The 57,056-nt window shown below is 46.4% G+C and overlaps 2 protein-coding genes across 4 annotated transcripts; both read right to left on the bottom strand.

Moving 5' to 3' along the window:
• Positions 1-9,061: 9,061 nt before the first annotated feature.
• Positions 9,062-16,204, bottom strand: LOC121357914 (phospholipase A and acyltransferase 1-like). Its single transcript, XM_041475631.1, has 4 exons — positions 16,193-16,204; positions 15,907-16,030; positions 15,443-15,711; positions 9,062-10,786 (listed from the first exon to the last, which is right to left on the bottom strand). Exons 1-4 carry the CDS (start codon positions 16,202-16,204, stop codon positions 10,550-10,552), a joined length of 642 nt encoding a protein of 213 aa, XP_041331565.1. The 3' UTR covers positions 9,062-10,549.
• A 482-nt stretch (positions 16,205-16,686) lies between these two features.
• LOC121357937 (phospholipase A and acyltransferase 1-like) lies at positions 16,687-21,770 on the bottom strand. 3 transcript variants are annotated; one of them, XM_041475695.1, is made up of 4 exons: positions 21,504-21,770; positions 17,785-17,839; positions 17,341-17,609; positions 16,687-16,962 (listed from the first exon to the last, which is right to left on the bottom strand). In XM_041475695.1, the coding sequence occupies exons 1-4, from the start codon at positions 21,558-21,560 to the stop codon at positions 16,855-16,857; spliced, it is 489 nt and encodes a 162-aa protein (XP_041331629.1). In that variant the 5' UTR covers positions 21,561-21,770; the 3' UTR covers positions 16,687-16,854. The 3 variants fall into 3 exon arrangements, with proteins under 3 accessions (XP_041331629.1, XP_041331628.1, XP_041331627.1); XM_041475694.1 differs by lacking the exons at positions 17,341-17,609; positions 17,785-17,839 and adding an exon at positions 20,977-21,245 and having other exon boundaries at positions 21,443-21,759; XM_041475693.1 differs by lacking the exons at positions 16,687-16,962; positions 17,341-17,609; positions 17,785-17,839 and adding exons at positions 20,296-20,596; positions 20,977-21,245 and having other exon boundaries at positions 21,443-21,749.
• Between the last annotated feature and the right edge of the window lie 35,286 nt (positions 21,771-57,056).

Raw genomic sequence — 57,056 nt, 5'->3', positions numbered from 1 at the left:
GTTTATTTAATTTGAACTGTGCACTTCCATCCAAGGCTGAAACCTCATGTTTGAAATACTAAAGGTAGTGCCTGGAGGCAGACTGATCCTCATAAGCTTGTGGTAGTTCAGTCCAGATACAACTTCAGTGTCCAAGGGCTGGCACCCTCATTTAGTGTCTTTCTCTTTGTTCTAGTGAATGTTGAAAAATGCATTAAATTTTCAATGGGGGACCAAATTTGTCAGATGAATAATTCATTTCAGTTCCACTCTTTATGCAGAAAACTCTTTCAATGGCTATTTTAGTACCACTAGCTCTGCAGAATAGTCTGTCGCTATTTCAGAGAATCCGAGTGGTGAGTAAATCTCCAAAAAACATCAGCTAAACCTTTTGCTGTTAGTTAGGTACCACAAAAATCAAAATTATGCTCTCAGATATCTGTGGGGCTTGTGGCCTGTGTTAACATAAAACATAAAAGTGAGTGATGACTGTTGTCATAAGGCTGACACAATGTAGAGTAGCTAAAAGTATGCAAGTACAAGGAAATCAAACCATTATTTTAGCAGTAGTCTAAGGCTGATTATTCACAGACCATTAGGCTGTCTTTTTTCCAAATAAATATCATATTCACAGTGACTTTCTTAAGTCATAAAATATCAGACTTTTGTGCTAACTCAGTCTTCTCCCTCCCCCATATTTGGGTACTGTGTCCTGAGTAGCAGTGACATGTCATCAGAAATGCTGCCTCTATTAGATGGCTCTGCTGGGAAATCACATGACTTACAGTCACAACAAAGCCTGACGTTCAACATATCTGCTGCCAAAGAATTGTCTGCCAACATTTTCTAGCTACAGGCATGTGTAAGCTGATAAGCTGTTCCCTAGCCAGGAGGAACCGCCCTCTCCTGGGGTGCCTCCGGCACAGCATCGCCAGCCAGGCAAGGGGATTCCTGACTCCTGATAAATGTTTTTTTCATTTAAAAATTAATCTTTAGGAAGACATAAGGCTTAGAAGTTAACACAGAATTGCAATTCCTGAAGATGGCATGGTGTGATTAGAGCTGGTGGAGGGAGTGAAGGGAAGGCAGCTCTGAGGTGCACTGGCCTGTTTGTCAAGATCACGTGCTGCTTAGAGCCAGGAACGACTTATGTTGTCTCCAAATTCACTGCTAAAATCGTTGTTCCTGAGCTGAATTACTGGGCAAGGGCAAGATTCAGCCTTTTGAGAGGTTCCTTGAGAAGCTGAAATGCTGTCTATGGAATGCTGCCCAGGAGAACTTTTATTGCTGCCTCTCACTGATCTTGGCAAAGTCCATGTGAAAAGCTGGGGCTTTTACCTGCATAGGTGTGTTGGCTGCACATCACATTTTTGTATCTCCAGTATCTGTAGGATGAGTAGCACTCCCATGCTGAGCAAGTGCTCAGAGATGCCAGTGTACCTTTGTACTTAGAGTACTGGTGTCCGTCATTTTGCAATTGCAATTTTTAAATCAAGATAAGGCATTCTCTCTAATGGCCTTGCAATGATAATTAACTAATTAACTTCATCATTATCTCAGGAGATCCAGTTGTATGAATTAGATTGCAATAACTGGCAAAGCTCAGACACCCAACTAATTTAGAATTTCTGTATTTCTTCTTGCAATGGCAGATTTGTAATGATAGTCTTTACAACTTGGTGGTTCTGTTGATATCCTGCAACTGTTGAGCACAAATAAACCTTCTACTAAGGGACTGCAGACAGCAAGGCTACATTTAAGGGTGCTGACTCTGGCATGAAGCAGGAATTGCTCCTTGAAGGCCAAGGGAGATACAGGGGCATGAATTGGAACGAAACAGAAAATTGCATCTGTGTTTCCACCACATCTTGTTCTATGTTAACTCAATGAACTCACATCCTGACTTTTAATGAGTGATGTGACACCTCCCTGGGTGACTCTGAGTTCAGTTTCTGTGCTGTTAGCACAGATCTATAACTTCCTTTCTTGTTCACTACTGCTGTCTCACTGCAGTCACTTTCCCATCCACAGCAGCCTCCCAAGCTGCACCCCCTTGCTGAGGAGCATACCAAAGTTCAGGTTACCATCTGCACCAAGAGGGGAGTGAGTCACCTGCATCTTATTTTCCTCACCAGCCTGTATAATGAACTAACATGTTGAAATATATCTGGAATTGCACAGCAAAGGAGGAATGGGGCAGAGGGAGGTGAGGTGGGCAGGGCAGCAAGAAGTGTGGACACAGCCTGTATGATGCAGTAATGATGCATCTGTATCTGCAGCACCTGTCATTATACAGTTGAAACCAATAATTTGTGTTAAGAGTCTAGAATAGCTTGGAAGTTGAATTTCACAAACAAAACACTAGATAACAATTCTGGCCTTCCAAGACCCACTTCCTGGCTCTGCTGTAGGCTAATTACACAATCTTGTCAAGCAGTTTGCGAGTGGTTTTTAAAGAGTCTAGACACATGGCTCCCATCCAGGCATATACTTTCTCTTCCAGCCTCAGTTCCTCACCCATAAAATAGGAGTTACAGCTAATTTTGCCTCCCAAAGGCATTGAGAAGAGCAATAGTTAGGGTGGTGGGAGATGTAAAGGCCTTGGGTAGGTTTTCATGGTCAGGATGTTTTATGGACACTATGTAAATGAAGTTGAAGAAGCTCACTTGGAGAGAGAGGTTTAAAGGGCTGATCTTTGAGCTGTTGTTTTTCAGCCAATGTTATTTCTAAGAAGCACTGGTTTAAAATAATACAGTGGAGAAGATTACTGATACTCTCTGTGTCTTTAGACTTACTTTAACTGCCTAAAACTTGTGCACAAGTGAAGTTCATTTTTGTATTGGTCTACAGGAATCTTCTTACTTAGTCCCTGGAGACACGTTTCTTTTATGTGGGAAAAGGTTCTGTCTCCCCTGTGATGCTGTCCTGGTTGACGGAAGCTGCACTGTGAATGAAGGGATGTTCTCAGGTGTAGCACTGGAGATAGAAATGCAAAGGTTCTCTGAAAGGGAAGTGTCTCTATCTGTTGTGACAGCAAATTATTTACTATTTATTAGTGTAGTTTGCAGCAGAAGGGAGAAAAGCTGTGGCTTGAATAATTCACAGTTGTCTTAAGCTTTTGGACACTGTCATTGTATAGTATGACTTTCTTATCCACATTAAAAACAAGTAACAGTTATGTGCTCTTAGGAGTAGAAAATGAAAATGTGTACATAAGTAAATGGAGTTTCTTGACAGAATACATATTTTTTTAGTTTTTGGTTTCTGCTGTTGAAGCAGTTCAGCTCAAGCCCACAGAGCAGAGAGGCCAGTGCCAGCCCTGAACATCAAGACACTGCAAGGCATAAACTTGGTTCAGGGACACAATGTGACCCAAGCTCCTCATACACAATGTACAGAACCTACTGTACCATGGCTGGGAGGAGGTGAGAGAAGGAAAGGAGCTGCTCCTGTCTGCCATGTCCTGGCCTGGAATGGTTCTGGATCTCTACAGTTAACTACCTTGTCGTTTCTTCTCCTTCCTTGTCAACCTTTCTCTCAAGAGAGATACCCAGGGGTTTTTGGGGAGGCAGAGTGTGATGGGTGTCCCTGCTTCCTACCCAGCTCCTTCCCTCTGAGGAAAACACCTGGGCACTGCTGTGGCAGGTGTAGCCACAAAGGAGGCTGCTAATTCAAGGCAAACAGAACTCAGCAGCAGCCTGAGTGCTTTTAATTACCCTGAGGGTATTAGGAGAATGTGCACAGGGCTGTTCAATTATGTCATTCTCAGCCCGGTTAATAAATAGTCTTAATCTAGTCAATAAACCTTTCATCTTGTAAATATTAGGATAATGCTCCTTCTGTTGAAATTAAGTCTTGCTGATTTTGGTGCTTGTCAAACATCACCTACCTTCTGCAAAATCCATGAGGCCACAAATCAGAGCTACAAAGGTCACATGTCTTTAGGGACTTCCCTAAACCCTGGCAGGCTAGATCTCTATTCCAAGCCTAAAGACCATTGAAATCCTAAAGGAATAACCATATAAACATGAAAGTTGATTATATTAAACATTGTACTATTTAATTCATACTGCAAAATACAATAACAGACTTCAGCACTTCAGTGCATGTGATGCCAAGCTCAAAGTGTTAATCTTTTCCAGTGGCCAGGACAAACCATACACCCCATATCAGCTCCCAGGATCATTAGTGGTTATTAGTACACCAGATACTTCAACACCACAGAGACAATTATGCCATAATGAATGAAGAAATTCATTCCAAGAGGAGAATAATCACATTCCCAATACTTCTTAAGAAAGCAGAGAGGAAATTACTATCTGATGCAAATTAATGAGATGAAATTAATAAGCGTCAACCAATAAAATACTCCTCCTGTGGGACCAGACTGCAGGCACGTAGTACAATCTCTTCTTGGCCTCCTCCAGTGCTCTGGGGAGGCCCCACTGAGGAGGTTCATGTTGAACAGGCTCACAGCCCACCAAAGGGCAGGCAGCTGAAGCAGTGCCAGAGTGATTTTCACCAAGGTACCCTTGCAGGCAGTGTCTCACATAAGCAGCAGAACAAAACTGGATCCATGCGTCAGAATAAATTAATTTAATTGAAACCATCCTCTGGAAGGTAACACAATGTAAAGCTATTTTTCCAGATGTGTCCAATGTGCATCCATCCCGGAAGGTGCTGGCGACCTCTTGCCAAGAACATGAGGAGGAGCTACTGCTGTGTGCATGGATCTCATTAGTCTATTTGCATAATTACTCTTTCCTAAATGTTCACATTTTTAAATGTATTGTAAAACTAGCTGTCAGCTAAGCTCAACACTGTGAGGCGGTAAAGGAATTTAATTCTACTTACAAAATATCCTATTTTATGTTTAATAAGATATAAATATTTGTTGGTTTCATGGGATGTTTAGCAGCTTCATGGTATCTCTGAAGTATTAATTAATTAATAAGCCAATTATGATCAGGCTGAGAACAAGGTATAATGTGGTGGAAACAGAAGAGGCTTTGATGGCCCAGAGGCACAACAGGTCCTGGATTCATTGTGCTTTTTAATAGAGCTGCTTGCTTCCAGATTAATTTCACTGTGCCTGTGCTAGTAACAGGGGATGCTAGTGGTGATCAAAGATAAATATATCTATTTAAAGTTCTCCTTAACAGGCCAGACTGAATGGTGATTGGCCATGTTGTGGTCTGGCAGACACACCTTGTCAGCCAGCAGCTCCTTAGGGGGGAATTAACTTCTGTGATGAAATTACAGGGTCTTCACCCAGCCCAGCCTTGCATGTCTTCAGTCTGAACTGCATGCCCAGGAGGGAATAAACCTCAAGGCCGGGCTGAAAGACAAAAGAAAGAAACAGAAAGACTTCATAGAAAGAGTCTGGGGCATGAATCTCAGAGTTATGCTGAGACATGGTGTCAAAAGAGTCTAACCAACTTATCCATTTTTAACACGAAGGTGGGAGGGACAGAGTGCCTGTGGCTATGCAGATGGAAAATCTACAGCTGGAAGTGAAGCTGGGGCTCCTTATGGCTTTCAAATTGCTCCCAGGATCACTGGGAGTGCAGTGCTTATCCAGCCCTGTGAGTGAGCAGCCCCAGCCCAAGCAGATCCTCCCTGTCCACACTGCAGCCTCACAACCCTTCTCCAAGGGCACATCGCCAGGATATTTTGAGAACCTGCTGTGGGTTGTTTCCTCTCCAATAGGGCTGTTTCTGCTCACACAGCCATTGCTAAACAGGACTGCCATCCCAGCCCAGAGTGTTCTCCCATCTCAGTTACTTCACATCAAGATGAACTCATGAAAATTAATAATTGAGTACTACTAAAGATGATTTGGGGTCTGCAGCATCTCTCTTATGAAGAGAAATTGTGGGAGCTGAGCCTGTTTATTCTGGAGAAAAGTGAGAGGAAATCTCATTAATTGATATAAATTTCTCAAAGATGGGTGTCAAGAGGAAGGTGCCACACTCTTTTCAGTGGCGCCCAGTGACAGGAGGAGCAGTGGCCATAAACTAAAACACAGACAGGTCCACCACAATATGAGGGAGAATTAATTTCTATTGAGGGCAGCAGAGCACTGGAAGAGCTGTCCAGGGAGGTCTTGGAGTTCTCCCTCTCTGGAGATGTTCACAACCCACATGGATGGCTCCTGTGTTCCCTGCTCCAGGCAACCCTGCCTGGCAGGGGGGTTAGACTGGATGATCTCTAGAGTCCCTTCCAACCACAACAATTCTGTGATTCTGTGAAAACAGTTTTAACAGAAAATAGAAAGATTTAATTTAGAGAGAAAGTTTAGTTGTGTCATTAGATTAGATCTAATGACACAAGCCTCCAAACAAACCAACACAAGCACAAAATGTGTCTTCAAAATAATGTTCTACTTTCCTAGGTTTCTCAATAGCTCCACTTATCCAATCTAGATTATTTCTCTATTGATTCCAGCTTAGTGAATCATTAGCTACTACACTGTAAAGCTGTGATTGCAGTGTGTAGCAGAAGGTATATGCACAAAAATGCTGCAGAGTTAAAAGGAACTCTTTGCTTTTACAACCACAGGAATCACCAGAAAATTGAAAATGTAGTATTTAGAAGAATTCTTACATTAACACATAAGCATTAAAGCAATTGCTTCAGTGATGTGATTTACTACTGACAGGCAGCAAAGTCAGGCCCGTTGAAGCAGACAAACTGGAGGGTTCCATTCCAGCTTCATTGCCTGGAGATTGGCAGAAAAATGCAAGGCAAACACAGCTGCTCCCTCTGTAAGCACAGCCAGGGATGGCTGCTTTTGGGTGCCAGGGGGAATTTAATGCTTTTAATGCCTAATAACTATCTCCTTGCTGGGGATTCAGAAGCAGCTCTGAGGAACAGAGGAAACCTAGGGGTTAGTTCATATCTACCCCAGGGGGTATGGAAGTGTGGTAAGGACTATGCATCCATTGTGGAGAAATCATTAATAAAGTGGTTCTTTCCTCAGGACTTGTGACGTTACCACATTAATAACTGGCAAGGTTTTGCAGATGCAGTGGCCACCTCAGTCATGCTTGAAGTGTGCAGAACTAATGTAGTTATACATACTTGTCTGTGTGACAATTTGCTGGGCCAAATTTCAGTGTCTGAACTAGCAACCTGTGGCTAACAGCAGACTGGTATGTGTGAAAATGTGCAAAGAATCAAGTATTGCCAGGTGAAAGTTTTACAAAGGGATCTTGCAGAAGGCTGTGTCCCTGATTTCCTGGAGGGAGGCTGACAAGGTGGAAGTGAAATGGCATGTTATGACCTCAGTCTGAAACTAAATGTTGTCTTATTTCTAGTAGGTGTATGCTCATACTGAGGTAAAGATCTCCTTGGAAGAAGTCTGAAACCATTTTGCAATGAATGGAAAGTCTCTCAGATAATGGTCAAGCACTTCTACAGCTTGCTGTCAAAGTAGGTTCAGAGAAAACAATGCACTTTCTTGTCCCCCTATTTTATTTCATGTCAGTGGTGTTCTTTTGGGAGAAAGTGTTTTTCTGTCAGCAGCTGTAACATCACATTTTGACAACTCCAGGCAAACTTCCACCATGCCTCAGGTTTAACCTGAACAGCTTGCTTTCAGCATCTTGTAACACCTCAGATGACAGGGGTGGCTGTGGTGCTGTGAGCAGCTGCACAGTGGAGTTACTCCATGGTCACCTTCTCAATTCCAGTTTAATTAAAAACATCAACCCCATGCCCGTGTGCCACTTCCACAGCCAGCAATGGCCTTGCTCAGCAGGGCCATCAGGAATGTGAAATAACCACCTCTAGCAGCAGAGATCTTCAACAGCCATCACACAGTCCATTAAAAAGCTGGAGCTGGGACAGATTCTCAGATTTTATACTGTCTAGCCAGAGTTTCAGGTAGAAGAAACCTCAGGCTGAGCAGGGTTATTGCTGCTGTTATCAGCCATCTGTTCTGCTCTTGGGAAGCTCTTGCCATGCCTGGCTGCTCTGAAGGCTGCTGCAGAGCATGTGGTGGTCACTGGCACCTCAGCATCTGACAGGACAGGCGAGGCAGAAAACTGCAGGATAAATACTCACTTAGAGGACACCTAAACCCTAAGGGGAGCAAAACCATGTCAAGGTTTTAGAATTGGGATTAGGGCATTTTACAAGCGTCAGGGACCCCCCAGGGAGGTCTAGTACTGCCTCAGTGGAGCAATGGAAGCACAAATACTGCCAAGGCAGTTTTTCTTGCAGTTAATGGTGAATGTGCCTATCTTTGGCAGGATGTCTTCTGGCCAGAAGTCCAGAAGGGTTGTTGAAGGGTTTCAGAACACAAGTAAGGGTCACTTTTTTCTTTTTCTTTTTTTTTTTTTTTTTCTTCTGGAACCAAATCAATAATGTGTTTTCTTGAAGTTTGATTGTCCCATCTAGTGCTGCTCCAGGCTGATCTTTCCCACCCTCCCTTTCTCCACAAGCCATCCCACTTTGCATCTTTTGTAGCTGCTTCTCTGCCAGTTCCCTTACAGGCACCCCTCTGCATCTGGAGTACCAGCACCCCTCACCCAGACAGAACCACTGCCCCTCTCCAGCATGGCATGGAAAGCAGCACTAAATGAGGCTGAGAGAAAAATGCCAAGGCAGACACCTACATTTACAAATAGTCCCAACTCCAGCAACTCCTGCTCGGTTGCTGGTGCTGTCCAGCAGCCTAGCAGAGCTGAAAACAACCGGGCATAGTTTGAGGGTCTGACCCCAAAAATACTCCTCCAGGTCCCCCAAGGGAAAGCTTTCTCCCCCAAACATGGTTCTCACTAATTACGGAAATAGCATTTTAAGCATAAACAAGACATGACACCTTTCTGAAAAAACAGTTCATTATTTATTAATTATGAGGCGGGAAGGATATTTTTCCACATCGTAACTGCCATGGATTTCAGGCACCTACTGCCAGCATGCAAATAGTTGATATCTTAGCAGATAAAGGGAAAGCAAAACTCAGGCTGGAAACACGATGAGCATTTTCATTTAGCCTCAGGCATGGTAATGAACAATTGGCAGGGATATCTGAACAGTAAATCAACAATAGATATTTATTAATTATGAGGCGGGAAGGATATTTTTCCACATCGTGACTGCCATGGATTTCAGGCTTTGAAAGTGATCCATGCAGTGTTATCACTGTTAGAACAGGAGGTGTCTGTGACCTCATCTTTCGCCTCCCAAGTCCCCAGCCTCCACTGTTTGCTGGAGATGATCAGGTGAGCTTGCTCACAGAGTACTGCTGCCTGCTCTGAGCTCTGAGGTGTATGGGGTTGCAAGTAGGAGTGCACAGCTCTCAAAGATGCTGACAAACCAAACTTAATTCCTCAGGAACTCTAAAAAATATAGAAGAATGGGGGTTTCAATTGGGTTTGACCCTCAAATTTCAGTGCTGGGAGGTTTCTTGTGATGTTAGGAAAGCTTTGTGCATGGTAGCTAATATTTCTCGATCAGGTACAGAAATGAAATCACCTCAAAGGGCAAAACATAACCATCACCACAGAATAGATTTGCCTGCCCTTACTTAAAAACCTTTCAATCCAGATGCTGCAGACAGTCATGGAGCAGCCAGTAACAATGCCTTTTAACAAAATGTATGTGAAGATAATTACCTGTTTGCGTAGAAATGTGCTTGATTCCCAGAACTGTTGAGCAAATTAGTAATGTAAAAACAACAGCAGTTTAATCTGGGTATAAAAATTGTAGCTGCAGAATAAAACACAAGAAACAAACTACTGTAGATGAAGGGTAGTTAAGTAGCTCTGCAATACCTTAAGGCAAAAATGTTTGTCTATGGAATTTGAACTGTTTTCTGCTCTTCTGAGGGACCCTAAACATTGATCCTAAACACAGAAACCATCAGCAGCACTAAACCCATAGTACTGTAGCTGTAAGTAAGATTTGTGTTTTCTGTTTTGAGCAGGGAAGGTAGAGCTTCTGCTTTGCTCTGAACACCTGATCATTTAGGGCCTGATTCAGTTTGCTGGTACCATTGTGGTGTTTTGTGTTGTGGTTGCATCCCCACTGTTTATCAGTACATGGGGTTTTATCTTTATTGGTATCACTCAGCAGGGGAGAAAGGCCATACAGGGCTTCAAGTTGAAAAGGATCTGAAAAGCTGTAAAATTACAGTCAGGGTATAGATTGACTGTAGGGACCCTGAGAGTTGGAAAAAAGCCCCATGATACAACTTCATTTCTTCCAAAAGAAGAAAGGGAGCTAGAAGGGTCTGAGTGCTGCCTAGCTGTCTGATGGAGGCCCAGGAAAAGGGTTTGGTATAAAATGGAGCTTTGGGAGACCTGGGGAAAAAAAAACAAAAACAACTTGAGAAAGAAGTCCGTGTCTTAGGCAGGTGGAGGAGGGTAGTTAAAGAGAAATTACTTGCAGACAAAGCTATTCTCAAACAGATAAAAGACAATTTTTGGCAAGATGAGTTTGAATTTTTACATTCTAATAAGTCTTTGAAGTAATTATCACAGCAGTTGCTAATAAGTGTTTATTACACTTGTGGCAAAAGCTGAACAGTGACCAGGGACTCCATGCCTTGCTTGAGCTCTTCCTAACAGCAACTCTGTTCTAGTATATTTCTCCCTGCCTTTTTAAATTTGCCAAAAGTGATGGAATGAACAATATTGCTGGAAGAGAAACCAATACTGGCAAGAAGACCACCACTACCAGCGGCCACAAAAGGAGCACTGGCCATAAAAGGAATACTGGCCACAATAAAACTGGCAGTTCCTATCCCAGCCATCACTACAGAAGAAACAGAATTAATATTTTGAAGTGCTGCCTTGGCCTGCAAAAAGAAAGTAAAACACAGGTTAGAGACATTATAAGCACTTATATTTACCCACAGATATGATAACTGAGAACACCCAAAAATAATCAGGGTAATTGAATCCAGGTCAGATGTGCCCCATTATCAGAAGGGGTAACAGGCAGGTTTGTGCCCCCAGGAGGTGGCACTCAGTCTGAGGGCACTGTCAGGGTGCAGGCAGAGCACAGTGACCCTCCAGGGGCAGGGGCTCTGGGGAGGCAGCGCTGCTTTGGAGCCCACGCCTGGCACTGGGCTGTCCCCATGCAGGCTGCAGGCTGTGTCCCAGTGCCCAGCTCACAGCCAGCAGCCAGGAGGGGCTCTGGGAGGCACCAGGGGCTCACCCCACGACACTCACCTGCTCAGAGACTCCCTCTCCGTAGCGGAGTTCAGTCACAAAGTGCTCACAGTTCTTGTTAAGCACATCATATGGCACCTCCTCACCAATCCATAGCTCAGCACGCCGGATGATCTCCTCCACAGGGCGAGGAGTGCGGGAGCGGTCATACTTGTTGTTGACACGCCACTCATCCTTTCCCACCACCTCCTTCAGGAGCTGTACCTCAGCGCCCCTCCCGCTGCTGCCGAGGCAGGGATCCCGGCCCGCTGCTCCCGATATAAATATCGCCCCAGTGACGATTACGCCGTCCTTGAGAGGTCACTGTCCGTCCTGCCCCCGCAGCTGTACGTCTGGCACCATCCACCTCCCCACAGGGAGAAGGCTCCGCTCCCTTGGGTGGTGCCAAAATAACCTGTCGAGTGGTAAACATGATCTTGTTGCCGAGGCAGTGGGGCCACCCCCTCGTTATGGGGAGACTCTATCCCCGAATTATCTTCCCATGCAGTGATGGGACAGACCTGACCCTGCGCTCTGTCACTCCACTGGACATTTTCTTGCAGAACAAAAACTGCTGGATCATGATGAAAACCTGCCTTGGCTACCAGTCTATCAGTTGCTTCCAACAATGGCAGCAGATGCTGCAGAGGGATCCCAAATGCCCTCCGTTAAAGGCAGAAGATTTTGCAGCAAACAGGTGATGGATTAGATTTATGTTAACCCTGCCCACAAACACAGATTGGGGACCAGGTTGCACAATGCTGGGGCTTCCCTGGCTGGCACTGAATCAGCCCAGGTTTTCATCCTCTGATGTGCACCACATTCAGATGCTTGAAATCTCTACAAAAGCCCCTCTGTTTAGGGATAGGCTGTGCCCGTGGCCCAGACCACAATCCAGGATATTTCTCTCCATTCTCTGGAAAAGAACAGCCTTGACTCTATTCCATGGCAAATGCAGGTCTTGGGCCTTGCCAACAGCTCCTACAAAGGCTCAAAATGCAGCAAGTGATGGATTCTACTACCCCTCCTCACACTCTCACCTTATGGTTCGGGCAGTGTTCCACTAAATCCTGTCAATGCACCCACCAGGCTCCATGGAAAGACAGCCCATAATGAACAACATCACCCTGACTGCAAAGAAAAGCAAGGTACAACTGCAAATTTTTGCATTTTGTGAAATGCTGTAGCTCTCAAGAACAAGAAGACAATTCCCCAGATAAAATGATGCCAGTTCTCTTTATTGAAGGATGAAGCAGAGATGTGAGAGGTCCATATGCTGCCCTCACACTCCTTGTCAGGGAGTGCAGAGAGAATGCTCTGAGAGCAGAATGGTCAAAGATCACAGGTTAACGTACAATCTAAATTCTTTGCTGATGAAAGAAGTTTCCATTCCATTTCCAGGAATTAAAAAATTACTTTCAGTTTCTGTTCGATTTTAATGTATTCTTCTGTATTAAAGCCAATGCCTTTACTCAGATGTAAAAGTAAAGGGCAATACAAAATTCATCTGGAAATCTTGACTTGGTTATTTTGAACATTGTAAAAGTGATTATAAAGAGCAGTGAATTAATTCCTTCATTTGCTTTCCTTTAATTCAGAGCTTTTGGTTACCTACTAAACCATCTATTTCTCAAGTCTCAAGTTTTTCACTTTGACTTCTCTGATTCCCTCCCTGATGGGGCTGGCAGGGGAGTGAGTGAGCAAGTGGCAGCCTGGTGCTTTGCTGCTGGCTGGGGTTAAGCCTGGACAACCTGCCCAAAGCAGACAAAACCAGCCAGCCTCTCACACACAGCTGTGCTGCCCTCACCTGTCCCTGCAGGCCAGGCAGTTGCCTGTAAGAAAAGCAACCCAGGGTTCTGTGTCTCACAGGTGGGATGCAGGTAACCTGGTTCCAAACACTCAAGGCAGATCCTCCAGGCAAAGGACACTTGGCCTGAGCAGCTTTCTTGCAAGACAATGCACACATCAGCTTTGTGCCAAGGAAATGGTGTGGCTCAGGACATTGGGAGATGAAGCACAGGTGCTGCACAGCTCATTCTTCACATCCCTCACCCCCAGCACTGCAGGGACCCTGGCTTTGCCTTCCTGCTGGCTGGGGGAAGATTGAACTGGTGCTTTAGAATGATTATGAATGCTTTGGAATCAACATTTGGTCACTGAAGAGAGAATGACCACATCTCTGCAAGTCAAAGCGCCCCTGTTGCCTTTGAAATTCTTTAAGCACTTCAGTGTTTTTTTGGCGGCTTAAACAGCAGAATGCTAGAATGGGTTGAGGGTTGCAAGGGATCACACAAATCACCTAGCAGCCTTGTTCAGGTTCAAGGTCAACAATCACTGCACAAACAGAGGTGAAGTGGGAAATTTGGATGGCACAGTGCAAGAAAGAGCTATTTGAGAAAAAGACAGCTGGGTTTCCCTGTCAGACCTCCCCAAACCGGGGATCTGACGCTGCCAAAGAGAGCCAGAAAAGCCAGGGAAAATAACACATTGTAGGCAGGTAAAAACTGAGCAAAACACCATCACACCAAAATCAGAATGACCCTGTAAAACATGGAAGGATCCAGTCTGTATGACCTACCCTTGCTTCCTGTCTCCTCAGCTCCCAGGAGCTGCTCAGTGTAGGCAGCACAAGCTGCCTAAGGTTTCAAGACACAGCACATGTGTCTTCTCCTGCCTGTCCTTTTGCAGAGCAGGCAGCTAGGGCTTTCCCACTCTGATGGGTTTAGGCTTCTAGGTGAACTTTTCCCACTGTCATGGTGAAGATGCTGGGAGTATTAGAGGGTGGAGATGGATGGAGGGTGAATGAGCCCTATAAGGGAATTGGCTGATATCCCAGGCACATCAAGGAATGGTTTGGGGAGGGGAATGAGGCGTTTGGCAGTTTTGTAGCTGGTGGTGGTGCTCTCCTGCCCTCGGGGGAATCGGAGCCGTGGCGCGGTGCCGCGGGCAGCAGTGCGCTCTGTGCCGGGAACTTGGCTGCTCTGTGTGCCGGGACTTGGCTGCTCTGTGTGCCGGTCCCTGCTCTGTGTGCCGGTCCCTGCTCTGTGTGCCGGTCCCTGCTCTCGGTGCCGGTCCCTGCTCTGTGTCGGTCCCTGCTCTGTGTGCCGATCCCTGCCCGGTGTGCCGGTCCCTGCCCGGTGTGCCGGTCCCTGCTCTGTGTGCCAGTCCCTGCTCTGTGTGCCGGCCCCGCGCTCTGCCGGTGGCTGCTCTGTGGCTCGGCACCACACACTCTGTGTCTCAGCTGGAAAACGCAGTAAACCCTCAGGAGTCCTTTCTATTGCAGTGATACACAGAAAGAGCCTCCAGGAGATAGCTGATCAAATCAGGAGGAAAAGTCTGCACCGGTGCTCAGCAAAGCACTCCAGGGGAGGTGTGTGGGGTGGGGAAGGAATGGATAACTTGTTTGCAATTTCTCCCAGACTACCACAAAAAATAACCATCACACATAATAAAATAAAAGCTCACGTGGCAAGCAGGCGAGCGCTGCTGGGGATCACTTTGAATGGTGACAATCATGGTTTCTTATTCCTAACTGGAATGGCAGGGAGAAGCAAGGCTGAATTTTTAAACTGGCAAATAACGCTATATTCAAATAGATAAACAAGAATTTCAGGGAAATATGAGTTTGGATTTCAGACATTTAATTAAGGCTTATTTGATGTTTACAGAAAACGTGGCACAGTTGCTAGGAAGCCTTGCTGGCACGTTGTAGCAAGAGCTGAGCAGTGACCGCAGCTTCCTGGAGATCCTCCTGCCGTGCTCTGATCTCTGCCTGAGAGCCCATCAGTAGCACTATGTCATGGATCTCCTGAACGATGTTATCCCAACAGCGTCAGCAAGAGCAAGTAGAGAATTTGCTATGACACCTCTAGCACCGCCAACTATTGCATCTGTGGCCTATAAAAGGGTAAAAAAAAACATTGTCTGGAAATGTAAGGAGCACTCATATTTACAACCCCCTAGCTTGATAATAAAGATAAGGCAGGGATACTCAGAGTAAATAAATCAGTGATTATTTGCAGAATAATCACTGATTTATTGTGCCCCATTATCAGAAGGGGTAACAGGCAGGTTTGTGCCCCCAGGAGGTGGCACTCAGTCTGAGGGCACTGTCAGGGTGCAGACAGAGCACAGTGACCCTCCAGGGGCAGGGGCTCTGGGGAGGCAGCGCTGCTTTGGAGCCCACGCCTGGCACTGGGCTGTCCCCATGCAGGCTGCAGGCTGTGTCCCAGTGCCCAGCTCACAGCCAGCAGCCAGGAGGGGCTCTGGGAGGCACCAGGGGCTCACCCCACGACACTCACCTGCTCAGAGACTCCCTCTCCATAGCGGAGCTCTGTCACAAAGTGCTCACAGTTTCTGGTAAGTACATTATATGGCACCTCCTTGCCAACCCATTCTTCAGCACGCTGGATGATCTCCTCCACGGGGCGAGGAGTGCGGGAGCGGTCATACTTGTTGTTGACACGCCATTCATCATTTTCCACCACATTCTGCAGGGGCTCCTTCTTCACCTTGGCTCTTGTGGAGCGTATTGAAGAGCTGCTAAGCGTAATGGATGTGGCTCCTTCATCTGCACAAGCCAAGGAGGAGATAATGCAGTCAGGCGGACCCTCTCTGGCCCCTCCAGGACCTCAGATGGGTTTTGGACTCCTCCTGGAAAGGTCATCTACACACACAGAGTCCACTACCAGCCCATGGAGGCAGACAGCACTCTTGGGGCATCCCAACACCCACTCAGCATCTTGCCAGGCAGTCCAAGCCTTACCTGTCACGTGGATGACATATTCATCCCCCACGTAGAGCGCCCAGTGCTGGTAAAATCGAGATCGTTTGATCTCGATCAGGTCCCCAGGCTGGGGGTCGCGCCTGCCTTGCGGGCTCCCGGCCCGCTGCTCCCGATATTAAATAGTTTTTAGAGGCGATTGCGCAATCCTTCCGAGTTCACCGCCTTTTTTGCCCCGGAGCTCCGCCTGGCTTTGCCTTCCTGCTGGCTGGGGGAAGATTGATCTGGTGCTGGCACTATGAACACACCGGAATCAACTTTTGGTCACTGAAGTGACCATGGCCCCAGCTCTGGCAGGCAAAGTCCCATTGCTCCCCTTGCAATTCTTTAAGCCTCAGTGGGTTTTTTGGCAGATGAAAAACAGAATTCTAGAATGGTTGGGGTTGGAAGGGAGCATAAAAATCACGTGGAATGCTTGTTCAGGTCCAGTGCCAGCAATCACTGCACTTACAGGGGGGTTGGAGAAAACTTAAATGGCACAGTGGAACAAACAGCTGAGTGAGAAAGACCCCAGTGGGTTTCCCTGTCAGACCTCCCCACACTGCGGGGTCTGCTGCTCCCAAAGAGAAACAGAAGAGCCAGGGAAAAGTACACTTTGTGGGCTGGGAAAAAGTGAGTGAAACACCATCATGCAAAATTAGAGCATGCCTGTAAATCACTGACTTTTCTGTCACAGTGGGATGGCAGGGAGGAACAAAGCTGGACTGCTGAACTTGCACACAAAACTATATTCAGATAAAAGAGAATCTTAGGGCAATATGATTTTGTGATGCAGACATTTTATTAAGGATTGTTTAATGCGTACAGTAAGGGTGGCAGTGTTGCAAGGAAGCCTTGATGGCAGGTGCAGCAAAAGCTGACCAGTGACCACTGTGGCCAGGGGATCCACCTGCCTTGCTCTGAGCTCTTCCTGTCAGCCCATCAGTAGCACTATCGCCTGGATGCGCTCTCGGACAATGCCATCCCAACAAAAGCAGCAACACCAAGAATGATACTTCCCACAGCTGCTGCAGCACTGCCAGCAGCTGCTTTTTGGACCTATAAAAGGGAAAACAAAACACAGGCTGGAAACATAAGGAGCATTTATATTTACAACCCCCAAGCATGATAATATAGAAAAGGCAGGGATAATGAGGGTAAATAAAGGAGAGACAGGCACCCCATTATCAGAAGGGGTAACAGGCAGGTTTGTGCCCCCAGGAGGTGGCACTCAGTCTGAGGGCACTGTCAGGGTGCAGACAGAGCACAGTGACCCTCCAGGGGCAGGGGCTCTGGGGAGGCAGCGCTGCTTTGGAGCCCACGCCTGGCACTGGGCTGTCCCCATGCAGGCTGCAGGCTGTGTCCCAGTGCCCAGCTCACAGCCAGCAGCCAGGAGGGGCTCTGGGAGGCACCAGGGGCTCACCCCACGACACTCACCTGCTCAGACTCTCCTTCTCCATAGCGAAGCATTGTCACAAAGTGCTCACAGTTGCTGTTAAGCACATTATATGGTACCTCCCTGTCAATGCATAGCTCAGCACGCCGGATGATCTCCTCCACAGGGCGAGGAGTGCGGGAGCGGTCATACTTGTTGTTGACACGCCATTTATGATTTTTCACCACTTCCTCCAGTGGGTCCTTCTTCACCTTGGCTCTTGTGGCACGTATTGAAGAGCTGCTAAGCCAAACGGATGAGGCTCTTTCATCTGCATGAGCCAAGGAGGAGGTAATGAAGTCAGGCAGACCCTCTCTGGCCCCTCCAGGACGTCAGATGTGATTCTGGCTCCTCCTGGAAAAGCCAGCTACACACACAGGGGCTCAAGGAGAGAGACAGGGTTCCTGGCGCCCACTCTGCACCTTGCCAGGCTGCACCAGCCTTACCTGTAACGTGGATGACATATCCATCCCCGAGGTACAGGGCCCAGTGCTGGTACAGATCCCCGAGCTCCGCTCACCTCAGCGCCCGTCCCGCTGCTGCCATGCCCGGGCTCAAAGTCTCCTCTACCCGCTATAAATAGGGAGCACGAAGCGCCTGGCTGTAACCTGCCGGGCTCACTGCCGGCTTTGCCCCGGACCTATCCCGTTGGGACACACCCGCCACCTGCTCCAGGAAGGATCTGCTCTCGAGGTTGTTGCCAAAACCACCGTTGGTCCTACCACCATGGAAACTGGGCCACCCCCTCTTTGCCAGATGCCCCTGCCCTCAAGGGATGCTTCTGTTCCATGGCAGGCAACAACTCTGACACTGTACATATGGCAAGATATCATTTTGTAAAAGTGCAACCTCTGGATCATGTTTATAGTCTGGCTTGTGTACCACTCAACCAGTACCAAATCCAGTAGAGGATGTAAAGGGTCAATGTTAATTGCCTTGTGTAAATGCAAAAAATGCATTTACACAAGGCAGCAGCAACTTGATGGATTAGATTTACATTACCCCACCTACAACGTGAATGAAGAGGACCAGGTGAGGCCCTTGAGCCAGGCTCAGGGCTGTACTATGCTGCAGCTTCCTGTCTTATACTGAATCAGCCCAGGTTATCATCCTCTGATGTGCACTAGATTCAGATGTTTAATGTCCTACAAATGCCATTCTTTTTAGGGACACACTGTGCCTGTGCTGGATGTGCCCCACAGCACAGGCAATGAGAGTTCTCTCAGCTGTAGGAAAAAGAACAGCCTTGACTCTACTCCATGGCAACTTGAGCAGGTCTCACGACTTGCCAGCATTTCCTGGAAAGGCTCGGAAGTGCAGAATGTAGCAAGTGATGGATTTTGCTACTCCTCCTCCTCACATTCTCACCACATGGTTCCAGCAGTGTTCCACCAAATCCTGTCAAGGCACCCACCAGGCCCCATGGAAAGGTATCCCACCACGAAAAACATCACCCTGACTGCAAAGAGATGCCCAGTACAACTGCAAACTTCTGCATTCTGTGAAATGTTGCAGCTTTCAAGAACGAGACAATACCCCAGATAAATTAATACCACTTCTCTTGTATTCCAGGATGAAGCAGAGATGTGAGAGGTCCATATGATGCCCTCACACAGAGCTCCCTTATCAGCGCTCCCTTATGCAGAGAGAATGCTCTGAGAACAGAAAGGTTAAAGCTCATGGGTTACTGTATAACCACCTAAATAGCTTAGCCATGAAGGAAGTTTCAATTCCATTTCCAGGAATCCAGAAAGGAGTTTCTCTTTCAGTTTGATTGTAATGTGTTTTCTGTGTTAAAACGAGGAACTTTCTTCCAATGTAATAACAAAGGGCAGTACAAAATACAACTGGAAACTTTGGCTTGGTTATTTCAAACACTGAAAAACTGCTGTTAAAAAAAACAATGAATTGATTCCTTGTTTTGCTTTGTTGCATGGAAAGCTTTTGGTTTACCTACTAAACCAACTTTTTCTCAAGCCACAAGTTTTTTACTCTTCTGATTCCCTCCCTGATGGGGCTGGCAGGGGAGTGAGTGAGCAAGTGGCAGCCTGGTGCTTTGCTGCTGGCTGGGGTTAAGCCTGGACAACCTGCCCAAAGCAGACAAAACCAGCCAGCCTCTCACACACAGCTGTGCTGCCCTCACCTGTCCCTGCAGGCCAGGCAGTTGCCTGTAAGAAAAGCAACCCAGGGTTCTGTGTCTCACAGGTGGGATGCAGGTAACCTGGTTCCAAACACTCAAGGCAGATCCCCCAGGTAATGGACAATAATGCACACTTGGCCTGAACAGTTTTCTTGCAAGTCAATGCACACATCATCTTTGTGCCAAGGAAATGGTGTGGCTCAGTACATTTGTAAATACTTTGTAGGCAGGGAAAAACCAATTAAAACACCATCATGCCAAAACTAGAGCACTCCTGTAAAACTATGAAGGGTACAGCTTATAAAACCTGACCTTCCCTCCGACTCCCAGGAGTTTCTCAGTTTAAGCAGCACAAGTACAGGCTCAAGACACTGGACACGCCCTGCCTGCTCCTGTGCAGACACTGCAGCCAGGGCTTTCCCACCTAAATAAAGCCTCAGCTGGAAAACTCTCAGCAGTACTTTTTTGATGGTTTTTGAAAGTTGAGGTTAAAATCTCAGATATACAGAAAAAGCCTACAGGAATCAATTGATGAAAATGGTTGAAAAACTTGCACCCAGGCTTCTGTGCAATGCACCCAGACAGTGCAAATGCGCCCAGACTACCACAAAAATCATCACAGGCAATGACATATAAAGTAGAAACGGCAAGCAGGCTAATGCTGCTGGAGGTCACCTTAAATGGTGCCAAACTTGACTTTTTATTTCTTAATGAGATAGCAGGGAAAAGCAAGGCTGAATAGTTGAATTTGGATGCAAAGTTAGATAAAAGAAAATTTTGGGGAAATTAAAGGATTTGGGAAATTAAAGGAAATTTGGATTTCTGACATTTTATTTAATTAAATATTCATAATTTATTCTTATATTATTTAATATTTACAGCAAGGGTGGCACAGTTGCTAGAAAGCCTTGATGGCAGGTGCAGCAAAAGCTGACCAGTGACTGCTGTGGCCAGGAGATGCCCCTGCCTTGGTCTGAGCTCTTCCTGACAGCCCATCAGTAGTACTTTCTTTCTCTCTTGGATGAGTCCCCAAACAAGCCCTTCACAACAACGGTGGCAAGACCAGCAAGAATGATACCTCCTACAGCTGCTGTAGCACCAATTACAGCTTTTGTGACCTATAAAGGGAAAGTAAAATACAGGCTGGAAACATGAGGAGCACTTATGTTTACTCCCCCCCAGCATGATAATATAGATAAGGCAGGGATACTCAGGGTAAATACATCAGTGAAGGCATGTGCCCCATTATCAGAAGGGGTAACAGGCAGGTTTGTGCCCCCAGGAGGTGGCACTCAGTCTGAGGGCACTGTCAGGGTGCAGACAGAGCACAGTGACCCTCCAGGGGCAGGGGCTCTGGGGAGGCAGCGCTGCTTTGGAGCCCACGCCTGGCACTGGGCTGTCCCCATGCAGGCTGCAGGCTGTGTCCCAGTGCCCAGCTCACAGCCAGCAGCCAGGAGGGGCTCTGGGAGGCACCAGGGGCTCACCCCACGACACTCACCTGCTCAGAGACTCCCTCTCCATAGCGGAGCTCTGTCACAAAGTGCTCACAGTTTCTGTTAAGTACATCGTATGTCACCTCCCTGTCAATCCATAGCTCAGCACGCTGGATGATCTCCCCCACAGGGCGAGGAGTGCGGGAGCGGTCATACTTGTTGTTGACACGCCATTTATTATTTCCCACCACCTCCTTCAGGAGCTGCTTCTTCACCTTGGCCTTTTTGGTGAATATTGATGTGGTGCTCACTGACAGAGATGGGGATCCTTCATCTGGGGAAGTCAGGGAAGAGATAAGACAGGCAGGCAGAGCCTCTCTGGCCTCTGCATGACCTCAGATGGGTTTCCTCTGCTCCTGGAAAGGACATCTACACACACAGGGTCTACCTGCAGCAGGACATGGAGGGAGACAGGGCTCCTGGTGCATCCCAACACCCACTCTGTACATTGTCAGGCGGCACCAGCCTTACCTACAGGTGTGACGTTGATCACATATCCATCACCCACGTAGAGCGCCCAGTGCTGGTAACCTGGCCGGTCGATCTCGATCAGGTCCCCAGGTTGGGGGTCGCGCCTGCCTTCTGCCATGTCCGGACGGTGCGGTCAGGCCGTGCAGCCGCAGCCGGGCTGGCTCAGCGCAGGGCAGAGCGCAGCGGGGAGGCGAGGGCTGTGCAGGGGCAGCTGCCGGGAGCGCAGGCACGGAGGGTGTCAGCGGCGGGCGCCGAGGGCAGCGGCTGCCGGAGCGGCGGCCCCGCTCGGCCGGAGCCGGCTCGGGGCCGCTGCCGCCCGGGGCCGGCGCAGGGCCCGGGGCAGGGATCCCGGCCCGCTGCTCTCGCCGTAAATAGGATGAAGATGGCGCTTGCGTCGATCCTGTCGGGCTCACGGGCGACGCTGACCGAGAGCTGCCTCGTCCGTCTCCTCTTCCATCTCGTCCCGTCCCACCGCCCCCGCCTTCTCCCTCCCACCGCTCCTCCCATCCGGGCGCTCCGCTCCCGTGATTGTTGCGAAAACCGCTGGTTTAGTGGAAAATCCGATCCTGCCCCCGAGGAGGATGTGCCATTGCCACTTTCCCGGAGCCTTCCGCAGCTCCTCGAGCCCCTCCAGCCGCGGAGTGGCTCCGGTCCCGCTCGGCCGAGCGGTGAGCGAGCATTCCTCAGCAGGAAACCTTTCGAGACAAAAATGGGGTGCTGCCGTTCTACTTCTTCACCGTGATGAGAAACAAAGGAGGTGGAGCTCTGAGTGAAATAATTTTAGGGCAAAGGGATTTTTAGGATGTGTTTTTATAACGTGGCCTGTGCCTTTCCTTTGGGACTGCAGAGGAATTCCATGACTGTGCCGCGCCAGGGTCCTGATCCAAGAGACAGGCACAGCTGAGCCCGTACAGCCGTCTCCTTTACTGTTGCTGGCACAATGTGCTACAACTAATGAGAAAAGTGTCCTCTGGGTAAGTTGAACTAAGCAGTATTTAAAGCCTTGCATTTCAGAAGTCAGCCAAGCAAGTTGGTTGATATAAAAGATGAGAGCAGTGGAAGATTTGCCATCTTTCTGTCTTCCAGTGACATTAATTGTTATTTCAGAGGAGCATTGAATGACAGTTCTGCTTTCTGTATCATCCCCTTCTTTAAATCGGAACTATTTGCAAAGATTTGCAGTGGAAATTTAATCACCAAGGCAATTCTTGTGGCATGGAAAAAACCCCAAACATATACATGGAAACCCAGATATCTGCTTCACCTGGACACAGCAGGGTCCTGTGGCTTGGGGGAGCCTGGGCTGGGATCCTGCAGGGGAGGGACTGGCCTGTGCTCCCACCCAGTGCAAAGGGAGGTGAGTGTGGTCAGCACTGCTCGGCAGTCACGGAATCACGCTGTGGCAGGCACGAGAGTGCAATAGAAACTGCCACTGAACAGCCAGCAAAGATGGTATTATAAACACAGTGAAATTCCAGCATGAACTTCACAGTTCATTTGTGCACGAGTAGGCCTCTCTCACCGATTGATTTTCATTGTGTAATGAGGTTGAAAGGCCCTTTCTATTCATACCCTTTCCAAAATAGATGTAGCCTGTGTGTAGGGACAGCCGGTGTGCTCTTGAATGGACCAGAATAACCTAACTCACCATGGAGACTGCAAATACTTCTCTGGCTAACAGTACACATGAATTTATGGACACAAGGGAAAGGAAAAAGGGCAATTAAATAATAACAAGCATTACAGAAGAAAAACCAGCAAGCCCTGTTAAGGAAACCCTCCTGGCCAACCATCCAGGACTCACTCTGGCAGTCACACGTGCTGCACTTGAGCTGGGACAGAGGCCCTGTCAGAGTGCCTTTGAGGTGCCCCCCTTGACTCCCTGTACACCTCACACTCACATCCAAAGTTTTCTCACCTGTGCAGCCCCAGGGTTGCCGTAGCAGAGTCTCAAACATCTGGATCCTTAAAATAAATTAATCATGGTGCAACAACAAAGCAACAGCTTGAGCTGGATGCCTCCAAGGAGGAACCCCAAACAAAAGAAACCCTGTGAATTTTGTACCCTCACAGTCTGGGGTCCTCAGTTCCTGCAGTATCTCTGAATGTCTGTACATGTGCTTGTGCCACAGGTCCCCCTGCCCTTTGTTATGTAAAGGGTGTGCATCAGTCAGCCAGGCCTTGCCACCAGAGCTCAGTCTGCACCTTACACTGCAGCTGTACACTGAGCTACCTGCAGTCTTCCTCAACAATCAGAAAGTAACCCACAACGACCTGGGAAAGCACCAGAAATATTTTTATGGTGCTGTAGGTCTCAAAGCTTCACTCACAGCCCTGCTAATCTGTTCTGGGCTTGGACAAGGCTCAGGCAATGCTTCAGTCCCTGAGCTTTGTGAGTGGTCTGTCATGGGGTGGGTCTCACACACAGCAGGTAACTAGGCATTGCTGCAAATACCTTTGGTCTCCTGATGCAGGGGAGTCCTAGGTATGGTGGGGCTGATGCAGAGCTCCTCTCACATTCATCAGTGTGGCAGCTTCTGAGTTTGCAAAGACCTCCAAGGAGACATTATGATACAATCTCATTCTTCAGAAAATTTTTAAGTTATGCTCTTACTTAGTCCCCACAGGCTGGGGACTGATGACAAGCCTGCTTCCTGTCCCCTCCACCCTAAGAGGACAATGGAGGTCATCCTTTTTATTACATCTGTCCTCAGGTGAGCTCAGTGTCTTGTTTCTTTCTCTCTCCAGCTGGACATGCCTTGCCAGAAGAGGGGTAAAGAACTGTGTCCATGTCGGTCAACTAATCCCCTCCCCATGGAAGGATTTGAGTAAGATGTCATGAAGACCTGCCTGGGATGCTATAAATAGTTCATAGAATCATAGAATGGTTTGGGTTGGAAGGAACCTAAAGATCACCCCATTCCAATCCCCTGCCATGGGCAGGGACACCTCTCATTAGACCAGATTGCTCAAAGCTCTGTCCAACCTGGCCCTGAACACTTTCAGGGACAGGGCATCCACAACTTCTCTGGATAACCGATTCCAGGGCCTCATTGCCCTCATAGTAAGGAATTTCTTTCTAAGATCTAACATAAACCTACTTTCAGATATCTAACCTTAACCTACTCTTTTTCAGTTTGGATTCTGATCACATCAGCCTATGGTTTGTACATCACTCCGAGGTGTGTATGTCTTGTTGTGCAGCACATTTGTGCCATCAAGATTTGTCTGGAATTTGTGCTTTTCAAACATCTTTGAAGACAGCAGAGTCTCTGTGAGTTAGAACATATTTCATTTTGGGCCTACAAGGTGAGATCTAAGAGCTATTTTAAATGAACAATTACAAAGGTTTTCAACAAATGCAATTATAAATTTATTATTATTTCTTCTCAAAGTATTAGAAATATGATTAAAATACAGAGAAAAAAGTATGAGAAATTAATAGTAATAATATTGTTAACTATAGGTGTGTATTTGGGGATTCATTTTGATCAAATGCACGATTCACGATGCAGCCATAATCTTGCTCACGTACTCTGGCATCCGGTTTATCCCTGGACTCTTTCAAAGAGGAATCCCTCGTTATAGTAACTGTATCCACCTTTCTCTTCTTACTGTACAATGGGAAAAAAAAAAAGAAAAGAACAACCTATTTTAATTTCAATTCTTACTTATAGTGAGAGATCAAACAATGTTGTGAGCATGAACAGAACTGGGTTTTGGAGAAGCTAGAGTTTTATGATAAGTGGTGCACATGCCCTGTGTAAAAGTAATGGAATGTCATAATTTCTGATAAAAAAGTTAAGTTTTCCCTCACATTCCTCAGAAGAGATCCCCAGTGCTGTGGTTCCTTTCTGCTCTTGCATGTACGTGACTGATGAGAGTTTTGAGTTTTACAGGTGCTAAAAGAGGTGCCTTTGCTTTGCTGAATGTAGCAAAGCTGGGAAAGGCCTTACCTGAACAGGAACACTGTAGAGGAGATGAGAATGACAATAACAGCTACTCCTGCCACGACTCCGATGACAATGGCAATGGTGTGGCCCGAATCCTCCTTGTCAGGGCCTTCAGCTGAAGAACAAACAAGAGCACTGTCACTGAAAGCTAACCGTGCTGTGAACAGAAATGGTTTTTCTCCACCCTTTTCTGTCTGCTTGGTTTTTTTGTGTTCTCTGTGGCTTTCTGGAGTGTCAGAGCCAGGTCCTGTGTGCTGTACCAAGCCCTGCTGTCCTGCTTTCTGGTACCTCTCCACTGGACTTCTGACCCTTCTCTCTGCTTGGATGACCACAGGCTCTCACCCACTGGGTTACTAACCTACATCATGAAAATTAAGAGCAAGCCCAGTTCTTCTCCACAACAACATCCATTTTTGAAAATGATGTGTTTAATGCAGACAGAGAAATACAGAATATTTTTATTACCTATTTTTTCAGCCTCACAGTTTAGTCCTGTGTAGAGTTCTGAACATTCACAGAAGTGGAGGGAGGTGCTGTTGGAAGTTTCAGAGCAAATGCCATCATTCTTACAAGGGTTTGGCATACATGGGCCACCTGGGAAAAAAGGAGAAACACTTGACTCTCAGATAATCCAACCCTGAAGAGAACTGTTCTTGCTTAGATTACACTGACTCCTAATGCTGCACATCCCCTGTATTTTAACATGTTTCTTGTATCTGACAACATGAATGAGGGAAAGAAACACTGTTTCTGCAGTGAAACATCAGAGCAAGATCCCTTGCATGGTTTTCTTCTGTCTTGCAACTATCCCTAACCCAATGATGCCCTTTAAAGTTAGTCAAGACTTCACAGCATCAAAGACAATGTGACAGTGGTTGACTCACTCCTGTAGCATCCACGACTGTAGTTTGAAATGCCACAGATTTCTGCAGACCCACACACTTCATCCAAGCAGAAAACAGTGGAGCTTTCTGTGCACTGGCATTTCTGAGAGCAGTCGTCAGTGGTGAATATTTCTCCAATCTGGAAAAACAGGAGTTAGATGTTAAAAAAGATCAAATAAAATCAGCCAGAAAAAAACATGAATGTAGCACTGGAACCCTCATTATACTCTCTCCAATGCTTTCCTTATGAATGGCAATAGGGCAGATTGGGTTTTTCTTAAGTACTTTGGAAAAAAAACCAAAGCGAGCATCTTATTAATGCTGCTCTCTGAAACTTGAGGATGGCCCAAAAAAGAAAGCAAAAGAAGAATTTGGAGCATGAGACCCTAGCCCCAGGCAGGGTACATGTGCAACAAAAAACGGGCAACTGTTTCTTGGGATGAGTGGCAGATGAATCACATCACACCTCCAAGGCAATGTGGAAATGCTTTCTGTCATTTCAGAGTTTCAGAGGGAGACCAAGAGATCTTGACCTCTCTTCCCTTTCTCCAGAAACCAGAATTTTATTAAACAATTGCTCTTTGTTTCTAATGTTTCTACTGCAAAATTACATGCTGAGGATTATGAGGAGATGGTCAAAATAGCTAACAAGAGAAAATACTGTTTAGTGCTGTGGGAGCTGCCTGACCCACAGAGAGACCATACCTCATAGTATTTGTTAAGGTATGTGCAGCCACACTGTCTGTAAGGCACACAGTCAAAGCCACTAAGAACATAACCAGGGAGACATTCACAGCCTTCAACACAGGGTGATTCACACTCAGAGGGGCTGGTCAGGTCGTTGCAGGATGCTGGACATGCAGACATGCATGAGCTGTACTTGCTGTTGGGAGGACACGACATACCTGTAAAAATAAGGAGTCCGGTTATAGGAGGCTGCTGTGTGTTACTTACATACAGAATTGCCTTTCTGATCCACTGTGTAGGAGGCAATATGATAAATACACACACACAGGTGTGCATCCATATCTAATTGCTCTGAAGTTGTAAGTAAAGCACTCCAAAGTCAGGAAAGGCATCATCAAAGCTATTTGTATTCTGTGCTCTCATTCTTGGTACACTTGGTACACTGATCTCAAAACAACTTCTCACACGTTCAGGGTTGCCATCCCTGCAAGTGCCAGAGCCCATAACTTTGGGAACTGTGTTTCACCAGAAATACAAAGTCATCTCACCATAGCAGACACAGGGAAAACATGGTTTGATGAATCTCCAAACTTAAAAATAAAATGAGGAAAAATAAGTTTGAGGTGATTATAAGACTTATTTCAGCATTTTTTTAGTGTGAAAAGTTTTGAGTTTTCAGTTGAATCTTTTTTAACCTTGAAATTTCACAGGCAAAAAAAAAGATAATTAGAATATTTTGTAGATTTAAAGAGAGTTTGAAATGAAATGTTTTGCCTTCAGATTTGTAGCTTGTGATGGTTTCCAAAATGGAAACTTTTTGTCCCATTGGGAATGGGGACATCTTTTCACTCACAAAACTTCTGGTGACATGGAGTTGACAGCTCTGATTTCTGAAGTATCTCTCAAAGCCGGGGTTTAAATGCAAAAGTCAGCATAGGACACAGAAAAGAGGGCAGAAAAACAAGTGTGCTTAACTGTGAAGAGTGAGTGAAGTGTGAATCAACATGTTTTTATTCCCTTGAGAAGATATGACATAGGAAAAGACTTAAACTTCAGATTTTAGGAGTCCTGTAGGCAGAATCCCTACTTTCTTCCTGTGCTTACCACAGTCTGTCTGTTGCCTCCAGCCATCCATGCTGACTCCTTGCTGCTGACAAGCCAGCACATATTCCTCCAGACTGCGACATAAGATTGCAACCTCATCTCCTTCCACACACATATCGAACAGGCAGCTCCTGTGAGCAACAAGAGAAAACATTAATTCCCAGTACATTTGTTATTGGTTGTCTTCATCTGCTTTTCTGCCTGACTCTGAGTTAGTTTTGCTTTCCAACAAAACTATCTGACAAAACAAAACTATCTGACTACCTGGCTGACAGGAAACAGAGGAATACAAGACAACTCAAGCATGTGATTGGGAAGATTAGGTCATTTGTTGTGCAGCTGCTGCTGCTATGTGAGGTGTCCACATAGGATCACAGCATCATTAAAGCTGGAAAAGGCCTCTAAAAGATCATCAAGCCCAACTTTTAACCACACTCTACCAGGCCCACTACTAAATTATGGCCCTAAACTGAAAGTTTTCCTCAAATCTAAGCCTCCCTTGGACCAAGCAATAAACAGTCCTGACTTAGCACGGTAAGTTCTTCGTTGCCCTCTGCTTCTGTTACAGGATACATCTTGCTTGTACAGCACTTTATAGTGCTGCTAAGTCTTACAGCTGAACTACATGCCTCTTTCAATACATGGGTACCCTCCCCATGTGCATCTGCCTTGAATGTTGACACAGAATTCTGTTGTATCCAGTGTTTGTCTGCCAATGCTATCTTCTCAGTTTTGCTCATCATTTGGGTATTCACGGCCTGATTTTCAGAGGCACTGAGATCCAAGATGAATGGAATCAGCAAATATTCAGGACCTCAGGAAAATCAGGGCAACCACTAAGTAGGTAGAAGAGGATGCCCAACCAAATTCTAGAGTGAGGAGAAAAGTAGGCTTATGTTAAGAATATGGATAGTGGTCCACTTTATTTGGCTTAAAGTACTGTAACATTCTTCTCCCAGATGAGAGGGACTTTGAGGTGAGCTTTATCTGTCTTTAAATATTAGGCACAGCTATGTAACTAAAGAAAACTGGCAGCTACTTGGCAAATTTGTGACTGATGATGGATAAAGCATGAAAGATGAATGTGGGGATGAATACAGCTCAGAATTAGGTATGTTGGAATTGTATATTTAGGAGGCAGAGCAACCTTGAAACACAGCAGAGGGAACTTTCTTGAAGATATCAGGTTAGTTAATCTTTATGAATCTGGTTTTTGTACTTCTCCATGAAAAATTCAAGAAGTGTCACTGACAGATTCAGCCTTTGGCTATGGCATGATACAAATTTTATGAATCTAGTACTGCTACCCAATAGACCCAGGTTCTAAATTCTCACTGAATGCATGAGAACTGTAAGCACATTGGAAATTCCAGGCTACAGGGATAATGCTTAACACTGCTGCTTTATCTGTGTGGGAAAAGAGGAAAGCTGCTTTGTAGAACTAGCAGAGAAGTGAAACACTGAATAGATGAAAGAAAGATAATCACAACTATTTAAAAATAAATAAGGGGATGTAAATATATCAATAATGGAATCACTAGGTCCAGTTCTACAAAGACACTTACTATCCTCAGCTCCTATTAATAGCCTGGAGACTCCAGATGACTGAAGATAGTTCTTGTCAGAAGCTATTGCCAAAATCATTTTGGAAATGGGGAGAACAACTGTCTGCAGTAGACACTTACGTGAAATAGAAATCTGGTTGGACTGCAGAATGACACTTGGCAAAAGGACCATTCAAGTTAGTCAGGATTTGACATTTTGAAGTTGTGTTTTGCTGCTTCAGCTGATTTTCGTTGCAACCTTGGAAAAGCCCTGGATCTGGTTCCTCCTCAGACTCATTTTCTGTGTTGACATCTCGTCTGTAAATGAAGTCATTATGAAATCATCAGTGTTCTGTGAACATCCAGCATTCATGGTACTACGCTCTGAGCAACACTGCAAGAATACTTCTGCCTTGTGATGTAAATGTAAGCTTATTTATCTTTCATTATTTATCCTGAATGGGAAGGAGATATAGCAAACCAAAGATGTACTGGAACACTTCCTACCATCTCAGAGATTTATGGATATTTAAAGTAAATGGGATATCTGTAGTTATCTCTTTGGAAATTCTGCATGATGCATCTTATCTATTGCCTCCTCTATCCAATCTATTCAACAAAAGTTGAATATTAGTCAGAAGGGTGCAGCTGGAGTAAAGCCCTGTTTCTTGGATATATGTTCACTTTCACTGAAATGCCAGAATTTTCCTGTGGGCACAGACTCCAGAGCCTCTTTATGCTCAACACTTCCCCATACACTGTTTTCTGCTATTCTGGCAAGCAAATCTTTGTAGCCCAAATATATCTAGACAGCTAATACAGTTCCATTTACTTTCCGAAAAAGCAATGTGTTAATGGCTAAGCAATTTCCAAAGGGCTTTCAAAGCAACAGGAATACAGGAAGGAAGGCAGGAAGGCAGGAAGGAAAGAAACCTCAAGGAAACAAGAAAAACGTTTTTCAATGTTGTGTATGGACTAATTAGCACAGAATTTTCCTGACCACAAATATTATCCTCATGTACGGTGAAAAGAACGTCCTTACTTTTTGTGTACCAGCAGAAAACAAAATAGATAGCCATGAAAACAAGAAAATCAGACTCTTCAAGAATCTTTTATGGGAGTAACTGTGAATTTATGTTGATGGATTTCAAAGCTACCTTCATATTCCAGAGGAAAGACTGACACTGAATCAGGATTTGCACTCACTCAGGCCCATCTAACACATGTATTTATCTTTGTCAGGAACCATGAGCTTGGCAAAGATGTTATTCACCCCTGTGCCCTAACAGTTGTAATGGCTGTGACTCCAAAGAGGGATACTGAACTGGAGTCATGCACTGACAGTTCAGCCCTCTTTTGGCCAGATAGAAGGGCACTGATAGTTTACCTTAGTGATGAGCAGGAAAAGTCCATACACACAAACAAAGGGAAGAAGAAAGATAAGATAAATGAGACAGTGTAGTTATTCCTAGAGGTTTACTATGACTTAATTCACTCACTTCTAGTGGCAGTGCTTGCTGTGGATATTAAATAGAAAATCAAGTACCTGAGACGAGAGCTTCTTTTCAGAGGAACTTTCCAGCTTTCACCAAATACATTCACATTCCTCACCCAAACACCATCTGGATTTTTGAAGTCATTTCTGTATCTCCCATCAAAATCACCACACAAGCCTTCCACTCTGCTTCTGTAGGTGGTAGCCAGTTTTATGTCTAGGAAAAGTCAGAAGGAAAAAAGCTGTTACACAGAAATTGTTGCCACTGAGTGTATGGAAGAGGTAGAAGTCAATGTCAAGTGCCACATGTCACGACTCAGATTGCAGGTGGTAATATGACATGGGCTTAATATGTAGCATAAGAGCACAGCCCTGAACAGACCTGTTCATACATGTAGCACAGTTTCTGTGCTCTGCAATGTGGATCATGAAAAATGTAATTTTTCACAAGTTTTTATATAACATGATATCACTGCCTGGGTGCTCTTAGTGCATGCTGCTTACTGCTTTGCAACAAATGGAATGCATCACCCAATTTTTGCCCTTCACTTACAATGCACTTGATCTCTGAGAAATGTAATTTCTATAGACAGACATTTGCTTTCTGCACTTGGAATTTCAGGGTTTGGAAAGATGCCCATGTAAATACATAGCCTGGCACTTTCACCATGCACTCAGAAATACTGCAGCTATATTCTGTTGTAAATCAGGAGTATCAGGAGTACTGTAAATCGGGAGCTCTGCTTTGAACAGAAGAGGCACCATGTGTCCAGCTGACATGAGTGACTTGTGTATAGGCCATGTGACTGTCCTGACAAACACTAAAGAATGGGATTATTTGGAGTGGGCTTGAGAGGAAGCATGCAAAATGATACAGTGTATAGCTTCAGGATGTCAATCCTACAACTCCTGTGGCTGGGTTCAGCTGGCAGTGGGGCAGGTCCCCATTTTGCCCCATCATCCCAGTTAACAATTTAAAGTGATTTGCTATTGTTTTTATCATTCAGACCTTACTTAACATGAAACAACTATGTGACAGTCTGAGTCTATATCTCATTTCTCCTAAGTTCGGTGGGATCCAGGTAGAGAAATGCCAGTTTTATGGTTTTTTCTGATTCCTGGGAAACACTTATTTCTGGTATTTTCTGGTTATTTTCTGGTATTTTATATATCAAGGGACCATAAGAGCAAAGGGCGAAGATTTCAAATTTTGCCTTGGGTTTAGACCTCCTCTGGAATAAGAATATTTTGGGGGCTGTGCATAAATATTTCTGCAAAGTTTTATAGCATCACCTTACCTGCATTTTGACTGCCATCAAAGCTCAAGTATAAGCCAAAATCTGTCTCCAGGTAAATTCTTGTTAATCTCTGATATATATGAATACCCTCATGAGGTCGAACAGGGGGCCTCACTCTCACACCATCCAACTAACAAGGAATGAAAAAAATAAAATTCATTATATGTAGGCCAAATTAAAATCTGGTTTCTGTACAGGTCAATGCTACAATCCAATACTTCTCTGGTTTTACAATAAATATATCAGATAATTTAACAGCATTTATTTTTTTAAGTTAACAAAATAATGTATTGAGGAAAATTATCTGAACACAGTACTTTCATATCATCCAAAGAAATTTCTATTATTGAACTAAAAATGTAATATAGCAGCTATGTATGCTCTTACACACCAATAAAGAGGACGGAAATTAAATTATCCTAGCATAAAACAAATCTTTCCTTACCACTGATAAAAATTGGTGTGGCTTTATTGTAAGCCTTGGGATATTTGCTGTTTCATTGCTAAAACTATATCTATCGATTTATTTGTTTGATGTAGAATTGTATCTTTCATAGCTATGGAGAAAAAAGACTCCACACAACTGAAAATCTCATTTGTGGTTGCCTCACAGCACTGTTGTAATATTACAGTTCCCTTTAATACTTTAATTTTTCAAAAAAAAAGTCCATTACTCAAAAGTGTTTTACTGCAAGGGAGGGCCTTCCTTGTGCTCTGCAGTCAGGGATGGACTTACCAGAACCTGCTTGTTCTGCCTGAATCGCACTGTGTGGTTGTAAACATTGATGAGCATCTCTTTCAGGTAAGTAATGTGTCGACTTCCACGTAAAGGATAGTTTATGCCTTCAATGCTGAACGGTGTCAGAGTGTCAGGTAAGTCAGGGATGCTCTGAGCCAGAATATATGTGTATTTCCCTTGGAAGTGGTGCACCAGCCTGTCAAAGGTGATGTAGTGTGGGTCGCCCATGACCCGGCATCTCCCAAAACCTGCAAGGGAAGAGCTTCATTACTCTCCAGTCTCAATGTGCATGTGCCAGATGCCATGCCTGGATTGGTCCAAGCTGTTAGGTAAAAATGGTTGCTGCTAGCATGCAGGTCTGAAAGCAAAGGTGGGTGCTCAGGGCTCACTCTAGTGAATAGATACTCAAATGGAGAGGTGGACAGAGAAAGTCATTCCCCGGCTGAGAACCACTGTGAGCCAACTGAGCTGAAGCAGAACATTAGGATTTGTAGAATTTATTGAGACTAAGTTGTGCACATTGGCCCTCTGCAGAAGTCTGACTCTGACACATGCACAGCTTGAACTGGCCTAATAAGAGATGTTGTTTTCATAACCTCTGCCGTGTCTTGTTACATAATTGAAAAGCAATGTTTAATTTTGGCTGACTCAGTGCTGTCGCTGATTTCTGCTGAGGTTGCTAAACTGATCATTGGGTTTGCCAGATGTAACAATCAGATACAGTGACTGTCATCTATGTATTCTCCTTGACCACTGAGCACAGAGTAAAACATTATGCCAGGAGCAAGGCATAGGAAGGCCTATTACATTACATATCCTTAAAACTGCTGAGGTGCCTCTGCTCAGATATTTTGCCAAAATGAACTGGGGACACTGAATTTGCCTGATGCTTTTATATTGATCCTCATACAGTAGGACTGATGCCATCCTATTCTTCAAAACTGAAGTGTAGGGACACTGTGCAACAAGTTCTCTCCTAATCAATCCCACCTACCTAGAGAGTATGAGATTAACTTTGCCTAGCCAACACAAATGTTGAATGAAAAGCACCAGTCCTCTGACTGGCCTATCATATATCTGTCCAGATCTGCTCTGTCCTGGTTTTGCTTATTGGTTTTTTGTTAGTTGGTTTTTTTTCTGTTCTCAAGTCAACGTGCAATGGAAAAAACAAGGTCATTGTGATGGGATTCACAAAATGAGTTTCGGGTTCAGTAGATGCAGTGGGATATTTTAAAAGAAATTTTAGTCAAACTAGTTAGACTGAACTGTCAAATTTCTAGATATAAGTAAATTATATCCATTTCCCTCTACAAATTCTCTACATGGAATAGGAACCTTCTGTTATGAGAACTGAGGCCTTTTTGTATTCAATAACACGTTGTCAACAAAACAGTCAGAGTTTCCTTCTTTCCCAGCGAAAGAATGGAATTCCATGAAACAAAGTACATACACCCACATCCTCCCTCCTTCTGCAGCCCTCAAGTGAACTCCAAGTGAAGACCTGCTTGCCCATACCTGTTGGATTGCACTTGTGTTTTCCATCTTTGATCACGCAGGTTTCTCTAGAATCACAGCTGTAGCTCTTGCAACTGATGACACCGTTCTGGCACTGGCATCTTTTGGTGCAGTGTGGAGTTATCCATGTCTCCCCAGCCTGGACACAAGTTGTGTTAATAATAAGTTATCAAGGTGCTCAGCTTTGCAGTGCAATGGAAGTCAAATAGCCTCGGGTGTGGACACTAGCTAGGTGCAGCCTTGTCCAGTTGGCAATTCCACAACTGCTTGATTAAGTGTAGTCTCACCAAGAGCCTGTGAGAGGGGATCTCAGTCCATTTATCTTACTGTCTTCAACATAAGAATTTGAACACAAAACTGGACTAGGACAGACTGCCTGAATAATTCTGATCAATTGACTGCTTTAAAATAGGCCTCAGTTTTGGCCTCAGGTGCAAAGTACCAAACAAGCTTCTGTATCTCCTAATACCCAAGACAGCAGCTTTTACTAATCTGATGAAAGGTATTTAAGAGGTAGATCCTGAAGTCTTTGATCTCTCTCTCTCTCTCTCTCCCTCTCTCTCTCTCTTTCATACTAAGATGGGCAGGAGACCAATTTTCTACAAGTTTTGAAGTCAGAGATTTGCTCCTTAAACTACTTACGCTGTAGTAATTGTTGTCATCATCCCTGCAGCCACAACTGCTGAGAGGCACACAGTTGCCATTGCTGAGCACATAATTATCATCACATTCACAGCCTTCTGTGCACTCTTCTGTCTTCTCACAAAGAGAAGAGGCAAAAATGTCATTGCATGTTGATGGGCAGGCAGAGACACAGTCTTTGTAGTGGCTCCGGGACGGGCAGGGCAGTGCTGTGGGAGAGAACAGAGCCAGCCTTATTAAATGCATTTGCAAAGAGCACTGCTAACACTGAAAGCTACACCTTGGCCTATGGAATGGTAGTACAGAACTGCCTTTTAATAGCTGATTTTGTTCATCAGCTGGCTTTTAGTTTAATATTTTACTTTAAAAAAGCCCAAACAACAAAACAGCAACAACAACAACAACAAAACAGAACAAAGAGTACTCTCTGGCACTGCTTATTTAGTTTTATTACAGGTATGATTGAACCACCTGGCTCCAGATTTAGTATTCTAGTTCAGCTGCAAGTGCCTCTTTGGGCACTGTGAGAAATGAGACTCTTAAAGGCAAATTCCTTAAAATATTCAACCTTCCATTGATGCAAACCAGATGTAAATTTAGCCTAACTACAGACAGGAAAGAGTAGCAGGTATGCATTGTCAGACTGCAGGTTCATCTAGCTCTAAAGCCTATTTCTGCCAATGACATGACATGCATAAGGGGACAGGTCAAGAAAGAGTGCAACATGAGAAAAGGTTTGTTAGTCCAGTATTTTCCTACACTTATGGCAAGGAGCCAACTGGGGGTTTCTGACGGATCTATTAAACATTCCTCTGACTTGTTTTTTAACCAGTTTACTGTTTTGTAATCCATAACATTATTTGATAATCCCACAATGTAATACTAAATTGTAAAAAAGGTCCCACAAATAAAACCCCCTCCACATTATCTTTACTAGCTGTTATATAATTTATTTGTAGCTTTGTTGAATGGGTGGAGTGAAGCATATACCCTGGAAATTAATCTGAGAACAGGATGCATAATAAATAAGTGGGCAAATTGACAGTTTTTGTTCAAATCACAGTGAGTGTCATTGAGCCCTGTGTATCCCTCTTTCTTTTAGTCTTCTGGTTATACTATTTCTCCATTTTAGGCTCACTACAATATCTTATTTGGCTACCAATGCCATTCTAATTCCACATTAATATCCATAACTTGTCTAGTTCTGAGTTATCTCTGGGTTTATCTGAACCTGAACCCAGTTCAGTGCAGCAGTGGAATTGTGATACTAGAATTGCATTTTGTGACAATTTGGATTTAATTTTCTTTTACTTGTTCAATTAATTATGCCAATTTTTTCATGCTATCAGTCATTCAGGTTTCAGTTTTTTCACTTGCTTGTGTACTTACGACAGAATGTGCTATTCCTCCATTTAATGGTGATTCCATGACTCCTGCAGGTGTCCACATAGACTTGAACTATGTCGCAGAGAGCAGACTTCATACCATCATACTGGCACATATCATAGATGCAGATCTCTATGAAGTCATCAGGGTTGACTAGACTATGGCACACTTTGAATTTGTCTGATTTTAGAACATTGCACTGTCTTTCAATGACTTGTTTATTCTCAGCAGTGCAAGGAGGCTGATCATCTTCTCTTAAGTCTGGCAAACAACTGCAAGAAAGCACAGACACAGGCTGCTATAAGACAGACTGAAACTGAAAAGTTTATTTCCAATGAAAAGTAGAAAATGCTGGAGACTCTGATTTCCTTCTGTCAATGGATGACCACCCCCATGCTATGTCTGACACCTGTTGCTCTCATTGAACTTGGCCCTGACTAGAAGATTGACTTCACAGCTTGACCTTGGATCTGTCTCATCACTATAAATTTCTGTGTGGTGACCTGAACTGACTTAGGCTGACCTTAGCTTCCATCTGTGGGACTTCCCTGCTTGCCTTGCTCAAGTAGAGGGGGATGGATCCTGGCTGGTGAGGCCACAGTTTTTCAGCTGTGTTGTCACTTATGGCTCCCTGTCAGCCAGGGAGCAGCTGGCCCTCACCATTCCACAGCACCATCATCTGGCTCTGGGTGTTACCAGTGTGAAATAAACAGAGTCCACACTGTGGACTGCCCCAAAGACTCATTCTCCAAGTGTGTGTGTAGACTGATAGAACAGCTGTGATTTTCCTGTGCAGTGGTTTCCTGGGGGAAATGGTTTCCTATGGGAAAATGGATGTTTTTTGAGCTGCAAATTGAAGAAAAGTCTGGTATACAATGCTTACATGTTACAAAGTAGCAGATAGTCAAAACAATTGGAAACAATTCACTGTGTTCCTGAAACAAGATGGGAGGTATGAAAATGATTTAACATTTACCCCTTATCACTGTCTTTCTCCACTTCCCAGCTGTTTCCAAATTGTGGGGCAGTGACAGCTGTACCATTGGTCAAGGACAGATCATCTTCACTATTACCATTGAAATTGCCACACATGCCATGCACCTGCAGATGGAAAAGAACCATATACTAAGCATCACCTCTTTGCATCAACTTCCCCAATAACTTCTTATTTGTTGCCTAAGAAATAGTGTGACCAAATCACCACCAACAACCAACGCTGTACCAGACATTTCAGACATTCTGACTGCACCCATGGAGAAACAGAACAGAAATTACAGTAAATCTGTGATTTCCTAGGGCTTCAAACTGTTTATTTCTCTAAGTTGGAAGTATTCCCCTAGATAGGTAATTTTCTTTAACTATCCCTTGGAACACAAAGAAACTGCTGTGAATAGAAAAAAAACAGAAAAAAAATACATTTGGTACAATACAGCTACAAAGAAAGATGCAACAGCAAAATACAGGAATAAAAGGAACTAGAAGTAAATGCATAAACAGCAGTTTTGAAACAGCTCCAGATGTTTATGTACTAAATCTTACCTGTGAGAAATAAGAGCGTGGGAGGGTGATTTCCAGATGGTGATTGCCATCATATTTCACTATCACACCAAAGTCAGTTTCCACTACTATATATCTGCCAACATTTCCAATGGATATGCCTTGCAGTCGGCTCTGCACTGGAGTGTAGACTCTCTCACTGTTCAGCTGGAGAGATGTGTCATTTGTCAGTATGGACATTCTTCCGTGAAAACACACAGTCTATACACCTAGCAGTGCTGAAGATTTCTCTGTGACAGTTTTAGCTCTTTACATTTCCACCATTGCATATTCCAACTATGGGTGCTGGGAATCAGCCTTTTAGCTGAGGAAGGCTGGGCAGGGCTCACATGCTGTGCATTTAACAGGGAGCTGGAAAGATCCCTGGTTCTGAGCAAGCTCTTTCTCGCCCTTGGGACAGATTCCCTGCCATGGCTCCCCATGTTTTTCTAGGCTGATACATTATGCCTTGCTCTCTATAGGTGACTGGGTTGATAAAAACTGTTAAAGTGGGGAGTCTTATATTTTAATTCAGGCAACAATTCCCAAGTCTGGAGGCCCCGAGTTTAATCTCTAAGATAAGGACAATATATCAGTAAACCCAAGCCAGAAACCTTGGGAACTAGTGAGAAATTATATTTCCTCATGACATCCACTTGATGGGGGTGCCCACAAGTGTTAAGCATATGCATATATGTTCCTTAGGAAACGTGAAGATCCTGTTTCCTACAGCTATTCTAAGTGAGCTAATTTTAAGATACTTCTTGCCAGAAAACAGAGCACCACCACTTACCAGGATTCCTTGGTTTTTCTGAAGGGTGATTCGTACACCATGCACATCAATGTAGACTTCTTTCAGGTATGTGGCCCCTCTTAGTCCTCTGTCTTCATTCTTGCCAAGTATGGTTATAGGAATGACATTGGTGGCAGTGTTGACAACCTCAACCAAAGTGTAGGTGCATGTTCCCACAAAAGTGTACTTCATTCCATCAAAAGTGAAATAGTGGGGATCTCCTACCACTTGACATATTGCTTGACCTGAAAGCGAAAAAAATGATTTAAGAATTTTGTACTGGATTTCACCATGGACTCAGGTGACCAAAGCAGTTTGCATTAGTATAGCAACCTCATCCTGATTGTTCTTATGTGGGCAAACTTTCAGAGAGGCATCTGATGCTCATGCCAATGACATTTATTTGAAAATAAGAAGTTTCCAGAGAGCATCTCTTAAATTTGCAAATTGTATACAGAAGGACAGCTTGGCAGCAAATCAACTTCTCTATACACTTCTATACACTATTGTAGCTATGATTTGTAGTATAGTTGAGAGTAATACAAAGCTTTTTTACTTATCTATATAAAATACATAATTAACTGTATAAATACAGATGTAAATATAAAGTAAATAAAATTGCATCTATATACATCAATACATAATGCACTTATTATGAAGGCACACAGAAATACAATTCTCACAGAAATGCAACCAAATTTAAAGCTTGCAGCGCTTGGTGATGTGGGACTTGAATTTTCATTATCAGGACAAATAGAATCCAAGCAACCTTGCAAACTTTTGTGAAGCATCAGTTTTTGCTGATATCCTCTACAACAGGAGGGCATCTGTGCTTGCATGACAGAACATCATGCATTTTCATCTCTTAACACTGGCAGCAGTCAGTTGGGACTTTTTACAATCCCATATGAAAAGATATTTATAATAAAGCTGGAAGAAGAAGAGGATCTAATGATGGAATTGACACTAGGGGGGCTTTCAGGCAGGACTCACCATTAGAATGGCAGCCCAGCACACCATCCTGAATACTGCACTCCTCTTGGACTCCACACTCCCAGGAATTGCACTCAATGGTGTTATTTGCCTTGCAGGTGCATCGCTCAGTGCAGGGGTAACTGGTGAACCAGCTTTCATTCAGCTACATGGGAAAAAAAGGGTGTAGAAGTATATATTGTAAGATCAATAGGAAGGTAAAACCATAAGGAGCAATCAAATTATTAGTATTTGAATGTTCACGGTCTATAATAATTTGGGCAATTGTAGCCATGCAGTTTATGGAGCAAGAAAGCTGGTAAAGTAAGCCTATTTTGAAAGTATTAATGCTGTAAATATGAATTGTGTAATGTTATTAACTTGGTTTTTCCCTCACAGTGGTAAAGAATGACACCCCCTGGAGGTTTTTTCCCCCCTTTTTTCTTTAAATATCTGATGTAACTTGCCTGGTGATACTGGTTTTTTTCATCAATACAACCACAGTTGCTTTCTGGCACACATTTGTCTCCACTCAAAACATAGCCTTCCTTACAGAAGCAACCTTCCACTGGCAAAGAACTGCAGGAATCAACTGCTGAGATGTTCAAACAGGTAGAGGGACACCTGGTACCACAGCTCTTGTAGATGCTGCCTCCAGGACAGGACATTGCTAAATAAAGAGAAAAAAAGAAGATCACTCAAAAGAGAAAAATCATAATAAAGTTCTTCCTGATGCTTTCACTGTTTGCTCCTGAAAATATACAAAATGGCTGTTAGAAAGTCTGACAGGACAGTGCTGAGTGCAAAACTTTTTCTGCTTATTTAAAGGCATAAAGTGACCCAGTTATGGAAATAGAGGAATCTTTTGCCATATCAGTTGTATGTCCCCATTACTGCAGTTATATTTGAGCATCTGCTATATATTCCAAAATAGAACTAAAAATCACACTCTGCCTTTCACTGAGACTCCTTGAGAACAATATACTTTCACACCCCTCCTACTTAGGGTTGAATTGGGCTTCTATTGCTGAAAACATGGTACCCAGAGACAACTTTACATTTTACAGAAATGCTGAAGCATTTGTCCATTTCTGTTGTCTAAAAAAGCACAGAAAAACATGGGTGTGGCTGGATTCTGTTATAAATCACTACATATGATTCTCATTTATTTCTGCCCCTACAACAGGATCTCTTAGCCCTGTCAGACAATTACAGCAGACAACTCCAGTCATCTAGCCAGACTTCCTTCCCTTGGTCAGGACTTTAATTGCATTTCAATTTGAATCACTGATGAAGAGAGCACTTGAGAGTCAATCTTTCTAATGCTACTGAGTTTTCTCTATTACTATAATGAAGCCATAGATGTTTAGGTCCTAGCCTATAGCCTCAGACTATGGAGTCTGGATGTCCACAGATTTAATATGATTTGGAGGGTTAAACACTCATTTCTTGTTCTATCTTCTTTTTATATAAAAATTCTCTGTGCTCTGTCCTTCAGGGCTGACTTACTAGGTGCTTTATCACAGTAATTCTTTTTCCAAACCAACCAGCTCCTAGAACCTATCCATCTTTTTTTTATGGTTTCGTTTAAATGCAGAGCTAATTGTTGATCACATCAAAAAAGAAAAGAAGAAAAAGAAAAAAGGTGCAGATCTGCAGAAGGTAATCCAGTCATAAGTGGTATAATAAAAATTAGTGTAAGGCAAAAAAGCATAAAGAACAGTTATGGTTTATTTGAGTATGGTTGACCTTTAGAGAACCTTTTTTTTTTTTTTCTCTCTAGGTGTGTGGTTTATGGACTTAAATGCCCTTTAGAAAATGCTGCCCAGAAAAGGTGGGGATGCCCCCTTCCTGGACTTATTCAAGACCAGGTTGGATGGGGCTTTGAGAAAGCTGTTTTAATCTAGTTCCAACCCTCCTCCATGGCAGGAGGGTTGGAACTAGAAGATATTTAAGGTCCTTCCCAACCCAAACCATTCTATGATTCTATGACTGTATGTCTGACAAGCAGAAAGCTGTCCAGTGTTGCTTAGAATCAGCAGCAGAGGAACCCCTGGGAAGCTTTATTCTAAGAAATATGAGTTCATTGTATTAAATTTGCCATAAGGTCATTGTGAAGAGAATTAATTGAGACCTGACAGCACTGAATTTCTTTGCTTTAGAGAGAAATAGAGCACTTCCTAGAAACAGCTGCTTTTCAAGGTCTCTTATTTTTTTAACCAAAGGCCATTGATAAGCATGTTTTATGGAGGACTACCAGCTCCACTTACATTGAAGATGGTAGATTTTCACTGAAGCAAAGGAACTTCTCCAATGCAGAAGCTCACATAAGACACAGTTGAACATAATCAGACTTTTTCAAGAAACTAATAGCAAATTATAAATATTATAAAACTTTAAGGATTTAACCTGCATGCATCCTAATGTTCTCAAAATTAGTGCCTTGTCCAAATCCTGGAATGGTTCTGAATCTGAAGCAGGCTCAAGACATTACAGAAGACAGACTCACAACATTACATAAAATTAAATAACATGCATGGAGAAGGTAGAAGACAATGAAGTTAAAATTCAGAATAGATATTTATATCAAAACACTCACGGCAAAGAGTAGCATTCCTCCATTCTATGCATATCCCAGCATTAACACACGACTCAGCATAGGCTTGCAGTCCATAGCATAAGGATATTGCCTGTCCCCCAGTGAAACACATGTCATAAACACAGTTTTCAAAGAAATTCTGTGGAGGCACTTTGCTGTGACAGTCCTTGAAGATTCCTGTGTAAATCAAGGAAGATATATAAAAGGATATAAACAACCCACTGGAATGTTAAGACTGACCACCACGTGTTTTCTGTCACAGCAAACACATTGTGGGCGTTCCAGGCTGTGTTAAGTAAGTTAATCTAGTACATGAAATAGATACACAATGCACCATATAAGAACCGGCTCCCTGGATCATGTTTTCTTCTTTTTGCATATTACATAAATTAAGCATTGCTGCCTAGGAAAACCATTAATTCTAGCCAACTGCAGGGAACATGTACAGAATTTCAGATAAAGTGTCTGTAATACACACACTGACATCTGAGCTGCTTTTTTCAGCAAGCAGAGTACAAGCCACTATAGCACAAAGAGCAGCTCTGGTTCTCAGATAAAATTCATGGACACATTGGCATTGTCTGAACAGATGGCATATTCTAGCCAGGCACCTATGTGTTTTACACTGGCCATTCACACCAGAGGCTTTATATGCTTCCAATATAAGCTCAGAAAAAGAGACAAGAGAGGAAGGACAAAACAAGCTACACCATGTTCCGTCACATGGCTCACAGAGATCTACCTGTTGGGTCTGTGATCATGCCACAGGCTGTGTTTTTCTTTGCCTCACTCTCCAGCACAGGATCACATTGCTCTTCTTTCCCACCACTGGAGCATCTGGGGTAAGCAAGCAAACCAGACACGTGTTTTACATCTCTTACTATCAGATTTTCAGTGGAAAATTAATAAATCACTACCCTGAACAAAAGAGTGCATTTTATTTCTGTCACAAGACTTTATCCAGCTTCTTTGAAAAGCTGATGTCAGCCCTCTCACTGAATGGGCTCCTTTTTTGATCCCTTCTGGGTGATTCAAAGGCTTATTCTTAGCTGAAAAAAAAAGAGCTATGGGATCCAAACAGTTATGGTTTCCAGTCAGGGAACTGAACTGATGTACCATCCCCCCCTCACACTCAACAAACAGTTCCTGCTTTGGAAAATGAGACTTAAAGGACACAAACCCTCTTATTATTCACTGGTTTATGTGAAAGTCCAGCTCACTACTTCTAATGGGCAGCTGGAAGATGTAGAATGGTACTGGGGGAAAAGCCAGAGAGTAGACGGATATTTGATTTTAAGAGTTTGCTCAGCAAATGCCACATGATGAAATGATTTTACGTACATGGTGTTATTCTCAGGCACCAGCCAGCTTTCTCCAAGATCAGTGGAATCACTTGCAATGTCACCATTGGGCTTGATATTGTCATCATTTGGATCACCATTATAATTACCTGTGAGGGTAAAAAGAGATTTATGGGACACATGAAGTTCAAACCTGTAGAAAAAAACCTAGGTTTCAGGTTGTAAAATAAATTAAAATGTGAGAATTTTAATTCTAGGGAGAATATATATGTAACATCAATCTGTACTGGGCAAAATAAGAGCAGAATTGTGTTTTGATTACTGACAAGACCTGCTGCTCAGACATTTGAAGCAGGAAGTCTGTAAGTTGCTATGTAACTAGATTACATCCAAGAAAAAAACTTATCTAAAAAACCCTATGCATTTTCCTGCATCCTACATGTAGAATGTTGGACTAAAAATTAAGCAGTGCTATTTGCACCATCATATTCTTAGGCAGATTTCCTGCATTGAAAGTGTGAAAAACCCATGAAGAGATAATTGAACTAGAAAACTCCAGATGATCCAAACAAAAGAATAATCAGAAACTCACAAGACAAACTGCTCTTATAAATTCTACATGCTAAAGAAAAAAAAAAAAAGTAATCACCATCAACCACTTACCACAGAGGCCACAGAGCAGACCACTGTAATTAGATGGCACAGAGACTTCTGCATAGTGATTTCCATCATATCTCACCCACAGTCCAAAGTCAGTTTCCAAGAGAACGTATCCACCACTGCTTTTAATACTGATCTTCTTTTCAATAAATACAGGCAAGTTCATTCTCTGACCATTCACCTGTACAGCAAGTTGTGAAAGTAAGTGTATGGCTGTTGTGACTCCTACAACTACCAGTAGCTAATACAGATTGATCAAGGAGAGGATCTTGTGCATAGGGGAACTGGAACTGATTAAAGAACATCTGAGCAAGTTTGTTGGAGATCTCATTACAAGAGGTACATATAATTAATAAAAAGATAAAGTTTTGTTATAAATTCTACAGAGATAATAATTATCTGCATGTCAGTTAAAAATTATATATGTCTTTTAAATAGCATTTTCTTACATTCACTTTCTTGTTTTTCAGCAGAGAAATCTGATTGTCATAGACTGCCACGTGCACTGACTTCACATAAGAGACTTTGGTGTTGGCTCCTCTGTGCTCATTTGTTGTAGACACATCAAAGTATGGAAGACTCTCAGAGACAGTGCACACTTTGGAGAGGGTGTAAGTGCAATTTCCCATGAAATTATGGACTTTGTGGTCGAAAGTGTTGTAATGTGGGTCCCCAGAAGCGCTGCAGGAAGCACGACCTGTGAAGAAAGAAAAAGTCCCTCTCAGTCTTCAGTAGACTTTTGCTGCTGCTTGGTTCCAAGTTTGTTTGTTTTATGTTCTATTTGTTGCTCAGATGTAACAGTGATGACATCAGTCAATAGACTCCAAAGGCCAACCTAGCCTTCTATCTTTGGACCCACAAAGGATCTAGTCTGGTGTATCAGAAATCTATGCTAGAGGTTGATGAAGAAAGTTGGGTAAAAGGCATTATTAAGACATTGTTATGTAAAGTGGAGAAGTGAGTTTTTAGTGGCTATATCTGAAAGGCTTTTTTTTTTACTAAATAGGAAGAATTAAATCAGAAACTTTACAGGGCTGATTAGCCAGGATAGACCAAGGCACTATCAGCTGTCTGGGGTTTGGTACTCATGTAATTTCTGGAACTTAGACTGAGTATTGTTTCACAAGACCTGGCTGGGGAGGTGGTGAGTACAGACTACGTTGTGGTGCCTGGCACAGCTCTTATGGGTGTTGGTGTCAAAGGACCCAGCACGAGGGAGAGTTAGAAGAGATGTGCATCAGGGGAGTTTTGTTGCAGGCACCTCATCCACTCATCATAAACAGCCAAAAACCTTGACCAGAAAGGTTCAGGATTCCCAGGACACAGACAAAACAGTGATTCCACATCAAAAACTCTTCCACCAGCATAGACAGAATGAAGGAAGAGACAGATATGCCCCATGGTGATGGACATGAAGGAAACTTCTAAGCAGCAGTGGGAGACAGGGATGAATCATGGCAGTACCTGAGCTCGGAGCGGGGCTAGCTGGTGAGGTGGTGATTACAGGCTGTGTTGTGGTACCTGGCAAGGGGACCGTGGGTGTTGGTGTCGATGGACCTAGCACAAGAGAGAGTTAGAGGAGATGTGCACCAACAAGGGAGTTTTGTTGCAGACACCTGGTTTCCTCACACTTCTGAAGTACCCAACACCATTACCAGGACAGGGATTGAGGAGTGTCATCTCAGGCAGAGCTGTCCCCCTCCATGGCTCTGCTACCAGCTTAGCTGGGCCCCAACAGCACATAAAGCACTTCTGTACCTGTGGCGAATGTCTTATCTGTGGGCCTTGTAACACGTGAACTAAAAGAGTGACTGCAGGCATTGCCAGAGCCCCAGCCTCCCAGAGGAGAGTAGACTTGGGCACAAGGTGCATCAGTGCCCTAAGACAGCCTGTGTTCCTGCCTCTAGCATAGCTGTGCCTCTAGCACAGCCTGCTGCCTCAGTGAGTGACATGTCTCAAGTGGTCTTTCCAAAGCCAAGCCTTGTACCTGCACAGGATCCCTTTACAATGGAGATGTCATCAGAAATGGAGGAAGACAATATAGATTTGAACCCAAAATGGGGATGTTGCACAATTTCCAAAACACCCCACACCATTGCAAACAAAGTGCAGGACATGGTTTTCACCTGTGCGGAAGAGCCTCCTCATGCAAGGGCTGGCCCACCAGAGTGGCCAGTTATATGATACATGGGGAAATCTCTGCCCCGTGTACTGCCCCCAGAACTGCCCCATTCCTTGTCCCTGAGATTCAAGGAAATCAAAGGTGCTCAACAGAAGGCTTACCACAGACAGTGCCAGCACTCCAGTCTCCCAGAGCAATGCCTGCCTCAGCACAGGCTGCAGCATAGGCCCCCAGGTCATTGCAGAGCTGCTCCGTGCTGCCACCCGTGGCACACTGGTCGTAGACACAGCTCTCAAAGTATGTCTTGGGTGGCAGAACTGCATGGCATGGCTGGAAGGGGCCACCGAGGTGTGTGAGGATTGAACACTGCTGCTTAGCTGCCTCCTCTTCAGCAGGGGAGCAGGATGCAGGTGGGCTGATGGCTGGGTCACACCTACAAAGCAGAGAAACCGCCCTGAGTTCCCTGCAGACTGCTGACAGCACCCACTGCATTTCCTGACCTCCTCCCCAGCCATAACCTCAGCTTCTGCAAGCCAGATCCCTCACTAAGGCAGGCACCCACGGCTGTCACTTGAAAGGGTGGAACACATGGCCCACAGGCACCATTGCCCTCCCAGATTTCACGTGGACAGAAACACCCGACTGAGGCAGACGCGATCCAAGCAGCTTGGGAAAAGCATCCTGCCCAGGCTCAGCCCACTCTCCCAGGGGTCAGGAAGCTGCCTCTTCTCCCTTGCCCCACGCTTGCCATCACCAACCCTCCCTCCTGGAGTCCCTCATAGCTCCCCTCTCCCACAGTCCCTTCAGTCCTTCATCTGCATGTTGGAACAAGGACTCACGGCCACTCTTCATCCGGCACCATCCAGCTGGTTCCAAAGTCGTTGAAGTCGGGTACAACCACCCCATCGGGTCGCATGAAGTCGTCCTGCTGGCTCCCAGTGTATGTCCCACACAGCCCACAGAGTTTGCCCTTGTACTTCTCAGACACTTTCACTAGGAGCTCATGGTCCCCATTGAACTGCAGCTGCAGGCCCAGCTTGGTAGAAACCCGCACATAGGAGCCGCTCAGGGAAATGGTCACACCGGGGGCAGGAGAAGCAGGCAGGGAGACCAGGGCACCGTTGATCTGGAGAAGGGGAGCAGAGGCAGACAGAAGCATTAAGAGGTGCCCTCCACTGAGAGGTCACTCTTCCTCAGTGGGGTAGTGCCAGCGAGCCAAAAGCACTGCTGGCATGAGAAACCCTGCCCAGGCGTATGAGGGCAGCAGCAACTGTAGCAGCTGCACACCGAAAGCTCAGGAAAGTAACCAAGAATCTGTGTCTGCATGAGCAGCCACGTATGGCCCCACAGAGAGCCCCGCCATGCTGTTCTGTGAGCACGCAGCAGGCTCAGGGAACAGCAAGCTCTTCCTGGGGCCAGAGCGGTATTTCAAGAGTGTCCGGTGTGTTTGCTGTTCCCAGGTACCAAAATGAGAGGCTTACGTAGACTGCCTTGTGCTGGCGCAGTGCAATGTGGAGGCCTTCGAGGGACAGTGCCACAGAGTTCAGAGCTGTCCAGCTCTGGCTGCCGCGATGTTTGTTGCGGGTGGTGACACTGAAGCCGACGGAGGAGTTGTCACAGCCTGTCACCACTGTGTAGTTGCAGGAGCCCTGGAAGTGGTGGAGCTTCCCATCAAAGGTGCTGTAATGTGGGTCACCGTAGATGTGGCAGACGGCAGTGCTGGCTGGGTAACAGCCCCTCTGGCCGTCCTGGATCTTGCAGACCTCGTCCTCGCCACAGGACAGGGCAGAGCAAACCATGTGGCCTTTGGCTTCACACCGGCACCGGCGAGTGCAGTTCTCATTCACGGAGGACTCCCCTTCCTGCAGGCAGGGAAACACCAAACCTCAGTGTATGAGGCAGGAAGGTACAGGCAGAGGAGTGGCCCGGCGGGGCTCTGCAAACCAGGGCGGGGTTTTCACTCACAGTATAGTAGTTGCCCTCAAAGTGGCAGCCGCAGTTGGCCTCGGGCACACAGGTGTCTCCACTCAGGAGGAAGCCAGAGCTACATGCACAGCCCTCCACACAAGGCTTGGAGCAGTTCTGTGGGGCGTGTTGGTCAACACAGGTGGCAGGACAGCCGGTCATGCAGGGGTCATAGTAGCTGTTGGGAGGACACTGCAGGGCTGCAATGACAAGGGGAAAATTAGGACCAGCAAGACTTCTACCAGGGACAGCCTTGAGGGAAGGGAAAAACCTAAGACACACATTGGCCAGAGGTTCAGAGCCGAGGGTGTGGCTCGTTTCCCTTTCTGGCCATGGCAAGGTAGGTACTCACGGCAGAAAGTAGCATTCCTCCAGGGAAGAAGAGTCACGCCAGCCGCCTGGCACGCGTCAGCATAGGCCTCCAGAGCAGCACACAGGAACTCCTGGCTACCATTCAGGGCACACAGGTCATACAAGCAGGTGTCAAAGTAGTCCTGGGGGTTGATGACGCCGTGGCAGCTCTCAAAAGAGCTAGGCCTGGTGGTCAGGATGCCACAGAACTGGTCGGAGCGGTAGAGCTCCTCCTCTTCTGCACTGCAGGGTGGGGAGGGGACGGGGACACCGCAGGAGGGGTCACTGTCTGGGACCTGCCAGCTCTCCCCCAGAGCATTGGAGTCTGCGGCTTGCTGCCCGTTGGGCATCATGTATTCATCATCTCTGCGGTTGTTGAAGTTGCCGCACATGCCACAGGTCAGGTTGAAGTAGGTGGTGGGCACCTTCACCTCCACCGAGTGGTCAGTGTCGTAGGACACTCGGAGGTAGAAGTCTGTCTCCAGGACGATGTAGCGACCGCTCTTGCTCACCGTGATGGCCCCTCCTGCTGCGCTCACCGGCAATGTCTGGCGCACGCTGTTCACCTACGGCACACACACCACAGTGGGCCCCGGGCCTGTTCCCGGCCTCCCTGGCTGCTCCTGCCCAGGGAAAGCAGCTGCCAGCCCAGGCATGGCAAACAGCTGCCTGGGATGTCCTCACACCCCAGCACCACGGGGGCTCACAGAGCTGCGTGCTGGCTTCTGCACTACGCCCAACACAGCCCATGTTCCCCATTGGACACTTCCTCCTCAAGCCACTCCCAAATGGGAAAAAAAAGTGACCCAGTGCCTTCAGTGAAACCCACCCATTCCTGGGACTGTTGGTACGAGCCAGGCCCTGCCAGCAGCAGCCAGCCCTGCCTTTCAGCTCCACGTTCATGCCAGCCCCATTGCTTACCAGCACGTGGCTCTTCTCCTGCTTGAGGATGACAATGCGCTGCCCATACACCTCAACCATGACTTCGCGCACGTAGGACACTTGGGTGTTGCCACGGTTCTCATTCTTGGCCTCCACATTGAAGTAGGGCAGGGAGGTGGTGTTGGAGCACAGTTTGGCCAGGGTGTAGGTGCAGTTGCCCATGAAGTCGTGGGTCACCTTGTCAAAGGATTGGTAGTGAGGGTCCCCATGTATGTGACAGATGCCATAGGAGTGTTCAAGGCACACAGGTTTCCCGTTCTGCACCCCACAGAACTGGTCCGCAGGGCAGGAGGCATTGAAGCACTGCACTTTGCTTCCCCGTGCGGGACAGGTGCACTTGGAGGAGCAGGTGTTGTCTGTCCAGAACTCCGAGCCCACGGGGTAGTGCTGCCCGTTGTGCCAGCACCCGCACTGCTGGCTGGGCACGCAGCGGTCATTGTAGAGCAGGTACCCGCTGTCGCACACACAGCCCTCCACACACGGCAGGCTGCAGGTAACAGGAGCCATCGGGTCAACACAAGTGGCAGGACAGGCTGCAGCACAGGGCTCGTAGTGACTGTTGGCTGGACAAGCGATCGCTGCCAAGACAGATGATCCAACAAATTACTTGCAGAACAGAATACCCCTTTCTGCTGAACATCCCCTTTGAAAAAGTAGCTATCTCTATTTTCTCAGCAGTCTCTTTGGCTCTACATGTGTTCTCAGTCCTACCCAATAAAAATGAAACAGAAAATGGTGCCTCTAATACTGATATCTACCTGTATATCCCTACAGCCCACAGGGAGAAGAGTTCTTATTCCCCAGCTCACTCTGCCAATCCTGTCCTCTGTTTTCCTGAGAGTACCGGCCCCAGGTACCCTGTTGGGACTTACGGCAGAAGGTTGCGTTCCTCCACACAGGTATCTGGACACCGAGGGACTGGCAGGCATCTGCATAGGACTGCAAGCTCTTGCACAGGGTCTCACGGTCCAGCCCCAGCTCACACAGGTCATAGAAGCAGGTGTCAAAGTAGCTGCTGGGGCTCAGCACAGCGTGGCACACCTGAAACGGGCCGCTGGTGTCCGTGAGGAGCCCACAGAAGAGGCTGCTGCCGATGAGCTGCTTGTCCGTCTCATTGCAGGCTGGGGTGGGCAGCGGTCCGGCGGAGCAGCTGTGGAAAGACAGGCAGAAGGGCCCCTGGGTCATTTGTGGACTTCTCCTGGTGCCTCCTCCCCCTGCCCTCCTGCTGCAATGTGTCCCCAGGGCTACTGGCGGTCATACCCACCTGCTGTTGTTGGACACTTCCCAGCTGTTGCCCAGGCTGGTGGAGTCTGGCTCCATTTCCCCTTCTGGGTTCTGGAAGTCATCTGCTGCTATCCCGTTGTAGTTGCCACACATGCCACAAACCTTCTGCCCAAAGGTGCTTGGAAGCGTCACCTCCACACGGTGGTTCCCATCAAACTTGACTCTCAAGCCAAAGTCTGTCATGACCATGGTGTAGAAGCCACTGGACAAGACCTGCACGCCTGCGGATGGGCTGCAAGGCAGGATCTCTTCCACCCCATTGACCTGGAAGGACAGGAACCCAGACAGGATTGGAGCAGTCCATTTGGCACAGCTCTCTCGGCTCACACAGCCCCACAGCACCTGCCCCTCAAGCTCACCGTCACCACTCCACCCTGTCCCAGCCTTATCCGCTGGTCAGCCACATCGACATCCACGTGTCGGACATAGGACACACGGGTGTTGCCTCCCCTGTGCTCGTTGGCCGCTTCCACGTTGAAGTAGGGCAGGGAGCTGTTGCTGTCACACAGCTTGGAGAGGGTGTAGGTGCAGGTGCCCATGAAATGGTGTAACTGCTTGTCAAAGGTGTGGTAGTGAGGGTCTCCTTCCACTACACAGGTGCCTGACAGTGGAAAGACCAGAGGAAACTTTCAGTTGAGCACCTCCTACTGCCTCTTCTCCCCAGCTCACTTTGCTCAAACAGTTTCTAGTGCATGACTGGTCCATTGGCTTTACGGAGAAGCAGAGTTATTAGAGATCTATATCATGATGGTATTAATTTTTACAGACATACAGTTCAAAGCTACTGAAACGTCCTATTGCTAGAAGCACAGCTGTCCCACACAAACCCTTAGAAAGGGAAGAGGATTCAATGCATGTCTAATTATTGAGGGAGACTGAAATAAATCAAATAACAGCCCTTAAACACAAATGCACCATGTTCCCAGTGGGTTTTGAAGAGGACTCAGAACTCTACGAATAATAGCGGTACCTGAGGTTGGTGCAGGTGGTGTTGGTGTTGTACCGTTAGGCAGCAGAGTAGGGGGTGTAGTAGGAAGTGGATCTATGGAGAGACAGAGGAAGAAGTGGCAAGTGTCAACATGAGCACCTGCTGTAAGCAGCTAATCCAGCCTTCCTCTAAAAGCAGACACACTGACCCAAGAGACCCAGGGCAGGGATGGCACTGTTATATCTCTGCAAAAATGCTACGTCCAGCAGCAGAGCTGGGAGATAGTACCTGCACAGGATCCCATTACAACGGAGACATCATCCAGTGCTATGTTGCTGCGCACATCTTCACCCCATTCTCCCTCCAGCAGAATCTAAGGGAAGGAATGGTTCCCAGCATTAGCTCCAGCTGCATGTGTGGAAAGACATTAGAAAGCACAGTTCCTCTGAGGTGCAAGTGAGAGCCTGTGGCCATACCTGCATGTTTCCTGTCATGTTCACTGTGACCTCTCCCAAGTGCCACCTGTCTCCATGGTTCCCAACTTCTTTCCACACCATCACTTGCTCGTCATCCTTCTGCACGTACACCCGCAGGGCCATAGTTTGAGCAGTTCCGTACATGTGGTACCAGAAGCGGAAGCAGAGTGTTCCTTCCCAGCTGCACACCGGACTGACCAGGTGAGCCACAAAACCAGGGGGAGTATCATTACTCCCTTGCAGGAAGATGTAGTAGCCATCTGAAACAAAGCACGAGCCACACTGTCACAGATGCATCAGAGCTACCCAAAGCAGCCAGGGACAAACGAAGCAGAGTCCTGGGAGCACCACAGGGCTGCAGTTTCAGGCAGGCAAAATGAAGGGAGAGCAAACACACTTCCTTTGCAAGCTACAACCCTCCCCAGACCCGAGTGCCTCTATGAATGTGCTCTCAGGGCCATGGCAGATGTATGCTTTGGACTGGGACATGGCAACACCTCCGTAGTATTGTCACAGTCCTCACATGGCTCTGCAGATTTGGAGAACCCTCATCTTTGCCTTCTGGAAAAGCCAGGATCTTGTAACAGACTCATTTGTCTTCCTAAGAGACCGACAGGTCATCAAGCTGTGCATTGCATTCTCCCCTGCATGGCAGGTCCTCGCCTGCTCTGGGGGCAGCACAAACTGATTGCCAGGGCTGGAAATCCACCCAGAGGAATCCTCTGTCCCTCAGGGACACTGGACAAAGTCCTCTGGAGGAAGGCCAGCAAAGACGTGGTCTGTGTTTGCTGTTAGAAGTTTGTTGCCATTTTGTGGGGACACCCCACAGCCTGTGTGCTGATTGCTGTTCCTACCTCCTGTTGTGTGGTCAGAGGATGGGCCAGTATCTGGAGTGGGCGTTGGGCCTTTGTTCCTTATCCAGTCAATGCTGCTGTCATCTGCCTGGACCCACCCACAGAAGTCCTCGTCAAATGTGCAGGTAAAATTGCAGTCTGTCGGTGGAGCTGAACCTGGTGCAGAAAGAAAAGCAGAAGTTTTAGAGTGAGAGGGGGGCCACGTTTTCCCCATGAACACCAGGGCTCAGGTACATCCATGCATGTCCATGGCCTGCCCGTTGACAGGCAAGGGTGGCCAGGCAAGGGGGAAAAGCTTAGCACAGCCACTGGAAAACTCAGATGGGAGACAACAGCACCAGTGCTCGTCCCAGGTGACGATGATGTTGTTGCATATGGAGGTGGCGTTGTGGGGCCTGGAAAGGGGGGCAAGGTTGTAGAAGCAGGTGAATGAAACAGAGTGAAACAGAAGTGGAGGAGGTATCTTTGGTAATGGAGATTTGTTCCCAAATGGGGATGTTGCACAATTTCCAAAATACCCCACACCATTGCAAACTAAGTGCAGGACAGGGTTTCCAGCTGCCCACTTCTCGGAGGAGTACGTTCCCGACCGCCACCAGAGTGGCCAGTTATATGATACATGGGGAAATCTCTGCCCCGTGTACTGCCCCCAGAACTGCCCCATTCCTTGTCCCTGAGATTCAAGGAAATCAAAGGTGCTCAACAGAAGGCTTACCACAGACAGTGCCAGCACTCCAGTCTCCCAGAGCAATGCCTGCCTCAGCACAGGCTGCAGCATAGGCCCCCAGGTCATTGCAGAGCTGCTCCGTGCTGCCACCCGTGGCACACTGGTCGTAGACACAGCTCTCAAAGTATGTCTTGGGTGGCAGAACTGCATGGCATGGCTGGAAGGGGCCACCGAGGTGTGTGAGGATTGAACACTGCTGCTTAGCTGCCTCCTCTTCAGCAGGGGAGCAGGATGCAGGTGGGCTGATGGCTGGGTCACACCTACAAAGCAGAGAAACCGCCCTGAGTTCCCTGCAGACTGCTGACAGCACCCACTGCATTTCCTGACCTCCTCCCCAGCCATAACCTCAGCTTCTGCAAGCCAGATCCCTCACTAAGGCAGGCACCCACGGCTGTCACTTGAAAGGGTGGAACACATGGCCCACAGGCACCATTGCCCTCCCAGGTTTCACGTGGACAGAAACACCCGACTGAGGCAGACGCGATCCAAGCAGCTTGGGAAAAGCATCCTGCCCAGGCTCAGCCCACTCTCCCAGGGGTCAGGAAGCTGCCTCTTCTCCCTTGCCCCACGCTTGCCATCACCAACCCTCCCTCCTGGAGTCCCTCATAGCTCCCCTCTCCCACAGTCCCTTCAGTCCTTCATCTGCATGTTGGAACAAGGACTCACGGCCACTCTTCATCCGGCACCATCCAGCTGGTTCCAAAGTCGTTGAAGTCGGGTACAACCACCCCATCGGGTCGCATGAAGTCGTCCTGCTGGCTCCCAGTGTATGTCCCACACAGCCCACAGAGTTTGCCCTTGTACTTCTCAGACACTTTCACTAGGAGCTCATGGTCCCCATTGAACTGCAGCTGCAGGCCCAGCTTGGTAGAAACCCGCACATAGGAGCCGCTCAGGGAAATGGTCACACCGGGGGCAGGAGAAGCAGGCAGGGAGACCAGGGCACCGTTGATCTGGAGAAGGGGAGCAGAGGCAGACAGAAGCATTAAGAGGTGCCCTCCACTGAGAGGTCACTCTTCCTCAGTGGGGTAGTGCCAGCGAGCCAAAAGCACTGCTGGCATGAGAAACCCTGCCCAGGCGTATGAGGGCAGCAGCAACTGTAGCAGCTGCACACCGAAAGCTCAGGAAAGTAACCAAGAATCTGTGTCTGCATGAGCAGCCACGTATGGCCCCACAGAGAGCCCCGCCATGCTGTTCTGTGAGCACGCAGCAGGCTCAGGGAACAGCAAGCTCTTCCTGGGGCCAGAGCGGTATTTCAAGAGTGTCCGGTGTGTTTGCTGTTCCCAGGTACCAAAATGAGAGGCTTACGTAGACTGCCTTGTGCTGGCGCAGTGCAATGTGGAGGCCTTCGAGGGACAGTGCCACAGAGTTCAGAGCTGTCCAGCTCTGGCTGCCGCGATGTTTGTTGCGGGTGGTGACACTGAAGCCGACGGAGGAGTTGTCACAGCCTGTCACCACTGTGTAGTTGCAGGAGCCCTGGAAGTGGTGGAGCTTCCCATCAAAGGTGCTGTAATGTGGGTCACCGTAGATGTGGCAGACGGCAGTGCTGGCTGGGTAACAGCCCCTCTGGCCGTCCTGGATCTTGCAGACCTCGTCCTCGCCACAGGACAGGGCAGAGCAAACCATGTGGCCTTTGGCTTCACACCGGCACCGGCGAGTGCAGTTCTCATTCACGGAGGACTCCCCTTCCTGCAGGCAGGGAAACACCAAACCTCAGTGTATGAGGCAGGAAGGTACAGGCAGAGGAGTGGCCCGGCGGGGCTCTGCAAACCAGGGCGGGGTTTTCACTCACAGTATAGTAGTTGCCCTCAAAGTGGCAGCCGCAGTTGGCCTCGGGCACACAGGTGTCTCCACTCAGGAGGAAGCCAGAGCTACATGCACAGCCCTCCACACAAGGCTTGGAGCAGTTCTGTGGGGCGTGTTGGTCAACACAGGTGGCAGGACAGCCGGTCATGCAGGGGTCATAGTAGCTGTTGGGAGGACACTGCAGGGCTGCAATGACAAGGGGAAAATTAGGACCAGCAAGACTTCTACCAGGGACAGCCTTGAGGGAAGGGAAAAACCTAAGACACACATTGGCCAGAGGTTCAGAGCCGAGGGTGTGGCTCGTTTCCCTTTCTGGCCATGGCAAGGTAGGTACTCACGGCAGAAAGTAGCATTCCTCCAGGGAAGAAGAGTCACGCCAGCCGCCTGGCACGCGTCAGCATAGGCCTCCAGAGCAGCACACAGGAACTCCTGGCTACCATTCAGGGCACACAGGTCATACAAGCAGGTGTCAAAGTAGTCCTGGGGGTTGATGACGCCGTGGCAGCTCTCAAAAGAGCTAGGCCTGGTGGTCAGGATGCCACAGAACTGGTCGGAGCGGTAGAGCTCCTCCTCTTCTGCACTGCAGGGTGGGGAGGGGACGGGGACACCGCAGGAGGGGTCACTGTCTGGGACCTGCCAGCTCTCCCCCAGAGCATTGGAGTCTGCGGCTTGCTGCCCGTTGGGCATCATGTATTCATCATCTCTGCGGTTGTTGAAGTTGCCGCACATGCCACAGGTCAGGTTGAAGTAGGTGGTGGGCACCTTCACCTCCACCGAGTGGTCAGTGTCGTAGGACACTCGGAGGTAGAAGTCTGTCTCCAGGACGATGTAGCGACCGCTCTTGCTCACCGTGATGGCCCCTCCTGCTGCGCTCACCGGCAATGTCTGGCGCACGCTGTTCACCTACGGCACACACACCACAGTGGGCCCCGGGCCTGTTCCCGGCCTCCCTGGCTGCTCCTGCCCAGGGAAAGCAGCTGCCAGCCCAGGCATGGCAAACAGCTGCCTGGGATGTCCTCACACCCCAGCACCACGGGGGCTCACAGAGCTG

Source organism: Pyrgilauda ruficollis, unplaced genomic scaffold (genome assembly GCF_017590135.1).
Source record: "Pyrgilauda ruficollis isolate IOZ18807 unplaced genomic scaffold, ASM1759013v1 scaffold36, whole genome shotgun sequence".
In the NCBI taxonomy this organism is placed as follows: domain Eukaryota; kingdom Metazoa; phylum Chordata; class Aves; order Passeriformes; family Passeridae; genus Pyrgilauda; species Pyrgilauda ruficollis.
The sequence above is the reverse complement of the archived record's forward strand: the minus strand, read 5'-3'. Positions and strand labels throughout refer to the sequence as shown.

Excerpts from the sequence above, each read along its gene's own strand:
- LOC121357914 (XM_041475631.1), bottom strand. Across the intron at positions 15,712-15,906 it reads ATATGTCATCCACGTGACAG|ATGAAGGAGCCACATCCATT; the intron begins GTAAGGCTTGGA and ends TGGCTTGTGCAG. Across the intron at positions 10,787-15,442 it reads GAGAGGGAGTCTCTGAGCAG|GCCAAGGCAGCACTTCAAAA; the intron begins GTGAGTGTCGTG and ends TTCTTTTTGCAG.
- LOC121357937 (XM_041475693.1), bottom strand. The coding sequence starts at position 21,560 with ATGGCAGAAGGCAGGCGCGACCCCCAACCTGGGGACCTGATCGAGATC. Across the intron at positions 21,246-21,442 it reads GATCAACGTCACACCTGTAG|ATGAAGGATCCCCATCTCTG; the intron begins GTAAGGCTGGTG and ends TGACTTCCCCAG. Across the intron at positions 20,597-20,976 it reads GAGAGGGAGTCTCTGAGCAG|GTCACAAAAGCTGTAATTGG; the intron begins GTGAGTGTCGTG and ends TTCCCTTTATAG.